The 58,529-nt window shown below is 39.8% G+C and overlaps 1 protein-coding gene across 1 annotated transcript; it reads right to left on the reverse strand.

Annotated features, from left to right (window-relative positions):
* Nucleotides 1–5,337: 5,337 nt before the first annotated feature.
* DCTN4 (dynactin subunit 4) lies at nucleotides 5,338–38,459 on the reverse strand. Its single transcript, XM_079916219.1, has 13 exons — nucleotides 38,295–38,459; nucleotides 35,775–35,845; nucleotides 33,173–33,351; nucleotides 27,125–27,168; nucleotides 24,899–25,006; nucleotides 23,232–23,305; nucleotides 22,886–22,998; nucleotides 22,456–22,565; nucleotides 17,045–17,118; nucleotides 14,322–14,376; nucleotides 13,189–13,296; nucleotides 10,794–10,891; nucleotides 5,338–7,969 (listed from the first exon to the last, which is right to left on the reverse strand). The coding sequence occupies exons 1-13, from the start codon at nucleotides 38,427–38,429 to the stop codon at nucleotides 7,756–7,758; spliced, it is 1,383 nt and encodes a 460-aa protein (XP_079772345.1). The 5' UTR covers nucleotides 38,430–38,459; the 3' UTR covers nucleotides 5,338–7,755.
* Between the last annotated feature and the right edge of the window lie 20,070 nt (nucleotides 38,460–58,529).

Here is a 58,529-nt window from a genome sequence, read left to right on the forward strand (position 1 = left end):
CCTAAATAGACGTTTCTCCAAAGAAGACATACAGATGGCCAAGAAGCACACGAAAGGATGCTCAACATCACTAATCATTAGAGAAATGCAAATCAAAACTACAATGAGGTATCATCTCACACCAGTCAGAATGGACATCAAAAAATCTGCAAACAATAAATGCTGGAGAGGGCGTGGAGAAAAGGGAACTCTCTTGCACTGCTGGTGGGAATGTAAATTGGTACAGCCAACTATGGAGAGCAGTATGGCGGTTCCTCAAAAAACTAAAAATAGGGCTTCCCTGGTGGCGCAGTGGTTGAGAGTCCGCCTGCCGATGCAGGGGACACGGGTTCGTGCCCCGGTCTGGGAAGATCCCACATGCCGCGGAGCGGCTGGGCCCGTGAGCCATGGCCGCTGAGTCTGCGCGTCCGGAGCCTGTGCTCCGCAGCCGGAGAGGCCACAACAGTGAGAGGCCCGAGTACAGCAAAAAAAAGAAAAAAATAAAAAACAACTAAAAATAGAACTACCATAGGACCCAGCAATCCTACTACTGGGCATATACCTTGAGAAAACCATAATTCAAAAAGAATCATGTACCACAATGTTCATTGCAGCTCTATTTGCAATAGCCAGGACATGGAAGCAACCTAAGTGTCCATCGACAGATGAATGGATAAAGAAGATGTGGCACATATATACAATGGAATATTACTCATCCATAAAAAGAAACGAAATTGAGTTATTTGTAGTGAGGTGGATAGACCTAGAGTCTGTCATACAGAGTGAAGTAAGTCAGAAAGAGAAAAAGAAATACCGCATGCTAACACATATACATGGAATCTAAAAAAAAAAAAAGGTTCTGAAGAACCTAAGGACAGGACAGGAATAAAGACACAGATGTAGAGAATGGACTTGAGGACACAGGGAGGGGGAAGGGTAAGCTGGGACGAAGTGAGAGAGTGGCACGGACATATACACACTACCAAATGTAAAATAGATAGCTAGTGGGAAGCAGCCGCATAGCACAGGGAGATCATCAGCTCGGTGCTTTCTGACCACTTAGATGGGTGGGATAGGGAGGGTGGGAGGGAGACACAGAGGGAGGAGATATGGGGATATATGTATATGTATAGCTGATTCACTTTGTTATAAAGCAGAAACTAACACCATTGTAAAGTAAGTATACTCCAATAAAGATGTTAAAAAAAATAAAAACAAAACCCAAAAATAAATAAATAAATAAAGGCATTATAAACATTCACATACAGGTGTTGTACAGACATAGGTTTTCATTTTGCATGTGTAAATACCTAGGAGTTGGATTACTTGATCATATGTTTTTTTCCTGTATAAGAAAGTGCTTGCGATTATCTGAGCTTCATGCATCTGTGATTTGTTGTCCTTCATTGTATTTTGAAAATTCTTAACTGTCATCTCTTTAAATATTCTGCCCAGTTTCTTCTCCATCTGGGACTCCAATTACACGTTAGACTATTTGATATCATCCCATAGACCTTGAATATGCTGTTGTTTTCTTTTTGAGAGTTTCAGTTTGGATAATTTCTATTGATCCATTTCCACGTTTCCTGATTATTTCCTCAGGTATGACAAGGTGTTCTGATAAGCCCAGAGAAAATATTCTTCATCTCTGATCCTGTGGTTTTCATTTCAATCTGTCCCTTTCTTATAGTTTCTACCTCTCTGCTGAAATCTGTCATGCATATTATCCCTATTTTCAACTAGATCTTCGACATGTTAATCAGAGTTTAAGTCTCTGACCAATAATTCCAACATCTGGGTCATACCTGTATAGGGTCTCATTGATTGTCTATCACAAATGGGTTGACTTTTCTTGCTTCTTTGTATATCTCAAAATTTTTATTGAATGCCAGTCATTACTTATGTAACAGTAGAGACTGAAGTCAATATTATTAATGCTTGGAAATAGGCAAGCCTCTTCTGTCAGGCCATTCGTGTGGGGTTTGGTCATCCTGGCCAGAAATTGAGCTAGGTTTGGGTTTTGTTGTTGCGATGGTTGCCTTCAGTGTTTGAAACCACAGGTTTCATATCCACTAATTTTGTGCTTTGGAGCTGAAGAATTTTTCTCAAGTGTTCATCCTTAGCTTTCAGCTGTCCTGCATACCTGCACCATATGGTTAAGTCTCTATGCCTTTGCCCATGCCCCCAGCAGCTGCTTGCTACGTTGGGAGTCAGGGAGGACTCAGGGGTTCTTTGTTCTAATTACGCCTCAGTCTTTTTTTTTTTAATTTTTAAAAAATTAATTATTTTTGGCTGCGTTGGGTCTTCATTGCTGCACGTGGGCTTTCTCTAGTTGTGGCGAGCAGGGGCTACTCTTTGTTGTGGTGCACGGGCTTCTCATTGCGGTGGCTCCTCTTTGTTGCAGAGCACGGGCTCTAGGCACAAGGGCTTCAGTTGTGGCATGCAGGCTCAGTAGTTGTGGCTCACAGGCTCAGTAGTTGTGGCTCGCAGGCTCAGTAGTTGTGGTGCACGGGCTTAGTTGCTTTGTATCACACGGGATCTTCCTGAACCAGGGCTCGAACCCGTGTCCCCTGCATTGGCAGGCGGACTCTCAACCACCGCGCCACCAGGGAAGTACAGCAGGCAGATTCTTAACCACTGCGTCACCAGGGAAGTCCCAAAGCCTCAGTCTTTAGTAGGTCCTTCGTGCCCAGGCCTTGGGAATGGGTCTTTTCTCAGCATTCTTGCCCCTTCTCTCTGTGGCAGCCAAACCCTGACTTGTATCTGTGGTTGGTTGGTCTTGAAGGGGGAGAGTTTCTTGCCCTTCTTGCATTGGCAAGAGGCCTTTAATGGTATTGGTATAAAATCCTGGGGGGGTTCAGGACTGAATCCTGTCCCTCCCAAGTGTAGAGGTTTTTTCTTACCTTGTCCCAGCACCAACGGGTCTTTACCTGTGTTCTAGGGAGACAGGGTTTTCTGCTCCTCCCCCAGTGGCTTAGGCCTTTTTGCTCCTAATGAGGGAAGGGCCTAGCCAGGGGGAGGCAAGGTTTCATGCCTTTCCTACTCCTCCTTCCTTTGCATGCCTCCAAACCAAGGGAGGCTCTGTAGAGCTCCAGCACCCCACTCCCCCCAGGTTTTTCTCATGAACACCCGGTAGTTTTGTAAAGAGCTTGTCAGTGCATGCAAGGTCCCCTAGTATCTCAGGCTCCCAGGGGTTTTATACTGTCATGTTAGCCCCAGTTTGGCCTTTAGCAATTCTTTTAGTTGATTTCCTCTTACCTGCTTATATGTTGGTCAACACTTCTTCCTCCCATGCTCTGCTACAGGTGAGCCCGTCTACATCCCACCTCTCCTTGGAGGGGTCTGTCCTTCCTTGAAATTCAGGCTAGTTGACTGCCCTGCCACATCAGCTATCTGATATAGAGCCAATAAAATTTATGATTTTGTCATCTATCCACTTTGAGTCAGGGTGACACTCTTTCCACACATCTACATCATAGGCACAAGTGGAACTCCTAAGTCTCCTCATGTTACTTAAATATATTTTAAGAGGAACATTTTTTATCACTTCTGTAAATGGAAAATTAGTATCACTTGTGTAGATGTAGCCTTAAGAACAAGTACAATGAAAATGAAACAATATTTTTTAGTAAGTAAGCCTCTGTTGTCTGCCAAAGGCTCTGAGACAGAAGCCTATGTTTAAAAGAAAAAAAAAGTGCTACATAAGAGAACTGATACTTTATCCTTATTTGACAGAAGGATGGGGAGAGGGGAGCAGGGCATGAGAATGATACAACTTTCTCACTATTTGATTCCATATCATTTAATGTTACTTTCACTTAACACTTAAAGTCATTGTCTTGTGTAGGCGGTTTGTATTGTGAAATATATTCCACTACTGATGTCCCTGACCACCAGAAAATGGGGATAAATAAAGCTAACTACAGTTGACCCTTGAACAACGCAGGTTTGAACTGCGTGGGTCCACTTACACACACTTTTCTCCCCCACTAAATACATACAATACTACATGATCTGCACGTGGCTGGATGCATGGATGCAAAACCCTGGATACAGAGGGCCAACTGTAAAATTATACACAGGTTTTTGACTGCCCCAGTGTCAGTGTCCCTAACCCCTGCATTGTTCAAGGATCAACTATATTGCAATTGAGCAAGTGACTTGGCTCTGAGTTTCTGAGTTTATTCCAGGCTACCCTTTGACTGGAATACAGGAGAAAGAGATGACAAAGGGGCCTGGATTTGGCTCTGCAAGGGTGTGCATTACAGCAAAGGAACTATACACATACAAAACCCAATACTAGGCAGAGGTAAATGCCCTGGAGAGGTTAAGTACTACAGATTAAGACCACATCTAGATGGGAGTAGGATACCTAGGGAGTATCCTAGGTTGAGCTAACACTGGAACAAGAGAGCTCAAGGGAAGTTAAGATATTTGGCTTATGACAAAAAGAGGCATATGTATATATATTTTTAAAAAAGATAAAAGACCAACAGCTACGTGAACAAGGAAAAGGACGATGGTATTAATTTATTTAACAAATATTGGTTGTCTGCTACTTGCCAGGCATTGCTCTACACTCTGCAGATACATCAATTTTTAAAAAAAGACAAAAATCCCTGTACTATGGAGCTTATGTTCTCGTATGATGAAACAAAAAATAAAGTATATAGTGCTGGATGGTAATCAGTGCTATGAGGAAAAAAAGCAGCAAAGAAGGGGGATCAGTGCTATGAGGAAAAAAAGCAGCAAAGAAGGGGGATACGTGTTTAGGGAAGGGCAGTTTACATTATCACATAGGGAGGTCAGGGAAAGCCTAAGAAGGAAGCATTTAAGCACAGACCTGACTGGCAAGGTTTGAGTTGTACAGATATCTGGGAGAAGAGTTTTCCAGGCAGAGGGAACAGCCAGTGCAAAGAACCTGAGAGGGCGCAACCTGGGGTGACTCAGGAATAGCAGAGACTTGTGTGGCTAGGGTGTAGAGAGCAAGGGAAGTAGTTGATGAATCTACAGTAAGAGGAGGGAAAAAGTTGAGTACAGATGAAAGTGGACGAGTGGCTACCTGAGAGGGCTGGGCCACTCTGTACACTTAAAAGGATATCTTTGGGAGCAATGACCCAGGATAAAAGCTGGTAGAGTCCTAACAACGTAACATTTACACATTGGTTCTGATAATACGTTCATAAGGAGCTCAAGCAACATCTATCTATATAATATGACAGTGAACTACCTTGAGGTTTTACCTTAGTTCATTTAGACAAATGGAAGAAGGGAGCACGCCCCACTGACTCGCATGCTAACCCTAACTCCACCCCTGGCATGCTACTCCAATCAGTCTTCATGAAACCAAACAAAAGACACTTTTCAAGCTTTTTCTGCTTTATTTCACCACACGAAGTTAAGCAATCAGGCAAAACAGTAACCTGTCATTCATAAAGACCAAGGAGTGCCTCTCATTCCCAAAAGGGACCAAAAAGGATGTTTCTTTACAAATATGCATTACATTTAGCTCATTAAACAGTCTGAACAAAAGAAAACTCTGGTGGGCTAATCAAATCGCAAATTCAAATTAACTTAGCTTTAAGTTTCCAAAACTGTAGTTTCTAGTGCTAATGACATCTAATTTGCCTGCAGTGGTGCACACTGACTATACTTTTAAAATCCTGCACCTAATCGAATATAAAAAAGGAACAAATAAAATTCCAAATTCACCAGCTGCAGGTATTGAACCATTTCTACTAACACACAGATACTGAACCATTTCTACTAACACACGAAGTACCAGCTTGCACTGAAAACTATCTTGAGGAACCATTAAATCAATGGCTCTGTTATTCTGCAAGTTAATTTGGCTTCTGAGGAAAAAATTCTATGATCAATAGTGTTTTTGTGTTTCTGTGTCACATGGGGGTGATGAGACCCATTACTTCAACATTATTATTTCTGGGAACAAACACCAGCTATATGCCTTCAACACGTAACTTGTGTGTAGTCGATGCAAACGTGTAAACATAGGAAGCTATCCTCTACCTTGAGGCTTATCTCCTCCACTGGCAAATAAGGAGCACTCACATCACAGGAGGCTGTAGTGAGTAGTGAAACAAAAATTAATTTGACACTTCGTGGGGTCACAAAAAGTTAAGCTATTTCTATAGTCTGCAGATTTGTCATTATACAACACCCTGCCCCAACTCCTAACAGGCTAAGCCTTATTACTGTCATAATATTGGAGACATGAGTGTTTTTGTTCTCATACTGCAGCATATATATTGCTCTGTGGAATACTGTTTCATAATATTGGCTTGATCTTAAGAGTACTATTTAGTGTCTTTCAGAGGCTTCCTAAATATTTTTATCTTCCAAGGGGAACTGAAAAGTAACTATGTCCTGTCTGTACTCTAGATTACTATATATACCTTTAATTTTTTTAAAAAAACTAAAGGCTTGAACTTAAAAACAAAACCAGAATAAACAGGAAATTTCTCTTTCCCCAAAGGTCTGTTGGCTGCTTGCTAACAATACATTTACAGAAAATATGGTGCAGGTGGTGGTCTACTTTGTCAAGTCTCAGTTGAGAAGACATCACAGAAATTAAGGTTAGCAACCCAACTCCAGGATACCAAGTGAAAACAGCATGTGTGCTGTTAGGCAAGTATTCTTTATGATTTATGGTCAAAATGCTCTTATTTGACAAACCGTATGATAAAAGTCTTAAATGCAGGAAGGGAGAAGTTTCTTTTTCTGAATATCCAGTTTTGGATTCAAGAGATTACAAATGTTAACTTCCCCTTCAAATCAATGGAAAGAACATTAGTTCAGATCATGATAAACATCTAACATTTAAAATGTTTTCTGAATTCCAGAAGTGAACTTGTCTACCAAGTTTTCTTTGGGTTCTTTCCAGGTCCCCAGTACTCAGAACAACTTACTGAGTTAAAGAGGCTGAGCCGAAGAGAAGCGTAGGGAGTAAGACATAAAGACAGGCTCACTGCGGCAGCATCAGTCCCTGGATACTGTGGCAACAGTTAAAATGAACAGAATTTGCCACCCCCTTGACATGACACGTAATTGCTTGCTTCTCAAATTCTTCCTAGAAGAAAAAGTTCTGTATTCTACTGGGAAAAAATTTTTAGAACAATTAATAAATAAGTATCTTATATTCACTTAAAAGAGGGCAAATTAAGGTGCCTTAACTATTTCACAGGTTTTTCCAATCATCACAAAACTAAAGACAACATGACGATTCTATTATCCTGTCAAATGGATGGGAGCCAAGATGGCAAGTGAAGGGATACGTTTAGAGTGCTAGATTATATCTAGTGGAATGCAAAAAGCAGCTGGTATACTGAGACCAATGCTGGGTCATCAATAGCGGGCCTACCTTTCAGTTATTTTAAGTTTCACCTGTGAGACTCTGATCCTTTATGAGATCAGATCGGGAGATAGTATGGTCAGTTTCTCAAGTGGTCAATCGAATGCCACTCCAAGGAACAGCCACCCCCTTTCTTGGGATGGAACTATGCTGTTGTTAGTCAACGTGCAGGGTTCAGTGAGGGAGACACAGACTTACGGGTATTAACAGAAGAGAGGGCCAGAGGAACAGCAGTCACCCAGTGTTCCTAATGCCTTGCCTATGCCCCCAACCTCCTAGGAACAGGATTCAGTAGTGCATGGGTACATCATTATAAACAAGGCCTAACGAAGCAGCGGCTTCCACATTTTAACGTGCGTTTGTGATGATACTGTCCTTTGGGATCTGCCCGCCACTGGAACACTTTAAGGAAGAAGCGGGCCCAAGCTGAGTTCCACATGCTGGGTGAGCCAGATGACCTCTGTACCCTGGTCAGCTTCTTCGATGGGGCGGATGGGGGTGGCCAGGTTTTTAAAATCGTGCTTCATCTTAAAGCACACGGTCACTTCGCCCTCCTCACGCTGTGGGGTCACTTTGATGAAAATACCCACTTTGTTGGCCTTTCTGAAGGCTATAATGCTATGGAAGGAAATAAGCACAGTATTAGGCAGGTCACAAGTCAGCCAAGCCTGTTAGACTCACAGTCATTTTATGACGCACAGGAAATCTCTGTTGACAAGATATGACCACCATCCCGTTTGTCAACAATGAAGAGTTTCTTCAGCAAAATGCTGACCTCCTTATTTTTTAAATATTACAACAGTAAAATATAGTCATAAAAATTTTAAATGGGGAAAAGTAAGTCTTTCCTCTTACTTTCCTCTTCAGTACAGAGAACAACTGTAAACGGTCTGGCTCTTAACCTACCAAATATTTTTCTGTGCACTTACACTTTTCTGCTTTTTTAACCAACACAAAAGGGACACTATTCTGTAACATGCTCTTTTTCACTGTTTATCACAAACACCTGTCCATATTGGTATATCTAGGTCTTCTCCATTCTACTTAATGGGTGCATAGCGACCATAATTAGTATACACTGATTTCCTCTGTTACAAACATCCCTTCACATTAACCTTTATATACATATGGTATTATTTCTATAGGATATAGATGGATGCTAACTCGGAGCTTTAAAGGAGTTTCTGGAATACCATCAATCAGTGTGTTTTGTAAATAGAGTCTGTAAATTAGGAATTTTTAGAATAGAAAAAAATCTCTTTAGTTGAAGTTTCCATTTCAGTTTTCTGATATGCACTTGAAGTTTGTGTTTAAATAACTTAGCTTCAAAAAGTCAAAAGGCAATGAAATAAACAGAACTTGATCTACTATCCAGATGATACTCAATTACTTTAAGAAAAGTTACTCAAATCAAATATTTACATATTATCCAGTATTAGCACTACTAATTTCCAGATATCTGGAAGTCCTATAAAGTACAATAATATGGAATATAATTAATTCAATCTTTCATTAATCTGTCATGTAATCTGACTGGAATTTATCTCAGATGATCTTTCCAGAAGTTCACCTTGGCTTAACAAATTTCTGTACTTAAATTAATGTAATTTATATAAAGCAAGGATTACAGAGAATGCATTTTGTATTATATTAACACAATCACTTTGAAGTAACTAATCAAACCTTTGATTTACATCAGATTCATTTTAAAAATTCAGTTCAAAAACAGTAAAAAAGAAAAAGTCTTCCTAGCCTTAATTTCCCAGGCAACCATTGATGCCTGGGAAGTTTTTTTAAAAAACTTCAGATTCCTGGTGCCTACCTAGACCTGTTAAAGAGAAGCTGTGGGGTCTGGTACTCTATACAGAATTAAAAAAAAAAGATTAAGGGCCTCCCTGGTGGCGCAGTGGTTGAGAGTCCGCCTGCCGATGTAGGGGACACGGGTTCGTGCCCCGGTCCGGGAAGATCCCACATGCCACGGAGCGGCTGGGCCCATGAGCCATGGCCGCTGAGCCTGCGCATCTGGAGCCTGTGCTCCACAACGGGAGAGGCCACAACAGTGAGAGGCCCGTGTACAGCAAAAAAATAAAAATAAAAAAAAAAATAAAAAAGATTAAAACACCCACGCTGGTGCTTTCTGAAGTTCACCCAAGTTTGGTAATCACCGTACTAACCTCCTCTTTGCTCTCACTTTGTCTTTCTAATTTGTCCCATGTTACTTCTTCTTTCCGGGATCTTGCAGAAGGAGCTTTTGATCATTCTGTTAAAAAACCTTAAATATTCCCTATACCAGTGTATTAAATGCTATTGCTTTTCAGCTCTGTAGCCTGCTTTGTGACACAGGACTCTGCTAACCACATTTCTGCTTGGTAGGCTGGTTCCTTACCAGGCTCCCTTTAGGGGCTCTAATGGAGACCAGAAGCCTGCAGGAAGAAGGGGCCTGGTTCTCCCGGTGAGCTTCCTGTCTGCATGCAGCTCCTGTGGGCAGCACTCTAGCAATGCCTCTTCACTCAGGAAGTGGCAGTATCCAGGTTTTCCAACTGCATAACCAGCTTCAGCATGCCACCCCTCCTCTGGCACCCTGTGATGCCAGCACCAGTCAGGCAGTGTCCCTGCTCCCATTTCCCAGAGGTCTGAGTTTCAGCTCCATGGGGCTCCTCCTTCAAGCTTCTAAATTTGAATCATTTAAACCATTTCCCTTTGTTCCCTCAGCCCTAGGAGTGGTAACTGCTTCATAAAATTACCATCTCTGGGATACTGCAGATTTCTTCTTAACCTCTGAAGTTACCCAGTTAACAAATCTTTATATTAAATTCTCTCTGTTCAAATAACTGATGTGATTTCTGTTTTTAGACTGGAACCTGACTGATGTATTCTTCATCTGGGAAAGGTTTGGTTTTTTACTTCTCAGTTATTAGGTATGAGAGAGTAAAATCTGTTACTCTAAGATGGAAAGGTTGGGGGGCAGGTAGACAAATCCAATGGTAAATCTTTGGGGATAGAATACTATATCCTGTCCACAACCATGAACAATCATGCACTTGAAAATTTTTTAACACAGGAAACATAGGTTAAAAAAACTGTGCTTACAGAATGATCCCAATGATGGAAATGTTAATGGTGCTAATCTCTGGTGGTGAAATTTTATTTTCTTCTTCATGGTTTTATATATAAAAATAAATATATATTCACCAAATTTCTATAGTAATTTTTTTTATAAATAGGAAGAAAAAATTACTTTAAAAATTCAGATAAGAAAATTGAGATCTGTGAGTGGGCCTCATGTACCAACCAACTGTGGTGTGTGTGTGTGTGTGTGTGTGTGTGTGTGTGTGTGTGTGTGTGTGTGTGTGTGTGTGTGTGTGTGTGTGTGTGTGTGTGTGTGTGTGTGTGTGTGTGTGTGTGTGTGTGTGTGTGTGTGTGTCACAAAAGGATCACTCACTCAGGATCATCCTGAAAGTCCTGGGGTTCTGCCAACTCATCATACTCTGCTGCTGCATCCTTGCCGGCTAAAACAAGCTCTTTGGGAGGCACCACCACCTGGAGAGCAACACAAAGAGGGCTGCCTCAGAAGGAATCAGTGCGTTGTAGAACATTCATTCAGTGGAATACAGAAAAGTATTGCCCTGACCTAGACATGCAGAAGTAAGCAGCAAGTTTGAAGAAACATACATTATTTCACTTATAAAAAGTTTAACAAACATATTGTTTGGACATTTCTGATAAAGGTATAAGAACAAAGAAATTTAAGGGAATGGTAAAGTCAGGTGAGTGCTTACTTCATTGGCACTGCTAAGGGGAATTTAAGTGGGCAGGATGCGAGGGCTTCAACTGTGTCTTTAATGTTTTATTTCTTAAGGGGCTGGGGGAATATGGGTGTTTGCTATGTTATTCTTTATGCTTTGTGGTGTATCTGAAACAGTTCTTCATTTTTTTTTTTTTTTTTGTGGTATGCGGGCCTCTCACTGTTGTGGCCTCTCCCGTTGCGGAGCACAGGCTCCGGACGCGCAGGCTCAGCGGCCATGGCTCACGGGCCCAGCCGCTCCGCGGCATGTGGGATCTTCCCGGACCGGGGCGCGAACCCGCATCCCCTGCATCGGCAGGCGGACTCTCAACCATTGCGCTACCAGGGAAGCCCTCATTTTTTTTAAAAAAGAAAAAACATAATGTGAAACAGCAGTTCCAACATATTTTCTGAAATGCAGATATTGGGTATGTTTATGGCCATGAAAAACAGTTAAGCATTCTTTACACTTAGCCTTATGTTGTAACTAGGCTTCAACTTCGCTATGTTAGAAGTTAACAGATAACAATGTAAACAACATTACTAATTATGGATATAAATGTGGCCGGGGAGCTGTAAAGGGAGAGAAAAACGGCAAATCCATAAGCTGGGTATACTCATCAGGCACTTATTTCTGTCTCTATCCTCACTGGCACAGCTTATTAGTGTTATTTTAAAAAGGAGCAAGGACAGATGAGTGTCATCTCTCTTTGGAAGTGATGCTAGTAAATGAAATCATTAAAAAGCAGAAGTAAAAAAAAAAGATAAATTCTCTACTAGTAAGTATAACTTGAATAACAGCTAATTAAAGATAACAGGCATCCTTTCTACCAACTTTTGTTATGAGTATCATGCTGAATTATGAGTCAGTAATAGATGGTCTATAGAGAAAAGTTCTTGTTCTAAAATTTCAAGTACTAGATGAGTCATGAAGTAGCAAAAAGCAGAAAGGCCTCATTTCATTCATTCAACCAACACTGAGAGTCAAAATTACCTATTTTAATATTTAGTACTTGGACTTCCCTGGTGGTGCAGTGGTTAAGAATCTGCCTGCCAATGCAGGGGATACGGGTTCGATCCCTGGTCCGGGAAGATCCCACATGCTGCAGAGTAACAAAGCCCGTGCGCCACAGCTACTGAGCCAATGAGCCACAACTACTGAAGCCACGCACCTAGAACCCGTGCTCCGCAACAAGAGAAGCCACCACAATGAGAAGCCCGTGCACTGCAACGGAGAGTAGCCCCCGCTCGCTGCAACCAGAGAAAGCCTGCATGCAGCAAGGAAGACCCAACACAGCCAATAAATAAATAAACAGACTATTAAAAAATATATATTTAGTGCTATGTATACTCTGTGTAAGCAGAGGGCATCTAGCGGAGGCACATCAGCTTTTAAAAGGAAATGTTATTTACTTTGTGTCTTGAAAAATGAGTATGCATCAGGCAGAAAGAGAGGTGTGGCCATGTATGTCAGAGGAGTGGGGATGGGAAGGAGGAATTCTAGATAAAATGAATAGCATATGTAGTCCTCTAGAAGCATGAAAGTTTATGACCCATTGGATATGCTTGGATCACAACCATTAATATGCACAATTTCGAGAATGCTAGATTTGGGGGTTTCAGGGAAGATCATCCTGGAAGAAAAGAGAGAGGTGAGGACATCAGGGGGCTCTTAAGCTATGCCAAGGAATGTGGACTTCATCCCAACATCAGAGGGACACCAAACAAGCTGCATGCCATGATCAAAGTTAGATATTAGAAAGATCACCCTAATGGCAAGATGGAAGATGGGCTGGCATGGAAGTGGGGGTGAAGAAAAAACAGGGAGTTAGGAAGTTACTGTCACAGCCCACGTAAGAAATGATGAGACCTTCTAAAAGGGCAGTGGCAGTGTGCTTGTGGATAAAGTAAAAAAACTCAAGAGGTGAAATCAGAAGAACTTGATGACTGTTTGGATGTGAAAATGAGACAGTGTGGAGTCCTTTAAGCCAGGGCAAATGAAGCCACTCCAGGAGAAGTCAGGGTTACTCAGGATGAGGCAAAGCGTTCCTACCTTAGCAGTGCTGTTGATATCATCAGGGTCCCCCTCCTCGTACTCCAACAGAGTCACGTGGGTGAGGTTTTCCACTGGATTCGTAAGAGTCAGGAGGACCTGGCTCTCCTGGGGAAAAGGAAAGGCATCTTTCAGATATGTTCCACTGCTGCCACCTAGGTCCACTTTCCTAGATGCCTAGATCACAAAATCATCACCCCCTCCGCCCTCCACGCCTCCAGCATTACTCTTGAACAGTAACAGCCACCTGTGCCTCTACATCACTGTATTCTCAAAGGGCTCACTAACTCCTATTCTGTTACTTATATGCTAGTCTACATACTCTCTGGAGCTGCTATTTCACTGAGGAAATAGAATAGATCCCACAGAAAGGGCCAGTTACTAGATGCAGAAATTCTGAGAAATACACATTATCTAAGTGATTGTTTAAAGTTTACAACTCTTGCCCTACCCAGGTCGCCACTTAAGGCTAAAAAGAAGGAAGCCCTCATAAATAAAATATGGCAGCCACAGGCTAGCCAGATATATTAGCATAGAAAAAATGGCACATCAAGACTGTAAAAGACCTTAAGATTTCTTGAACCATAATTTGCCCTTGTTTGGTATGCTCTTTACATTAGCAAAAAAAAAAAATTAAAATGAACAGGGACTATAAAAGTGTCTTTATGAGCAGCATGAAAGAACTAAGACGCTGCTGCAGAACACTGTGCAATTCACTGTGGTGTCTGTGTGGGAGATAAGGGCCTCAAAGAAAAGAGGGGCTGTGGTAAAGAAGAAATCTAGTTGATTCCTGATATCTCACACATACACACACACGAGATGGTGGAGAATCTCCTGGCTGGAGGAGAGCTGAAGATGCCTGTGGGGTCTAACATCTCCTTTCTTTCCCTACCATGATTCTACCTCAATGTAATGTGCACACTGCTCCTTCTGCATATATTTCAAAGATGCTGTTATCAAGAATCCCAGCTTAATGACACTTAAAATCTCAATCCCTTTATTATTTCAAACTTTCTTCTTTATCCCTTGCTCATTGCATCCCATGTCAAATACACACAGCCACCACATACACATATGCACACATCTTTGATCAATTAATCCTTTCTCTTCCCGTAAATAAGCATGGTACTAACCTTCATGTAGCGAAGGTTGGGAATTGACATGATTCTCACTTCTGGGATATAATTGCTATGCGTGAATAAAAAAATGTATTAATGGTCATTGGAGTCTCTTAAAATTGTTACTTTTTTTTTTAAAGCCAGTGCAGCAAAGAAACGATTTCTTCACGTTAATTAGAACATGTCAGAGAAAATTTTAAAGAATCATACCACTACGATAAGAACTTAAGACATGAAACCAAACTGGTAATGAATTCTTTCTGACATCTTACGTATACCTCTAGTTTAGAGCCTATATATGTGTGTGCATCATGGCAGATATCTCTACCTTATATGTGTATTAGATATATTTTTTGAGATTTTTAGTAATTCATTTCGTAAATCTATAGGCAACTGGTTACAAGATCCAAGACTGATTTAATAATACATTATAGGGGTATAAAAACACTACCACATACTTACCACTTTTATATAGCACTTACTATGTGTAACATTTGAAGTATGTTACAAATATGAACTCATGTAATCTGCACTGCAACTGCGTAAAATAGATATTACTATTATCCCCATTATAAAGAGGAAGAAACTAGGCTTGGGAGAAGTAGCTTGCTGGTAAGCGGCCAGCATTCAAATCTAGGCAGTCTGGCTGCAGGGCCCTTGCTCTTAACCACTATGTTACGCTACCTCTCTAAATAAGACAATAGAATTTTGTACTTATATGTGCTTGTTCTGGACTCAAAACCTCAAAACCCAGGTTCAAATTCCAGCTTAGTGTTTATATACTGAGATACTTCTTTGTAAAGAGCAGGGCAAGATATTTACCTCTTTGTGTCTCGGTTATAAACTGAGAACATTGAAAGTACCTTTATCTTGAGGTTATTGTGAAGAATAAATTAAATAATAGTGCAAAAAGTGCTTGGAACAAAGCATGCATAAATGTTATCGTGCATATATTAACATAAGACAAAATCTATTGCAGAAACACTACAAGTGGGCAGGGGCAGGAGTGCATCTTAGCATTAAGGTATTTTAACTTCAGACTAGGTACTTTTCATGACGGTCATCAGGACTACCTGAGTAACTTGATACAAATTCAAGAGCCCCACTATCAAGGATTTGGATTTAGCTGGTCTGATGTGTGACCAGAACATATGTATTAAGATTCCCCAGTGACTCTGCCATGATGCCAGAAGAAAAGCACTTTTTTTCAAAGCAATCTTAAGAAACTGATGCAAAGCACATCCTGCCATTCAAGATTTCTGTAATAAGTGTAATTCTTAATTAAGAAAGGAGCTCGTACCACACTTCTCATGCCATTTTTGTAGTCCTAACCAGTCATGCATTAAATAATAGTTGGGAAAACAGAACATACTGTACGGTGATTTACAGTTACAAAGCATTTGTGAACATATAGCTCATTTGATCCTTCTCAACAACCACAAGAGAGAGGTAGGACTGGTGTTATGCCCATTTCAGAGATGAGGGAAATCAGTTTAGACAAATTCTGTAAGTGCCAGAACCCATATCTGGCCCTCCTAAGTCATGAGACCAGCACTTCTCTGCCATTTTGACTGACAATGATTTCTTTTTAATTGTTGCATAATATTCTACATAAGTGTATCTCAATTTAATCAATTTTTTTTTTGTTAATGGTTAATCAGTTTGACATTAAAATTGTTTCCAGCTTTTTGCCTTTAAAATGTTATAACACACATCTTTATGTATTGGTCTTTATATATTGCTTTGTTTCTAGAGAATAGATTCCTGAGACAGCACTACCAGCTTAAAAGGTCTATGTCATTTTGTCTTGATATTCCAGGTCTCTCTCCAAAAAAACTCTAGCAATTCAGTCTACCAACAATGTATGCAAGTATGTTTACCTACACGCTCACGAGCACTCAATACTACTTATTATTTAACATTTTTCCTATCAAGTCTCAGCATCTTTCCATATATTTACTGGCCATTTGGAATTTCTCTTCTGTGAGCTACATGTTCAAATCCTTTGCCCTACCTCATCCCCCCACCCCCAACAAGCCCATTCCAGGGATATTCAACTTTTATTAATCATGGAGTAGCAAATATTCTTTCTTGCTCTACTGTCTCAGGACTTTGTTGTCAATTTTGCTTTAACAACTCGTATCTTTCTGCTAAGGTCAAAGCTGGCTACTTTCCTTAGGGGCTTCTGGGCTTTCTGCCTTACTGGGAAGGGCTCTCTCACCCTAAAGTCAAGACAATAGTTTCCTAATTTTTCTTGTTTGATAGATGATTTTCACACACAAAATTCCCTTCTACTGACAAGTCTCTGTGAGTTAACGCTAATTTAATCACTTTTATCCCACTCAACAAAGCATTATCAGAATACAGTTAAATAGCATGAACATTGTTACAGGGATATTCTTCCATCTGCTATATTTTATTTTATTAATTTTTTTAAGAGATCATTCCCAAACGGAGGTACTTTATCATTTGTGATGAATGACTAGTGACTCTCCAACCAGCAACATACCACATTGCCACAGACCATACTATCACGTGCCCTGATATAACACCCTGGATTCTGTGTCTGTAAATCTGCTTTCAACTTCCTGGTATGTATTTCAAAACCAAAACAGGAACAAAACAGCAAGATTATTCTGAAGTAGTTTCTCTTTCCTTTTTTAAGCCAAGAGTAAGCACATGTCACAGTGAAAAAACAAAAAAAACAGTAACCCAAAACACCAATCCCAAATACTCACACAGCAACCAGCTGGATTTTGAATTTGATAGATGTTGGATTAAATTCTGGCTTGCTCAGATTATGTTCACATTTCTAAAAAGAAAAAAATATGTATCAGAGGAAAACAGGAACACACTCTGCTGATCCAGAGACCTGCCAAATCCAGAAGCATAGCATTTACTACAGTTTGGTTTTATTTTGCTGCAAGATCACAGATGTTTTGAAATAGAGTGTATACTACCCATAACCAAAATATACAAAAGATGTTTTGGACTTCTGGAAATAAGCAACCACACTATCAAATATTAATAACCTTGTAGTGCTTCAAAACTACTGAAATAATAACACAGACTTCTTATTAAGCATGAACGATGTGGATTTTTTCTGAGTTTTCCTCTTCCTCGTTTTGTTTTGTTTGTTTTTTTGCCCGTGCCTTGAGGCATGCGGGATCTTAGTTCCCTGACCAGGGATTGAACCCGTGCCCCTTGCAGTGGAAATGTGGAGTCTTAACGACCTGACCGCCAGGGAAGTCCCTTCCTTGTTTTCTTTTATATTATTATTAGTCCTTTTAAATTTCCTTTCTACTAGCCTAAAACATACGCATTCTTGGTTTAAGTGAATTTAAACATCACATCAACTTTACGAGGTAGGTGTAGGTACTATAATTATTATTGTCCCTATGTCACAGATGATAAAAATGGGACACAGGAAAGGTATATAATCTGTGTAAACTTCACAGAGCCAGTAAGAGTTGGAGCTGGGATTTAAATCCAAGTGGTGTGATTCCAGATCTCATGCTTTAAAATACAGTAGCAATTACTTGGTTACTTTCTTCAATGGGTTCCACATGCATCCAGTTAAAACATTTTTTAATGGTATAAAAAAGAAACAGTGTAAAGATACCAGTTACCCGTCCCACTGTTCCTCTCCCCAGAGCCAACAAGCTTCTCATGTGTTTTCTCACAGATAGCTGACGCACATAGAAGTATACACATACATCACCTTTCTTTTTCACAATAACACAAAAGAGAACATTTTATATTCTTCTGCCTTTTTCACTGAATCGATCTTGGAATGACATACCAGCATACACAGATGTACCTCTGTGTCCTACTGTAATGATTTCCATAACTTATGTAACCAGACCCAAATTGATAAATGTTTCCATGATTTTGCTACTACAAATAATGCAGCAATGAGTAATCTTGTATGCAAATCACTTCCCACACGTATAAATGTATCTGTAGGATAATTTCCTAAAAGTGAATGCATGCGTTTATTATTTTGATGGATATTGCCAAACTGCTAACTTTTGCCAATCTGATGATTATGAAATGGTTTCTCACTGTAGTTTTAATGTACATTTCCCTGATTACTGTACATGTTCGCGTATCTTTCCTATTTATTGGGTATTGGGATTTCCTCTGCCGTAAATTGCAAGTTAGTACCACTTGTTATTTTTATACTGGGTATCTTTTCCTTACTGATTTGCTATGCTTCTTTACATATTTTGGATACTAATTCTTTGTCAATTATATACCTTACAAATTACTTTTCTCAGTCTATGGGCTACCTTTTCATTTCGATATGGGTTTTCTTTGGAATGGGGGTATAAATTTTATTTTTTTTTTAAAGGTTTTTTGATTTTTTTTTTTTTTTTTAATGCGGTACGCGGGCCTCTCACTGTTGTGGCCTCTCCCGTCGCGGAGCACAGGCTCCAGACGTGCAGGCTCAGCGGCCACAGCTCACGGGCCCAGCCGCTCTGCGGCATGTGGGATCTTCCCGGACCGGGGCACGAACCCGCGCCCCCTGCATCGGCAGGCGGACTCCCAACCACCGCACCACAAGGGAAGCCCTAAATTTTACTTTTAATGTGTCAAATATATAACTTTTCCTTTATGGTTTGTCTTATTTTCGGACTACTCCCTTAAGTAGAAGCCATAAAGAATATTCTCCCATATTTCCTTCTAGACATACTGGTCATCATATTTACTCTTTAAAGTTTCCAACGCTCCTGAAATTGACTTTTGTGTATGGTATGAGTTAGAGACCCAATTTTATGTTTTTTTCATAGAATCATTTGACCTGGCAAAATTTCAATAGTATTCTTTCCCCAGGGACCTGCAAGGCCATATTTAGTAAAATCAAGTTTCCTCACATGCATGAGTCTGTTTCTGCTTTCTCGATTCTGTTCCAACAGTCTATTAATCTAACATACCCAAATAATTTTATGTTTATATATATATTTATTTTCCCTCTTTTCTTATACAAAAAGTTATGTACCTGCTGCGCACCCTGCTTTTTGCATTTAAAAATACATCCCACATTAGTACGTTCTGTTTTATGTTTTTGGTACTCATTGTGTGGATGTACCCTAACCTCTATATTTTTGGTTTGTAGAGGTGTACCTTCAGGGTAGACTCCTAGAAGTGAGATCAATGGGTCAATACGAAACTGATTTTTTGCCTGCTGAATCTGTCCACTTCTGAGAGACAGGTGTTGAAGACTCCAACTACGATGGTGGACTCATCTATTTCTCCTGCAGTTCTATCAGGTTTTGCCTCACACAGCTTGACACTCTATTGTTCAGCACATACACATTAAGAATTGTTACATCTTCTTGGAGAACTGACCCCTTTACCGTTATGTAATACCCTTCTTTATCCCTCATAACTGTCCTTACTTTGAAGTCTGTTCTGTCTGAAATTAATATGGCTACTCTTGCTTCCTTTCAATTAGTATTGACATGGTATATTTTTCTCCATTTACTTTTTTTAAAATTTTTTAATTTTACTTTTTTATACAGCAGGTTCTTATTAGTCATCAATTTTATACACATCAGTGTATACATGTCAATCCCAATCACCCAATTTATCACACCACCATTCCCCCCACCCCTGCGGCTTTCCCCCTTGGTGTCCATACGTTTGTTCTCTACATCTGTGTCTCAACTTCCGCCCTGCAAACCAGTTCATCTGTACCATTTTTCTAGGTTCCACATACATGCGTTAATATATGACATTTGTTTTTCTCTTTCTGACATACTTCACTCTGCATGACAGTCTCTAGATCCATCCACGTCTCCACAAACGACCCAATTTCCTTCCTTTTTGTGGCTGAGTAATATTCCACTGTATATATATACCACAACTTCTTTATCCATTCTCCTGTTGATGGGCATTTAGGTTGCTTCCATGACCTGGCTATTGTAAATAGTGCTGCAATGAACATTGGGCTGCATGTGTCTTTTTGAATTATGGTTTTCTCTGGGTATATGCCCGGTAGTGGGATTGCTGGATCATACGGTAATTCTATTTTTAGTTTTTTAAGGAACTTCCTTACTGTTCTCCATAGTGGCTTGTATCAATTTACATTCCCACCAACAGTGCAAGAGGGTTCCCCTTTCTCCACAGCCTCTCCAGCATTTGTTGTTTGTAGATTTTCTGATGATGCCCATTCTAACTGGTGTGAGGTGATACCTCATTGTAGCTTTGATTTGCATTTCTCTAATGTTTAGTGATGTTGACCAGCTTTTCATGTGCCTCTTGGCCATCTGTATGTCTTCTTTGGAGAAATGTCTATTTAGGTCTTCTGCCCATTTTTGGATTTCTCTATTTACTTTTAATCTATATGTGTCTTTATATTTAAAGTGGGCTTTTCCTTTCTTTTTTTTTTTTTTAATAAATTTATTTATTTATTTTTGGCTACCTTGGGTATTCGTTGCTGCGCGCAGGCTTTTCTCTAGTTGTGGCGAGCGGGCTTCTCATTGCGGTGGCTTCTCTTGTGGCGGAGCACGGGCCCTAGGCCTGCGGGCTTCAGTAGTTGTGGCTCGTGGGCTCTAGAGCGCAGGCTCAGTAGTTGTGGCGCACGGGCTTAGGTGCTCCGCGGCATGTGGGATATTCCCGGACCAGGGCTCGAACCCGTGTCCCCTGCACTAGCAGGTGGATTCTCAACCACTGTGCCACCAGGGAAGCCCGTTCCTTTCTAAAAAGGTTTTTCAATATAGAAATTTTTTAACATATGCAAAAATACAGAGTAGTATTATAAATCTCTTGGTACCAGCCACCCAACTTCAACAATTAGCAATGTGTTAGCGACAATGGCCAATCTTGTTTCACCTAGACTCTTACCCACTCCCTATGCCTGACTATTTTGCAACAAATATCGGACATCATGTCATTTCATCCTTAAACATTTTGGTATGCAGCTCTAAAAGATAAAGATACTTTAAAAAAATAACAATACCATTATTATCCCTAAAAAAATGAATAATTCTTTTAATAGCATTAAAAAATCCAGTCAGTATTTAAATTTCCCCAAAGGTTTCACACATTTTTCTTTCCTCCCTCGCTCCTCCCCTGGTCCCTTTCTTTCTATTGTTCTATGCTGTGTTTGAATCAGGAATTAAAGTCTATACACTGCGTTTGGTTGATAGGCCTCTTCTAATCTAATGCTGTGTTATTTGATAACAGGAGCTACTAGTCACATGTGATTATTTAAATTTATTTATTTATGTTTGGCTGTGTTGGGTCTTCGTTTCTGTGCGAGGGCTTTCTCTAGTTGCGGCGAGCAGGGGCCACTTTTCATTGCGGTGCGCGGGCCTCTCACTGCTGTGGCCTCTCCCGTTGCAGAGCACAGGCTCTGGACGCACAGGCTCAGCGGCCATGGCTCACGGGCCCAGCCGCTCCGCGGCATGTGGGATCCTCCCAGACCAGGGCTCGAACCCGTGTCCCCTGCATCGGCAGGCGGACTCTCAACCACTGTGCCACCAGGGAAGTCCACAAGTGATTATTTAAATGAATTTCATCTTAGAAAGATTCAGTCCCTCAGCTGCACTACCATATTTCAAGTTCTCAGTAGCCACAGGTGACTAGTGGCTAACATGCTAGACTATGCAGATAAAGAACATTTCCATCACCACAGAAAAGTTCTGTTGGATCGTACTGATCGCAAAGGTTTCCTTTCCATTTTTTTTCCATACTTTGTTTTCTTTTACAATGTTTCTTTTATTTATTGAAGAAACCCTGCTGTTAGTTTCATAGATTCCCAGAGGCTTTTCTTGATTTTTCTTCTTTCTTGCTTTCTTTTAAATTGATTTTTTTTTATTAGTCCTTTTGTTCCCCTCTCTACTGGCCTAAAAGCTTTATATTCTTTCACTATTCTTTTAGGGATTAGCAGTATGAACTTAACCTTCAAATACCCCAGCTTCCACATCTGTAACAAGGGTAACAACAGTACCTACCTCACTGAGTTAGGGGGATTAAGTTTATCTTGAAAGTTTTAAAATAGTGCCTGGACACTGGAACGTTATCTACAAGCATTTTCTACATTTACTACATTCCAGAGGTTTTGATACTGACCAGATGCCAATCGTGTTTATTTTTGCTTTTCTCTTACACAAATGACAACTCTACAGAAAGGAATACTTACTCGGCAGCGCAGGGACCGTTTGATCAGAAGATGCTTGTGACGAGGATAGAGCTGTGAAGCACAGATTGGCTGGAAGTCAGGCTGTAAGAGGCGCTGCTGAAGGGTGGTCACTAGCATGAAAGGTAGAAACCAAGCTTGGTTTACAGTGACTTGCTCAAAATCAGACGTATATGAGATAATTACACAAAATAACACTGCCTTTGTGAACAGTGCTCTTCAAAAAACTACAATATAGAAATTTGACAGATGTTTTAAAGTTCTTCAAATGATTACACCTATCTTATTTTCTACATGACTCATTTTAGTACTAACAACTATGCTATTAAAAATTTCAACTCAAAAAAATAAACCTCAAATCACAAGGCATATAAGTAACAAAAACAGAATTAGATGTAAAATAGAAACAAAGCAGAATCATGTATAAAATTACCCTCTGTTAAATTTACTGGTCTCGTATAATAGTCTTCAGGTAGAGGTTCCACTTCATCTACAGCCTGAGCTGGCTCAACCTTTATCTCTTTCTGGTCCTCTCCTTCTTTAAGGCTAAAAGATAAAAGCCATCATTTCTCAAGGGTCCACCTGAATATCTTCAAAGTCCATGATATCAATAATTGAAGTATTCCTCTACTGTAGAATATTCTTTCTGTTTAGGTTTTTCCTAAGTATGAGTATCTTCTTCCCCATTGGCAACTGTTATTAACTTTAAAACCACATTCCTTCAATGTTCATTTTGATATCAGCTTTTTCCCTCAAAGCCACTTAACGTCCAAACTTACGAAAGTCCAGCAAGGGTACTGATGGTTGTACCAGCTCGTGGTCGCTGAAGCCTGGTTCCAAGACCATATTTGTCCTAAACAGAGTTCAGAAATTCCTATTAGAAATTCTACTTTTAAATATCCTGTGTATCAAAATAAAGAATTTGGGGAGGGACAGCATGAGAAGCTCAGGGAAATAAGCCAAAAAAAAAAAGCTAATTTTAAAGCTTCTTTTAAAGAGAGTAATTGTAGCCCCACATCATCTTACTCTTAAAATAATAACAAAAGCACCAAACATGGAGATTGAAACTACATTAATGCAGTGAAAATGAGCAAAATGTGATAATCTAAGAATATCTAAGCTATGGCTTAGGCCAGAACTCTGTGGAGTATCTAAGACACACGATGAACGTCTTCTTGGAACACCAGTGATCATCTGCTAACTTCTTCAGGGTTAGCAAGAATCATAAAAGAGAACTTACCACTACATGAATAGTATGTTGCTGTAGGCCCCAAAATAGCAGCAGGTTGCAACAGAGACAAAAAAATGCAGCATAAGACAGAAGCAAACTCATACAGCAGGCAGGTTATATGGGAAAGTTGGCAGAATAACACATTTAATTCAAATTCCTCTCCTAAATACACTAGTGCATATGCTGATTGTACCACTGAATTGTTCAAAAAATTCACCGAGACTTCATAAAAGTCTCTGGCAAATATGGATGCTTTGCAAGTTTTAATGTTTTATTAAATTCTAAACTACATATTTTTATATGAACCTTACCAATTCTTAGGGTTTTAATGCCTTAACTAATTCTCATGCAGAGGTAGTACAAGAAGTTAATTAACCTTTACAGGTCTCATTCCTTTAGTGTAAAATGGGGATATACCACCTACTACACAGGATTGTTGTGAGGATTAAACAAAATAATATGTATAAAGTGCTTAGCACAGAGCTTGACACATCACTGCTATTCAATAAACATTATTTATTAAATGCCAACCTGCTTGGCTCCAAGCAAACACACAGAAAATAAACTGTTCTGTGAGAGCAAATAAAACTTGGGGGACAATAGCAAAAGCTCCAAATCCTAATTTCTTGCTTCTAATTGGTAGTTTACAAATGAGTAGAGAATGACTTTTGTAAATAATTCCTATCAAAAATTACACCTGCATATATCACTACTTACTTAACCACAAAAAATGCTCTATGTAAAAGTCAGGGTTTTTTATACTGGAGAAATATTGGAAGGGGCCAAAAAATTATGGTAACTAAAGCTGGGAAACCACTACTACCAGGATGCTAAAGGTGGGTGGGCTACATAGGTAATATGGATAAAACCTACCACTCGCCCATATTCTCCTGTCTTTCTGTAATATCCAAAAGCTGTAAATGTGGGTGCCTACAAAACTAAACAGTAGCCGCTTTAGGAATAATCAGAAGAGAAAGGGGTGTGATGGAGAAAGAAACACAAATGTACTTAAAACTCAAAGAACTCAAACAGAACTAATGATATGGCAAAAGCATAACCGCTGGACTTAGACACCTATCAGCTGAGGAACCTTCTTCTGCTAGCCATCGTTCAGGAATCTAGGGACAATGGCCACTTTCTGAAATGTTCCCTGTTCTTATGCCACACCGGTCTCGATCCATGAATTGCAAACTCCTTTTTGTACCAATTTCTCACCGAAAAAGCCAAAGGCATATAGTTTCTACGCCGTGCCAGTTTCTTGCGATCTCGCTCAACCTTCTCCTTCTGAGCAAGCTGCTGGTAATATTCAATCAGTTTGTTCATCTGTAAGAAATCAAAGACTCAGTATTCGTTTCACGAAAAAGCTAACAAGAAACTTACAAAATTAATCAACTCCACTGACTAGACATATAATGAATAGACAAGACAAATAATTATTAAGGTGGGCAAGTTTGCCCTCTTCTTCAAAGAGAATTTGTCTTCATTACACGATCTATTTTCAGAATTGAAATGGAACCTTCAAGTTCAACAACAGGAAGAAATGAGCAATGAAAAGGCTTGAAAATTTCATGTTCTCTTTTCACTGCTCTTTAACTTCATTGCTTACTTCCCCTCACAACTGCTCCTATTTTCTCTGCATGACCAGAGGACCACCTATTTCCAAGGATGTGACATTTCATACTTTATTTTCTCCCACTCTCCATCACGTATTTTCATTTAAAAATATATTTTAATCATAAAAGCAATATATAACTGTGAAAAGTTCAAACAATATAGAAACATAAAGAATAAAAAGTGAAACTTCTCTTTTATCTCTCACACCCAAGTCCACCCTTCCCCTCCCCACAGGTATCCATCATTAGAGTTTAGATATCTTTCTTACACACTTACAGACACGGGTATGATATTATATCCTGCATACATTAAAAAATGCATGTATAGACATATCGCTTTTATATGTGTAAAATAAATACAGCTCTTTTTATTTTTCATATAAGGGGAAAAAACTTACTATTTTAAAACTTTTTCACTGTAAGTGCCATGAACTTTCCATTCAGTACAAATAGATTTTTACCTCATTCTTTTTAAAGGCTGCATCTTATTAAACGGTACAAATGTCCTAAAGGTATTTAACCATTTGCTCTGAGAGCACTTAAATGGTCTCCTGGTACCCACTCTTGTCCTCTCAATTCAGCAGTAATTATTTTTTAGAAACGCTAACCTGATTCTGTCAGCTCTTTTGCTTTAAAGGCTTCTTAGACTCCTTAACTTGGTCCACATGGTTCTGCAGTCTGACCCCAAATCCTTTTCTCCATTCACCTACTGCTATGCTCTACTCTGGCACACTTGCCTCTTGTCTATAACTTGCTTTGCTCCTTCCACTTACAAGCTCTCTGCCTATGCTGCTCCTCCGCCCTGAATTCTTTCCCTTCTCTGCCTGTCATCCTCAGATCCTAGCGCAATCCTCAGATGTGGACCTACCTAATTGAAATTCCCCCTAAAAATGCCCACATGCACAATTTCTCCTCCTTCATATTACCTTGAGTTTCTCCTTTAGCTGGGGATTATTTAATTGATTTTTGTTTTCCCGTTAGACTTAAGCTCTTTGAGGGTAAGGACCATGTATTCCTATTGTTTAGCACAACCCCTGACACACAGTATGCAGCACATGCTTGGTAAGTGTTTGATAAATGAATATACATATTTTTGTGCATAAGTACAAGTATTTCTGTAGGTCAGAGTCCAGGAAGTAGATACTGCTGAGAGACCAATAAATCTGTACTAATTTACACTAACAACAGTATATGTGAAAAGGTCAAATTCCATACACTCCCATCCAAGATATTTTCAGTATTTCTAATTTTTGCTGATGTCATAAGTGAATAATTATAAATTATTATTTAATTTGCAGTCTGTACAACTTCATTTCGATAGCATTTTATCACCTTTCTAATATTCTACTTCCAGGGGCAACAAAATCAGTTCTAATGTATATACTGCAGAGATCAACTCACTGTGAACTATTAAAGGATGTCTAAATCATGATTCTATAAGCAACCACTACTGAGTCCAAGGGCATCTTCCAAATTAGTGGTGTTTCCAAGAGTTAAAATGTTTATATGTGGATGAGATTTCTGAGAACAAATGGATCCTTAACACAGTTGGTGCGTACGTGGAAAACAGAAACGTATCATTTCCCTTTTCCAATTCACAACCTGAGTACATAACTAAAACTACACCTAGGTTTCTCTATTAACTTAAGTCAGACTGGAAAAAACTGCCACTGTGATTTAATGTCTTACAGCGAGAAGCACTTTCTAAGTGTAAAAAACACCAAAATACACATCATGGATTTATAAGCATATGCCATATACACTGATAAAATGGTCTTTTTCTTCATCTTTTCTCATTTCATCCTCTCTCTGATGACCCTTTACTTACCCGTTGCGTGTGAGGATTTTCAGGTTCCTGCCAACCACCACTAGCTGCAAAATAAAGGAATATTAAACAAGACTTACGTAATTTGATAATTTTATTTCCACAAAAACAGGTCATCTGCAGGCCACAAAATAAAGCTTGAAGACATAAAATCACACAATTTCCAAGAAAGAGTCCTAGAAATTATACAGACTGAAGGGCTCAGAATGAAAATTTTTCTTTAAATATAATGATGGTGATAATAATAACCACCACTAGGACCACAACTACAACTAACACATGTATAACTTCTGTGCCAGGTATTTGAAATGTATAACACTTCATTTTATTCTCATAATAACCCTCTGAGGATTTCCCTGGTAGCTCAGTGCTTAAGAATCCACCTGCCAATGCAAGGGACACGGGTTCAAGCCCTGATCCGGGAAGATCCCACATGCCGCGGAGCAACTAAGCCCATGTGCCACAACTACTGAGCCTGTGCTCGAGAGCCCGCTAGCCACAACTACTGAGCCTGCGTGCTGCAACTACTGAAGCCACGCGCCTAGAGTCCGTGCTCCGCAACAAGAGAAGCCACCGCAATGAGAAGCCCGCGCACCGCAACGAAGAGTAGCCCCTGCTCGCCGCCGCGACTACAGAAAGCCCCGTGCACACAGCAATAAAGACCCAACGCAGCCAAAAATAAATAAATAAATTCATTAAAAAAAAAACCCTCTGTGGTAGGGACTCTCATTATTAGTCTTATTTTACAAATGAGGAAATTGAGGCTCAGAGAATTAAATAACTTGCTCAAAGTCATAGAGACAGTAAGCGGTAAAGCCAGGATTCAAACTCAGGCAGTCTGACTCCAGAGAACTTGCCCATATCTGCAACACTGGGCAATTTCTGTGTTCTACGACCTCAGTTTAGAGAAGAGTTTCTTACATAAGAGACAAAAGCACAAATCATAAGGGAAAAGATTATTCCAGAAAGCTGAAAGTAAAACCATAATGAATACTTCAACAAATGGTGCTGTAACAATTTACAAAAAATTAGCCTTGACCCTTACCTCACAACATTTACAAAATTTACCCTGAAATGGTAATAAACTTATGTGTAAGAGCTGAAACTATAATATTTCTAGAAGAAAACAGAAGTGAAAATCTTAGCGACCTTGGGTTAGGCTAAAGTTTCTTTACTAGAACACAAAAGGCACAACTAGAAAATAAAAAATTGATAAACTGAACCTCATCAAAATTAGAAACCTGTAGGGCTTCCGTGGTGGCGCAGTGGTTAAGAATCCACCTGCCAATATAGGGGACATGGGTTTGAGCCCTGGTCTGGGAAGATCCCACATGCCAAGGAGCAACTAAGCCCATGCGCCACAACTACTGAGCCCACACGCCTAGAGTCCGTGCTCTGCAATGAGAAGCCACCACAATGAGAAGCCCAGGCACCACAACAAAGAGTAGCCCCCGCTCACCGCAGCTCGCCCAAGTGCAGCAACAAAGACCCAATGCAGCCAAAAATAAAATAAAAATAACAATAAATTAGAAACGTGTTCTTCAAAAGACACAGTTGAGGGCTTCCCTGGTGGCGCAGTGGTTGAGAGTCCACCTGCCGATGCAGGGAACACGGGTTCGTGCCCTGGTCCGGGAAGATCCCACATGCCGCGGAGCGGCTGGGCCCGTGAGCCATGGCCGCTGAGCCTGCGCGTCCGGAGCCTGTGCTCCGCAACGGGAGAGGCCACAACAGTGAGAGGCCCGCGTACCGCAAAAACAAAACAAAACAAAACAAAAAAAAAAAGACATAGTTGAGAAAATAAAAAGGCAAGCCGCAGACTGGGAGAAAATATTTGCAAAATATATATTCAACAAAGGACCTGTATCTACAATACAGAACTCTCACAACTCAATAAAAAGATTAAAACTCAGTTTAAAAATAGGCAAAGAGGGCTTCCCTGGTGGCGCAGTGGCTGAGAGTCCGCCTGCCGGTGCAGGGGACGTGGGTTCGTGCCCCGGGCCGGGAGGATCCCACATGCCGCGGAGCGGCTGGGCCCGTGAGCCATGGCCGCTGAGCCTGCACGTCCGGAGCCCGTGCTCCGCGACGGGAGAGGCCACAACAGTGAGAGGCCCAAGTACCACAAAAAAAAAAGGCAAAGATTTGTATAAACACTTCACCAAAGAAAATACATAGATGGCAAACAAGCACATTAAGGAAATGCAAATTAAAACCACAATGAGGTATCACTACCCACTAACTAGAATGGCCAAGATGAAAAAAGAAAAACAATACTAATAGTTGATGAGGAACTGGAACTCTCCTACACTGCTGGTGAGGACCCAAAATAGTACAGCCACTGTGGAAAATAGTTTGGCAGTTTTCAGTCAAGGAAAACATACACTTAACCCTATGACTCAGCAATTCCATTCCTAGGTATATACTCAAGAAAAACGAAAATACACTAAGATTTCTAGGCAAATGTTCATAGCCAGTTTTATTCATATGAGTCCTAAACTGCAAAAAATTCAATGTCCATTAACTGGAGAATGAATAAACAAATTATGGTATATCCATACAATAGAAGACAACTCAAAAATAAAAAGCAAAAACACGAGCGAACCTCATAAGCATTATGCTAAGTGAAAGAAGACAGACACAACAGACTAAACTACTCCAATTATATAAACTTCTAGAAGAGGCACAATTACAGTGAAAGAAAGAAATCAGTGGTAGTCAGGGGCCAGGAGGTGGGGGGGAAAGAAGTGACTACAAAGGGGCATGAGACAACTTTTTGGGGTAACGGAAATGTTCTATGATTGTGGAGGTGGCTACATGGCTATACACATTTGTCAAAAAATCAAAGCATTTTACACTTAAAATTGGTGAGCTTCATTATATGTAAATTATATCTCAATAAAGCTAACCAAAAAAAGGGGGGGGGACTGTAACGAGATACCATTTCACAACCATCAGTTTGGAAAAACTTGAAAGAAGTCCAACAATGCTAAGAGCTGCCGGAGATCTGGAGCAATGGGTAGTCTACTCATATATTATTAGTGGGAGCAAAAATTGGTAAACCATTTTGGAGAGCTAAACATGTACACATCTTAAAACCACCAATTTTACTTTGTTATATAGAGAAACCCTTGCTCTTGTGACAGGAAACACACACAAGAATGTTTCTAACAGCACTGTTGTCAGAACCAAAAAATTGAAAACAAATGTGAAGAAGAGATCTGTGGTAAGTCATGCATGAATCACCCACCATTTTATCACCCACCATCACAACTACATACCACAGACAAACATGATAGAGATAAATTGTAGCAGGATGCACAAAGCATGGTTCTATTTGTTTCAAGTTGAGAAGCATTCTTTGCTAGTGGCTACATACATACATGAAGACGTGCAAAAGCATACATGGTTTTTTTCAGATGACAATCTGAATTCAGGACTGTGATGACTATCTCTGTCTAGAAGGCAGAAGAAGGCAGATGCAGTGGGGGAAAGGCTATACAATGGGCTTACACTGTTTGGGTTATGTTTAATTTCTTAAGCTGGGTGATAAGTTCATAAAAGTGTATTATTTGTATAATTAAAAATAACTTTTTTTCCAAATAAAAAGGACTCCTGTTGAAGGTGACACTATAGCCCCTTGCAAGAAAAGGCAGCGATAATATCCTTAAGTACAGTATTTATATTTTAAAAGTTGCCTTAAGGCAATTATGAAAAATAATTATGTGAAAGAAATGTTTTAGTAATATTTTAGAAAATCTGAATGTTTTACCTAATAGCATTTTTAGAACTGGTGATTTATTCTAAATGTAAATTTGAGAGACATTAAAAAGTTTCTGCACATTACTGACACAATGGCTTACTTACAAATAAACAAACAGTTCTAACTAAAGTGGTTTCAGGGCTTCTCAGACACCAGTGACATCATGGAAGAAATGAAATTACCTGTACTCCTTAAGAACTCCTAGTATTCAATAATTATCACTGTCAAGATACCCTAGAGGAGCTAGATTTCTAGAAACAAGCACAGCCTTTAAATTCTGAAAAATAAATTCTCCAATTCTAATAGCTTACAGTCCAGAAAGTATTAAAAAAGCACTTACAGAGTAACAAACTGAGAAATCTATCTGGATTTCTAGGCTTCCTTTCTTTAACTTGATAAAAAGAAACAAAATACAAACATGGAAAAAATACACTTTAACTCACGAACTAAGTGCCACTTTGAGGTTGTTTTTTACATGTAACATAAATTCATAAACAAATTCAAACAATTTACTTGCTACACTGACATTAAAACACACACACAAATATTTACTGACAATCTAAGAAGACGCTACAGAAACTTTCCAATATAAATCACAGTTCAGGAAATGCCTACCCACCAATGAGCATTTTTAAGGGACTTGTTTAGTTAGTTTTTTGTTTTTGAAGAGTATTTTATCAACATAATGTATGAAGTTAGAAAAACAACCAAGAGCTCAAGCATTCTAAACCAAAGGGTGAACTCAACAGAACCAAGGATTAAGTTTTAAGAATAGAGTTGAATCTAAAGGAACTTCACCCATATTTACTTCCAAGCTACGTAAGAATCTGTAGAAAACTTTTAGCTGAAGTCCATCTTCATTTTAGTTATGTCAAATAACATAATGAGTTTTTAGTTGGCTTCCTCATGTAAATAGTAAGTTGAGTTTTTTTTTTTTTGCGGTACACGGGCCTCTCACTGTTGTGGCCTCTCCCGTTGCGGAGCACAAGCTCCGAACGTGCAGGCTCAACGGCCATGGCTCACGGGCCCAGCCGCTCCGCGGCATGTGGGATCTTCCCAGACCGGGGCACGAACCCGTGTCCCGTGCATCAGCAGGTGGACTCTCAACCACTGCGCCACCAGGGAAGCCCCAGTAAGTTGATATTTTTAATGGAAATGTAAAAATGGGAATTTTTAACAAATCTAAAAAGTTTTCACAAAATTAAACAAACGAAATTTCAGAAAGAAAAAAGACAATGGGGAGTTAGCAGTGCTGCTGTTTATATAAAAAATAAACAGCAACTCAAGATTTTGAACTGATTATAATAAAGAGTGTTTCTACTCTCTGATATTAACCATGGAGTACAGGATACGGGAAAAAAAAGGAAGTTTCCTAATGAAGGTAAATGCAACCTCTGCTTTGAAATGCTCAAATGATGGAAAGGTAATTTAATACCTTAGGTTTTCTTTAGGTCCAAACATACATAACTTTCCTGTTTCACTTATGATACATATAGATGTATCTTTGAGCATGTGTTTGAATGCTCCAGGATAGATACTTGGACATGTAATTTCTGGGTAAAAGAATAAAAGCAATTTGAAATTTTAATAAATGTTGTCAAACTGCTCTCTAAAATGGCAGCAGACAAAAGAACTATTTTCCCATATTCTTGTCATACTACCAGATTTTTAAAATTTTGCCAAATCAATGGACGAAGTTTTAATTTGCATTTTCATGATTACTAGCAAAACTGAACTTATCTTTTTGCATATTTATTGACTTAAAAAAAATCACCTCACCAAGTTGTGTGCAAGAAAAAAAATCCAATGATTTGTGCACACTTTGGTTATTGACCATCTTTACTTCCATTTCTGAGAGCTGCAGTTCATATCCTCTGACAATTTCTTTCTTTCTATTGGGTAGCTTTCTGATTTCTAAGGGTTCCTTATTTTTGGTTATTTATCTTTACTGTTATATATGATCCAAGCTTCGTGACTTTTATCTTTTAGGTTTGTTCATGGTGTGTTCCACCATCAGGAGCATTTATTTTTTATGAAGAACATTAATCTTTTGATTCTAAAAAAGTATCAGATTTATAAATGCTATTTTACCAACTTTAAGAAAATGAAATAGTTTACCAAGTCTCAGATGAAACATCACGGTCCATGTGAGAATGTAGGAACATAGAAGATTTAATGACAAAATACTCTGAATTTATCGCCTACCTCCCAACAGGTAACAGAAATAATGATTTGTGTGCAATTACAGCACTGCCGATTTCACAAAATCTCATGTTGAAGTCTGCCTCACTCACCCACAGATTTGTCTGCCATGCCCACATCTCTAGATGTCCAGCGACAAAATCCACAGGCCAGGTAATAGGCTTTCTTCACCGTGGTCTTGGCTGGGTCATCTGGAAGCTGTGTGGAAATGCTTGTTGCCCGAGTGGAGAGGGTGTGCATACAGCCGGGACAGTCAAAGCAGTTGGCGCATCTAGGACACGACAAACAATCATTGATTCATTCAACAAATATTTACCGAGCACCTACTATGTGCCAGACATTGTTCTACATGTTAGGAATTCAAGAGAGAACTATAAGGGAAGCGTGGCTCTCAAGCAAAAAGAAATTAAAAAGTACTCTGAAGAGGCTCCTACAAACTTCATTTTAAAATTTCAGAAGTATTACAATAATTATTTTTAAAAATGCAATCATCATCAAAGTTCCTGAAGAGTTACAGCATGACCCAATCCTACTCTAGAGAGGGAATCACGGTTAACAGTCTGGAGTTAACTTTTAGACTCTTTTACAGACCACAAAGATTTCTGTGGGGGCTTCCCTGGTGGTGCAGTGGTTGAGAGTCCGCCTGCCGATGCAGGGGACACGGGTTCGTGCCCTGGTCTGGGAGGATCCCACATGCCGCGGAGCAGCTGGGCCCGTGGGCCATGGCCGCTGAGCCTGCGCGTCTGGAGCCTGTGCTCCGCAACGGGAGAGGCCACAACAGTGAGAGGCCCACGTACCGCAAAAAAAAAAAAAGATTTCTGTGGGACACAGAAATGTCACAGCTTATGACTTTAGAGAGAACAGACCAATTGCACAATGGAAAACGGAGAGGCAACATACAATAAGCTGTGAAACTGGGTTTGGAAAGTAACTGCTTGTTTGCTGTGCCAGAGAGCTGAAACAGATACCAAACAATGTTACCAAGATGAAATGTTTCAGAAGGGGCATTTTCAGGGTTTTCTGCTCTCTTTAGGCATTACTCTTCCTAGTGAAACACTCAACATTCCCCTACAGTCTCCCCCATGCCTTGTTATTCTTAACTTTCCCACCATCTGAAATTATCAAGATTTCACCTCCAGTCCTGGACTTGTTCTGATGTTCCATTCCATAACTCCAATTTTCTGTGATATTTTGCTACTAGGTAATATCCTCAGATAAGGATAATAATAGTACCCACCTCATAGGGATATTCTGAGGATTAAATGACAAAATTTAATGTATGGAAACCATACAAAACTGGTTTATAAGGAGCTATTTCTCCGGGACAGGAAAGACAAAACAGTGGTTCATATCCATGGAGGTACAGAGGTGTGACTGGTTACAAAGGACTTCCACACCATGTTAAAAACCAAAATGGCACCAGTAGCAGTGAGTACCAGATCTTGCTTTTTAATACCACATCTTGGTTTTTAATACCAATCTTGGTTTTTAATACTACCCAGATCTTGGTTTGCAATACCAATCTCGAATAAAAGGTACCAGGGCTCCTTGGAGAAATGGCTAATTCTAGGACTGGAGCAGAAAATATAGAGGATGAGCTTGGAGTAAGTAAGAAAGTCCTCAAACAACTGAATAACACTTCCCTCCTCCTCACTGCCATATAATGACGGGGGTATGCCAAAGGGAGAAGGAAGTCTACTAAAAGAGGTCCCAATGGCCAAAGCCGGAACAATCTGAATTAAAAAAAAAAAAAAAAAGTAGTACTGGATTATAACCTAAAGTATAAAATAAATATTCACAAGCCCATACTGCTTGAAGTAAATGACTAAATAAATAAAAAGGGGAGAAGAGAAAAATCTTCCATACAGAAGAATTCCAAGTAATACATGGAGATAGCCTTCATGGAAGGGGATCATAACTCCCCAGTATTTAAGTGTGGGCTGTAATAGTGCATTTCTTTCCAAAGAGTACAATATGGAAAAGGAGAAGAAAACAAAAAGAGTAACTTTACATCAGAGAAACCTGACAAACACTAGCTCAAGCCAGGTAATCAAAGTTAACATCAATAGTGATGTCATGTTGGTGGTATATACCTTTGATATGATGTGATGAGAGATGCGCTTTACCTGTGTGGTTCTCCTCCCCACAACACATTCCCCCAGCTGATGAGAAAAACATAAGACAACTTCCAATTGAGGGACATTCTATAAAATATCTTACCAGTACTCCTCAAAACTAAGGAAAGTCTAAGAAAATATCACAGCAAGAGGAGCCTAAAGAGACATGACTATTAAATATAATGTGGGTATCCTGAATAGGATCCTAGAACAGAAAAAGGAGATTAGGGGAAAATTGAGGAAATCTAAATAAAATATAGAGTTCATTTAATAATAATGTTACCAATAATGTTCATTAGTTGAGACAAATATACCATACTAACATATGACATTTATAATAGGGGAGACTGGGTAAGGAGTAAACAGAATTTTCTGTAGCATCTTCACAGTAATTCTTAAGTCTAAAACTGTTCTAAAATACAATTTATTTTTTTAAAATGAAAGTTTCACCTTTGGCATAAGTGATGCTAAAAAAAGAAAAACAGCTTGTTAAAAATGAGAGTTAGTTCCATGTGCTTTTTTACCAGCTATTAAAGGAATAGCTGGGGAAAATAGAAAAAATTGATCCCAGTCTTACCTATTCTTTTTTAGTTTGGCTTCAGCCGATGGCATATTTTCTAAACAACTGGGACAATAATGGGAGTCCACCTAGAAAGAAACGAGAAATCAAAAAATCGGAGGAAAAGACATTTAGCTTGGCTTGTATATATGCCTATGCCAATTAGTGAAATTTAAATTACATTATTCTGCAGCAGAGGTGAGAGACCATTGATCTGGCAAAGAACCTGGACTGTTTTCAGCATCCGGTTTATTCTTCAATCACCTGTTGTTTTCTTAACCTCTGGATTTCCTGAAATCCTTCTATTTTTCCTTTCTGATCTTTCCTATTCCCTTTCATCAGGGTTTTATGTATTAGACGTGTTAAAACATGTTTATGTAAAAGATCTCTATGATAATCTAAATAGATTAATAAATAAACCCAATTTATGAGGCTGTGATCAAATATCCTTCTATCTAGTCTAGCTTTGTGTGACTGCAATAACTTGGCCACACAAATTGTTAAGAGATTTTAAAAGTTTTCCCATTACTGAGGTATTACATGTTCACTGAAGAAAAGCATACATTAACATTTACAAAGTCAGCTGTAGCCAACCAATTAGAGATTTTTAAATGGCAAATTAAACTACTAAGTTAACAACATAGTCTTATTGTATTTAATGCAAAAACATAGTACAAAATTAAATTCATTGTACTTTTTTAAGGACTAAATATTTTCTTTAATGTAGTAGATCCTATTTGATAATTCTAGAACTCTAGTCACCTGCAGATGGACAGATTCACTTGAACATAAATACTATGACAGAAACTGTTTTCTTTTTTCATCATCTGCTTATAAACAGAACCACCTTTGAAAAGATAAAGTTACTGCTCAAATAAGTCTCCAGGAACACAAAATATAATACTGTTAACTTATATTTGCACTTACTCATCATAAAAAGCAAAATATAATTTATTCCTCCCTGTTCCCTTTCCAAATTATGCTCATCCCTTCATGTGCAGCTCCAATCCCAGGCTTGTCATTTGAAATTTCTGGACTGCTTCAGCCCTCACTAGCATCATCCTTCCCCAAACCCTAATGGCCTCCATTTCACAGGTGCACACCAGTCCGTAAACGATTCAGTCACAGACTGAATGTCCTAGCTGAAGAGATCCTTACAGATTATGGAGACTCAGCTCCCTAATGATCACCAAATGAGAATCTAATCCAATAAATTCTAGAGGTGGAGCTGGGACAGCATCCTAAAGAGAAAGGACCTGCCAAAGAATAAGCATACAAAGTGCTAATGGAGATGGAGAAAAAAAAATCATGTATATAATACAGCATTGATTTTTCTCTTGTGTTATTTAACTGCTTTCTCTGACTATTCTTAATAGCATGAAAAATATTCCCAATAAAATAATAATTATTCATAATGTGTAAAATGGCTTATCGTATACGACATATTCTCATATGCATTTTTAACCGTCCAGGGATCCTCACTCAAGTCCTCTGAATCAGGCTGCTTGGTTTCAAATTTTGCTGCCCCCTCCCACCCACAAATTTTTGGCTGTGTGACCCAGCGCAAACATTATGTGCCTCTTTCTTTAACTGTAAAGTGGTTTTTAAAAAAGGGTATCTATTCTAGTTTGTAGGATGATTAAAGATTATGTAAAGCACATGGCATATAGAAAGTACTGAATAAGCATTAACTATGTATTATTACTAATTAGCTTTTCCTTCACGAGACTGCAAGTTACTCAACAGCAAGATTTACGTCTTAACGCGTCTTTTAATCCGCAGAGCCTACTGAATGAACAACATGTTCCAAGTGCTGCAGAAGTTCTGGGGTTTTGTTATTTGGTGATTTTTTTTTCCGGGGGTCTTTTACATTTTGAGCAATCCCACCTCCAACGCCCACTTGCGCCAGTGAAGGTCAGAAATGTACCCTCAGGAGAAGCGCCATGAATATAACACTTTGAGCTTCTTCAACGACAGACCCGATTGTAAGCGCTTTTCACTCAGCTCACCCCATCCCAACCTCGTATCTGCTGCAGGCCTTGGGCTGGGTCAGGAAACATAACAAGGCAGTTGGAAGAGGGCCCAGTTTCTGCCCAAGCAGGGGCAGAACTTCCAGGATGGGAGGGGCTTGGATGAGAATGCCCGCGGACCTCTCCACTCCCTCAATCAATGCTGGAAAGACGATATCTCGCCCCTCAAGTGGCCTGAACTAAGCATCCCCATACCTTTTCTCCCCCTGACCCACCCGATAACCAACACCCACCCCCCGCAGGAGATAGCCAGGGTCCCCAAAGTCAAGTTTGTCCCAGAGGGCGCTCTAGACCAGAAGGGCCGCTCAGCCCCACCCAAGGCCGCTCCTCCTTTCCAAGTGACAAATTACGTACGTATAAGCAAATTAAATCACAGGCAAATCTGAGTGACGGAAGGCAGAGCCAATCAGCATGCTAGGAAAATTACCACCCGCTGGTCGCGCTGACTAGGTGGAACCGCCTCCCCCCTCCCCCAACACACACACTCTTCATGGGACGACTACATTACCTCGTGAGACACACATTCCAGCGACCGCAGCTCGCTACAATAGCGGCAGAAGTAAAGCTGCGAGAGCGGGGCCCGAACCTTCTTTTCTCCCTGGACTACGTAGAGAACCCGCTCCGATTGCAGCAACGACGCCATCTTTAGGGGGAGGAGCCAACGACGCTCTCGTCGCGTCACGTGACTGGAGAGCGAGCGTTTCCCTGGCTTCCCTCCCTACGTCTTTCAACGTAGACTTTGACGTAAGGTTTCCGAACTAGAGAGGCTTTGCGCCGGACGAAAGTCAAAGTGCGCATGCTCGTTTGGGGTTCCAGGTTTTCACCCCGCCTCCACCTTACCTCTGCAGCATGTTTGAGAGCGTCAGCCGTCTGGGCTGAGCTTAGACCTTTTTTTGATAAGTACGGAGTCGCAGAACAAATCCATACAGACACAGTGCGCTCCTTTCCTTTGTTTCTAACAGAAAGGAAGGCTGCTCTTCTGTTTTATTTAACACTGCCTCTACCGCCCTCACCTTCCAGACAAACATCCGGAAGTTAGGGAGGATCTCTGAGACAGAGTTTCATGGGAACTGGAAAACTAAGAGTCCACACCAGCACTTTCTTCTGACAGTCTTGTTACTGACCTATAGGAAACTTTCACGGACGTTATCTCGTTTGAAGTTTCTTAGATTAAGCTCCTCCACGCAGAAGCCATATCTCATTCATTTTAAGGTTTCGCATATTTAGCGTTAGGACTAAGTTTATACTGTGGGTGTTCATTAAATATTGCTTAGTGAAGGAGTGGAATCAATGAATGAACAATGTTGCTAGGTGTCGTTTACATTTTTCTAGTGCATAAACTAAAGCTTAGACATGTAAAATAACCACTTAGAACTGGGCTGGCAGAGACTGGAGCCCATGTTACCTGCCATCAGTTCAGTGCTTTTTCCTTTGTACTAGTGTTGTATTATTACCTATCTGATATTAGAGTTGGTGATTGAGAAGAAATAGAACCGAATAGTAATATTAGTTGACGTTTATTGAGCATTTACTGAATGCAGAACACTGTGTCAAAACTATACATACATTGTCTCATTTAATTTTCACCAGAACTTCAAAAGGCAGGTACTATCATTATCTCTATTTTACAGTGCAGGAAACTGAGATCGGGGTGCCCTTCTCTTCTCCCAAGAAAGCCTGGCCATCTCACCTGGGGCAGACTGAGATTCCTCTGCTCTGTGACTGGTAGTCAGCAGTAGCAGAATCCCCAATGTGTAGGTAGGGACCAGCTTGGGCCCTGGGCAGCAGCAAGGCACAGGCACTGGCACTGCAGACAGGCACTGGGAACAGAGGGAGAAAGTGAGTCATAGGAGGATACCTGGCTTGGTTTCTGAGGCTCCCAGGGCCAGCCTGCTTCAGTGGTGCTGGCAGGTTTTACCAAAACAGACAACAGCCACGGGTTGGAGTCTGCTGACGCCTGCTCTAGCCTCCTGGGTGGACAGGATACCTTAGAATTATCATATACTAGAAAGATCCTAGTTCAATACTTGTATTTTTCAAATGGAGAAAATGAGGTCCTGAGTGTCAACATGCCCCAGGAACATGCCGCAGGTTTTCTCACTCCTGGTACAGTATTCTGTTTTCTAATTCCATAAATGCAGTTCCCTGCACACTACAGCAGTTCATTCATATTCACAGCAGAGTAAGAAACCAGTTGCTCTTCTAACAACACTTAAAAAGAGAAGAAAGCAAATACAAGGGAAACTGGAACATTAATTGATGGCCTACTCATTTTTGCCCTGGAACTTTGCTGGAATTGCATCATTCCCATTATGGGCACATGAGTGTCACACCTCTAGAATGCTGTCTGCTTGGCTTCAACAGTAATTTCCCAAGCATACCTCAAATCTAACCAAGGCTTGTTCCCACCCCCACCCCCTTCTCTGCTTAGTAGACTAACCGGAAGCTAATGCTAATTCTGTGGCACCATGGAACACTTCCTCTGTGCTCTGCTGAGGACGCAGGAAGGTGAGATGGGCATCCTTTTCCGGCTGGAGGATGCACAGGGTGACTTCAGGTTAACCACTGCAGCTATTACCCAGTTACTGCTAGTGCTTAAGGCAGACTTCAGGCCCCTGAGGTGCTGGCTTATAAGAGATAGCTGGTGGCCATGCACTCTCTGCCCACTCACTACTGAGAACTCGCAACTGACACAAGAGACCATAGCTCTCTGTGAAATAAGGGTAAGGTCATGGAGCTATAGAGCTAAACGTGATCTTAGAGACTAACTAGTTCCCTCCCCTTATTTTCAAGATGGAGAACTGAAGCCCAGAGTAGGGAAGAGACTTGCCCAGGTTCCCAAAGGAAGATAGAGGTGAAGCTAGGGTTTGAATGCAGGTCTTTGTTCCAAGTTTATTGCCTTCACTACACTTTGCTGGACCTCCGTCTCTCCACAATTCACCATCCAACCCTAAAGCTTGCTTCTGGGAGACCACCAGTGTATTGTTTGTTGAATTGAATAAAAGATAATTGAAAATTGAATTGCAGCCTAACTCAGTATACTATCTTCAACTATCTGGAATTTGCTGCAGATGGAATCCAGTAACTAAAGTTTTTTTTCTTTTTGGTCTTTAAGTAACTCCTTCTTTCAGAAGGTAAAGGAAGAAATAGGGGAAGGAGACTGGTCACAATTTTAAATAGGGTGGTCAGGGTTGGCCTCATAAGAAGGTAAGATAGGAACAAAGATTTGAGGGAGGTGAGGAGAGGGCTGGGTGGCCATCTGGGGGAAGAGCCTTCCAAGCAGAGTCTGAGCAAAGTCTCTAAGGCCTAACTGAGGCACAGCAAGGAGGTAGTGGGGCTGGTAAGGAGTGAGCAAGGGAGAGAGGTATAGGGGATGAAGTCCCAGAGGTAATGGGGGTGCAGCTCATGTAGGATCTTGAAGGCGTTTTAAGGATGTTGTATTTTGCTCTGAAGGAAGTGGAGAGCCATTATAGGATTTCACACAGCACAGTGATACAATCTAACCTACATTTAACAAGGGTCACTCTGGATACTGTTTTGGGAATGGACTGTAGAGGGACAAGGATAGAAGCAGGGGGTGAATTTGGAGATTACTGCAGTGACCAGGCAACAGGCAACAGTGCCATGGACTAGGGATTCTGACTATATTTTGAAGTAGAACTCACAGGATTTCCCAATGCCCAACCGTGGGAAGACATGTACATAGACTTTCATATGAAGGGTAGTTTGGAGTCTCAGCAGAGATGCCCTTGTTAGGCTGGGGGAAAATCCATTTCACGGTCCAGCCAAATTCAGAGGCTGGGAGTTTATTTCCTCAGAAATTATCAAGACTCTCTCTTCTCCTGGAGGTCAAAATAAAAACATCACAGAAAGGATCAGACACTTTTATATTTAGAGGAAGCAAACTTGTTTAGTCTCTAGTTTACTTTGTTCCAAGTCACAAAGCACGGTGATTGCCACACAGGGAAGCATATTTCACAAGAAGCCCAGAGAAAGAGCCAGCCCATTGCTAAACACATGAATCACATCTTCGGAGCTCCAGCTCAGGCAAATAGGAAACTGGTGTGGGCACACCCAACACATTTGCAATGGTGCCAAGGGCTCTTCCAAACGAGCTTTACCTTTCGCCATGCAGGTAAAATGAGTTAAAAGTTAAAGTGGGGGAAGAGATATGGCAACATAAGTATATATATAACTGATTCACTTTGTTATAAAGCAGAAACTAACACACCATTGTAACGCAATTATACCCCAATAAAGATGTTAAAAAATAAAAATAAAAATAAAATAAAAAAGTTAAAGTGGGTAGAGCACAGAATATAAGTTGCTACGTATTTGTTATTCGGCCACAGTTTAGTCCAGTCCCTTCATTTGCAAGTGAGAAAACGGTTGCAGAGAGAGGAAGTGTTTGTCTGAAGTTACATGGATCTCCAGCTTACTTAACGAGCACTAACTAAGTTGATTTCTTTTCTTATGTTTGGGTGATTGGGATCTCCAGGCTTGCCCACACTCTCATCTGTGACTCTTGAGTGCCTCTTACAGTGCATTTCTGGGAAGCTCTTTTAGACTTTGAGCTGTCACTTTACATGAGAGAATCTTTCTGCCCTCCCAGGGAAGTTCAATGGGATGCTTTGTTACTCTTGACCACCTGTAGAAGCCAGCCTGCAACTTGTCCTTCAGTGGTATTTATACCCTTGTGTATTCCCCTTCCACATTGTACTGGGGTTGGTCTGTGTGACCAACAGCATACAATAGAAGTGGTGCTGACCCTTCTGAGATTAGATTATGAAAGTCTGTGGTTTCTATGCTGGGTGCCCTATTGCTGTGTTGGGTGCTCTCTTAGATCACTTGTTTGGGAAAAGCAAGCTGCCGTTTTGTGAGCAGCCCTATGGAGACGCTTATGCAGTAGGGAACAGCCAGTGAGGACCAAGGCCTGCCAACAACTAGTGAATGAGCTTGGAAGTAGATTCTCCTGTTCCAGTCAAGTATTGAGATGACTACAGACCCAGCTGACAGACAGCCTGACTGCAATCTCTTGAGAGACCCTGAGTTAGAACCACCTACCTAAGCAGCTCATGGACTCCTGACCCTCAGAAACTGTGAAATAATAAATGTTTGTTTTAAGCTGCTACTTTTTTTTTGAGACAGGGTTCAGTATCAGTTTTATTTTGATTCTTTCACTTTGAAAAAATGTAAATGCTAAGAAGTTTTGTTCACATGAATAGGTAAAAGGAAATGAAAAGTTTTTCTCACAGCATTGTCACACAATTCTTTGTATTTCCTCTGAGTTATGTACCAAAAATTCCACCATGAGCCTCAAAAATTAATTTTCATGATTTATTAGCTGACAATCCCATTAGTTACTTCAGCAATTTTGTTGAAAGCAAAGAATTATAAACCTCCTGTGTTGCAAAAGGTCTTGTTAAGCAGAGATTAGCGTCATTCATTTTTCCACATCAACACCCTTATTTTGGCTGGTCCTGTTGTTTGGTACCCAGAGGCTTCTGTCCCTTGGGGCAATGCACCAAGGTCAGATTAGCCACATGTGGGGTAGCGGGGAAAGAGGAATGTTTTTTTCTGTAAAATGAGAGAAGGGCTGTTGAGAAAGAGGAGGTTGGAAAGGAGACTCAGTGTTTTCAGGGAGATCATTTTAGGAAGTCAAGAGTCTAGAAATTGGTTTCTTTACAAATGAATGTGCCCATGGACTCCTGGCAATTCTTTGTGTGTCCCCAATGATATTCCTAACCTAGTGTGATTAATTTACCTCATCTCAGTTTCCACATCTGCCGTTTGGGACTGGCATTATCTAAATCACAGGATTAATTTGAGGATGGGGTTAAATTACATACCACATGTAAAGCACCGAGCACAATGTCAGACACAGAGTAGGTATTCAGCAAATAATGGATTCCTTCCCCACCTTTCCAACTTGACATGCCCATTTCTTTTTTACATGCCCAGTTTTATGCAAGTACAATTAATAATATATTTTTTATTTAACAGACTAAACAGCATGTTTTGAAAGGTTATGTTGGGGGAATTCCCTGGTGGTCCAGTGGTTAGGACTCCACACTCTCATTGCTGAGGGCCTGGGGTTCAAACGCTGGTCGGGGAGCTAAACTCCCACAAGTTGCACGCATGGCCAAACAAATAAATTAATAAATAAATAAGGTTAGGTTGGGACCTAATCAAACTTAAAAGCTTTTGCACAGCAAAAGAAACCATTAACAAAACAAAAAGACCAGCTACAGAATGGGAGAATATATTTGCAAATGATATGACCAACAACGGCTTAATTTCCAAAATATACAAATAATTCATAGAAGTCAATATCAAAAAAACAAACAACTCAATCAAAAATTGGGCAGAAGACCTAAACAGACATTTCCCCAAAGAAGACATATAGATGGCCAATGGACACATGAAAAGATGCTCAACATTGCTAATTATTAGAGAAATGCAAATCAGAACCACAATGAGGTATCACCTCATACTGGTCAGAATGGCCATCATCAAAAGGTCTACAAATAATAAATGTTGGAGAGGGTGTGAAGAAAAGGGAACACTCCTACACTGTTGTTGGGAATGTAAATTGGTGCAGCCGTTATGGAGGTTCCTTTAAAAACTAAAAATAGAACTACTATATGATCCAGCAATCCCACTCCTAGGCATATATCTGGAAAAGAGGAAATCTTTAATTTGAAAAGGTACATGTATCCCAGTGTTCACTGCAGAACTATTTACAATAGACAAGATGTGGAAACAACACAAATGTCCATCAACAGATGATTGGTTTAAGATGATGTGGTATGTATACATATTTTATAAAATATACAATGGAATATTAGCCATAAAAAATGCAATACTGCCATTTGCAGCGACATGGATGGACCTAGAGGATATCATACTAAGTGAAGTAAGTTAGACAGAGAAGGACAAATATCAGCTGATATCACTTACGTGTGGCATCTAAAAAAATACAAATGAATCTGTATACAAAACAGACATAGAAAACGCACTTATGATTAGAAATGAAAAAGGAGAAGTAACAACTGACACTGCGAAATACAAAGGATCATGGGAGATTACTACAAGCAACTATATGCCAATAAAATGGACAACCTGAAAGAAATGGACACATTCTTAGAAATGCACAACTTTCTGAGACTGAACCAGGAAGAAATAGAAAATATGAACAGACCAATCATAAGCACTGAAATTGAAACTGTGATTAAAAATCTTCCAACAAACAAAAGCCCAGGACCAGATGGCTTCACAGGTGAATTCTATCAAACATTTAGAGAAGAGCTAACACCTATCTTTCTCAAACTCTTCCAAAGTATAGCAGAGGGAGGAACATGCCCAAACTCATTCTATGAGGCCACCATCACCCTGATACCAAAACCAGACAAAGATGTCACAGAGAAAGAAAACTACAGGCCAATATCACTGATGAACATAGTTGCAAAAATCCTCAACAAAATACTAGCAAACAGAATCCAACAGCACATTAAAAGGATCATACACTATGATTAAGTGGCGTTTATCCCAGGAATGCAAGGATTCTTCAATATACACAAATCAATCTATGTGATACACCATATTAACAAGTTGAAGGAGAAAAACCATATGATCATCTCAATAGATGCAGAGAAAGCTTCCGATAAAATTCAACACCCATTTATGATAAAAACCCTGCAGAATGTAGGCATAGAGGGAACTATCCTCAACATAATAAAGGCCATATATGACAAACCCACAGCCAACATCATCCTCAATTGGTGAAAAACTGAAACCATTTCCACTAAGATCAGGAACAAGACAAGGTTGCCCACTCTCACCACTATTATTCAACATAGTTTTGGAAGTTTTAGCCACAGCAATCAGAGAAGAAAAAGAAATAAAAGGAATCCAAATTGGAAAAGAAGAAGTAAAGTTGTCACTCTTTGCAGATGACATGATACTATACATAGAGAATCCTAAAGATGCTACCAGAAAACTACTAGAGCTAATCAATGAATATGGTAAAGTAGCAGGATACAAAATTAATGCACAGAAATCTCTTGTATTCCTATACACTAATGATGAAAAATCTGAAAGAGAAATTAAGAAAACACTCCCATTTACCATTGCAACAAAAAGAATAAAATATCTAGGAATAAACCTACCTAAGGAGACAAAAGATCTGTATGCAGAGAACTATAAGACACTGATGAAATAAATTAAAGGTGATACAAACAGATGGAGAGACATACCATGTTCTTGGATTGGAAGAATCAACATTGTGAAAATGACTCTACTACCCAAAGCAATCTACAGATTCAATGCAATCCCTATCAAACTACCAATGGCAGTTTTCACAGAAATAGAACAAAAAATTTCACAATTTGTATGGAAACACAAAAGACCCCAAATAGCCAAAGCAATCTTGAGAAAGAAAAATGGATCTGGAGGATTCAGGCTCCCTGACTTCAGACTATACTACAAACATACAGTAATCATGACAGTATGGTACTGGCACAAAAACAGAAATATACATCAATGGAACAGGATAGAAAGCCCAGAGATAAATCCACGCACATATGGTCAACTTATTTTTGATAAAGGAGGCAAGAATATACAGTGGAGAAAAGACAGCCTCTTCAGTAAGTGGTACTGGGAAAACTGGACAGCTACATGTAAAAGAATGAAATTAGAACCCTCCCTCTTACCATACATAAAAATAAACTCAAAATGGATTAAAGACCTAAATGTAAGGACAGACACCATCAAACTCTTAGAGGAAAATATAGGCAGAACACTCTATGACATAAATCACAGCAAGATCCTTTTTGACCCACCTCCAAGAGAAATGGAAATAAAAACAAAAATAAACAAATGGGACTTAATGAAACTTAAAAGCTTCTGTACAACAAAGGAAACCATAACCAAGACGAAAGGAGAATCCTCAGAATGGGAGAAAGTATTTGCAAATGAAGCAACTGACAAAGGATTAATCTCCAAAACATACAAGCAACTCATGCAGCTCAATATCAAAAAAACAACCCAATCCAAAAATGGGCAGAAGACCTAAATAGACATTTCTCCAAAGAAGATATACAGATTGCGAACAAACACATGAAAGGATGCTCAACATCACTAATCATTAGAGAAATACAAATGCAAATGTAGTTTCTCAAAACTACAATGAGATATCATCTCACACTGGTCAGAATGAACATCATCAAAAAATCTACAAACAATAAGTGCTGGAGAGGGTGTGGAGAAAAGGGAACCCTCTTGTTGGTGGGAATGTAAATTGATACAGCCACTATGGAGAACAGTGTGGAGGTTCCTTAAAAAACTAAAAATAGAACTACCATACGACCCAGCAATTCCACTACTGGGCATATACCCTGAGAAAACCATAATTCAAAAAGAGTCATGTACCAAAGTGTTCATTGCAGCTCTATTTACAATAACAAGCACATGGAAGCAACCTAAGTGCCCATCAACAGGTGAATGGATAAAGAAGATGTGGCACATATATACAATGGAATATTACTCAGCCATAAAAAGGAATGAAACTGAGTTATTTGTAGTGAGGTGGATGGACCTAGAGACTGTCATACAGAGTGAAGTAAGTAAGAGAAAAACAAATACCATATGCTAACACATATATATGGAATCTAAATAAAAAATGATCAGAAGAACCTAGGCGCAAGACTGGAATAAAGATGCAGACCTACTAGAGAATGGACTTGAGGATATGGGGAGGGGGAAGGGTAAGCTGGGACAAAGTGAGACAGTGGCATGGACATATATACACTACCAAATGTAAAATAGATAGCTAGTGGGAAGCAGCCGCATAGAACAGGGAGATCAGCTCTGTGCTTTGTGACCACCTAGAGGGGTGGGATATGGAGGTTGGGAGGGAGGGAGATGCAAGAGGGAAGAGATATGGGGACATATGTATATGTATAACTGATTCACTTTGTTATAAAGCAGAAACTAACACACGACTGTAAAGCAATTATACACCAATAAAGATGTTAAAAAAAAAAAAAAAGAAAACGCACTTATGATTACCAAAGGGGAAAGGGAGTGAGGGAGGGATAAATTAGGAGTATGGGATTAGCAGATACAAACTACTATATATAAAATATATAAGCAACAAGGATTAACTGTATAACATAGGGAACAATATTCAATATCTTGTAATAACCTATAATGGAAAATAATCTGAAAAAATATAACTGAATCCCTTTGCTGTAAACCTGAAACTAACACAATATTATAAATCAACTATACTTCAGTTTTAAAAAAAAGCTTATTAACTTGGCCAAGATTACATGAAATCCATTCTATATATTATATATAAAATATATCTCTATATATATATATACACACACACACACATACATACATATCTTTCACATTTTCTTCATCCATTCACCCATGGAAACAACTTTTTCCATGTCTTAGCTATTGTAATGTTGCAATGAACACAGAGGTGCAGGTATCTTTTCAAGTTAGTGTTTTCTTTTTCTTCTGATAAGCTGCTAAATTTTGAGATACTTTGTTACACAGCAGTAAGATAACTAATATAACCAGCTTCCCTTCCCACCACAAGAGTTAGCCTTTGTTGCACTGTACATTTGTCCTTTCATCTCTGCCCCCTCTACCATCCTTGTCATCACCTTGTGTACTTCACATCACCCAACTATCTGTGGCCAAACCCAGAAGTCATCAAACCTGATGAACCGCTTGTGGTACCAACAGGAACAGATCATGGACTAAACTTGGAATTTGAGGAAAATTTAATAAAGGGACTATTTGCAAAAAGTGTGAGTGGGGTGGAGGGTAATCACAAGGAATACTGCAGTACCCCAGGGCTAGTGGAGGTGGGCTTCTGTTTGTAGCCTGAGGCCTGACAGGGTAAGGGGAGGGAGCACTTGCTGGGATCTGGAGACAGAGAGAACTGTGTGAAGAAGGCCCCTGACAGGAGTTGGACCTTTGGGTACGGGACAGAGCCAGGCATTGACATCCCAGGGGTAGAGGGTAGAATGCAAAACACCTCGGTTTCTGCTGGTGTTTCCCTCTTAGCTAAACCCAGCAGAAAGTCAGACATCAAGGAAACCTATGTTAGTTTGGGTTCCCTTAGAAGCAGACTATGCAATAACAGTTTAAGTAAAAGTCTTTTATTTGAGAGGTTCAGGGTAAACTAGTAGAGGAGTGAGGAAGTGACACAGGGAAAAGAAGGTAGGCAATAAGATTGTATTATTAAACCAGTTATCAGAGTGGGTGACTGGAGCTGAGTCCCACAGAGAAACTCAGGAAAACAATGTAAACACATGCCTCAAAATTGTTCCAACAATTTTTCTGTTAAAAAAATAATTCTATCAAATGGTGAGGGAGTTGGGGTATTTATACCTCTACAGTCTTTGGTTGAGAGCTCTCCTGGGGATGGGTGTTAATTCCTGGGTATGTATGGAATGCCAGGCTGGCAGACTGGCCTTGTGTGGTTCCTGGAAAAGCCCTCAGACACAAAGGTGCAGATAGTAGCAGTTGGAAGTCTGTGGAGAACAGAAGTGAGTGAGGTCCAAAGGATTTGAGTAAGGCATTGACAGCGTCTCCTACAGGGCCCATTGATGTGGGCTAGATGTGGTACAGATGCACCTCCCCGTATACAATGCAGAATGGAGAAGTGTGTGGAAAGTGAATCTGGAGGGACAAATAAAACTTACATGCATATCTAAAGTAGCTAAGTAATATTTACCAATACCCTGTAAAATTTAGAAGCACCGTTTGGATTTCAAAACAATTTTTCATTTTGATTCTCACAATTACTGTCCTCTACCCTCTATCACTGTCATGCATCTAATGGTCTGATTGTGTAGTAACTACAACAGGAATTACTCCAGTTCATGGATTAGAAAACAGAGGCATAGAGAGGACTTAACACAGTAAGTCAGTTAGGTGCAGGACATTTAGTCAGTTCTGCCACTTAATGGCTGGGTTATCTTAGACAAGTTAACTTATCCTCTTTGGGAGGTTAAGTTAATAACATTAGGGGTAATAACATTTTCACCATAGAATTGCTACAAGGAATAAGTGGTATGATGTACAGAAAATCCTAGCTACAAGGTACACACTGTTAAAGAAATGTCTTTTAATTCAGTAATCTTTTTTGGGAAAAAAAAGGCAAAGGCTTTTATTACATATATTTTTCTTGAGCTCACAGTTTACATCAAAAATTAGTCCAACTGTACTGAGATATCTTCCAACTGTACTGAGATATCTTCCAGAAAGGCATTCTCCTTTCTCTCAGCTACATGACTGTGTGATAATTGAACACTTTTGAATTAAGCCATGAGAATTGATTCAAATCATTATAAACACATTAACGAGACCATGTGACCATCACTCTGCTTGAAAGCTATAAAACAGAAACTTTCATTTCCTTTTCTTTCTTCCTGTCTGGTCAGAAACTTGTTTAATCTCAAATTCCACATGTTTGGAGAGTTCCATCATTTTACCTTCTTGACTAATCATTAGTTCAATTAGTTCTTTCAGCTACAGTATAAAAAAAAAAGTTGTAATTTAAAAACTTCCTGCATCTAGTTTTCAGGCTAAAAGCCTATTTCTTTAGAGAATTAGCAAGTAAATGGGGCTTCCCCAAAGAGTAAAAAGGCATTTTGCCCAAGGATGTGTAGAGCAAAAAGACCTCGGGAATTTTTTCAGGGGAGAAGGGGAAGGGAGGGAGCACAGTGATCTCAGGAGTCCTGGTGCCCAGTTCGGGACTTCCTGGAAAGAACTGAGCTGTTCAGGGGCCTGTAAAGAGGGAGCTTATGTCTGAGCCAGGACATAACCATATGTGGAACAAGATGGATCACCTCACATTCACATGCTTTTAACTCAAAACGGTAGTCATTTTATGATCTGTGAGTCTTAGCTTTAAAGGGATTTTGGAAGTGTAAGTGGCTTCAGAGAATTCCTAATTTAACTCCTTTTTTTTCACTTTTGGGGTCAAAAGACCTAGAGAGGGGTAGGGACTCATTGAAAATCACATAGCAAACTAGTGATAGAGCCAGCAGAAGAAGCCATGGTATAGTATGATTTAGTGCCAGTTTCGTGCCCATTACCTTGTGCCCATGCTGCACTCACTTCCCTCTGTCTCCCAGGCCCTCCACCATTCCAGTGGAATCCTCTGCTTGTGTGCCTCCAGTGTAGGGAGCTCATGAACACCCCAAGAAAGCTTATTCTGTTCCATTTTCAGACAGCTCTAAAAAAATTGTTTCTTGGAGTGAACTAAGAGTTGCCTCTCCTTGGCTGACACTCTTTGGTTCTAGGTTGGCCCCTAAGATGGCTTGCTCTGTCCCAGTGTATCTTGGAGCTTTGCTCAGAGTCCACATGGCCTCCATGAACCCCCCATCTCTAGATCCTGGTTTCTTGCAATTCTGTATTTTTGTGGTCTGCTTTAGGAGCTGAGAGGAATCTTATATTCTACACATACTCAATTACCTAGTTAAGGTTTCCTCCGGACTGCGGGAGCACAAATGTGATGACTAATTTTATGCATCACCCTAACTGGGAAATGGTACCTTGATACTGGTTCAAACACCTCTTGGTATTGCTATGAAGGTTTTTTTTTTTCGTCTCAAATCAGCAAACATTTATTAAGCATCTACTTTGTGGCAAGAACGATGCCAGGCACAGGAGAGGCAGAGACAAATGAAATCAGGTTCTCAAGGCACTTACAGCCTCCAGGGAGGAAGACTGATTGATTGATTGATTGATTGATTGATTTAGGTTGTGCTGGGTCTTAGCTGCAGCACGCAAGATCTTCGTTGCGGCATGTGGGATCTTTTAGTTCTGGCATGCATGCGGGGTCTAGTTCCCCAACCAGGGATCGAACCCGGGATCCCTGCATTGGGAGTGCAGAGTCTTACCCACTGGACCACCAGGGATGTCCTGCTACGAAGGTATTTTTTTAGATGAGATTGACATTTTAATAAGTAGACTTTGAGTAAAGCAGATTACTCTCCATAATGTGGGTGGGCCCCATCCAATCAGTTGAAGGCCTTAAGAAAAAGACTGTCCAGTAGGTCTGTGTCTTTATTCCCGTCCTACCCCTAGGCTCTTCATGACATTTTGTTTTCTTAGATTCCATATATATGTGTTAGCATACGGTGTTTGTTTTTCTCCTGACTTACTTCACTCTGTATGACAGACTCCAGGTCCATCCACCTCACTACAAATAACTCAATTTCGTTTCTTTTTATGGCTGAGTAATATTCCATTGTGACCAAACAACCAATCAACCAAACAAACGAACTGTACCGTATCAAATTTTCTACAAGTTAGCATCTAACTTTACACAGTTGTAAAATGTCTGGACCCTAATTAACAGTAAGGGACTTCCCTTGGGGTCCAGTGTTTAAGACATCGCCTTCCAATGCAGGGAGTGCGGTTTCGATCCCTGGTGAGGGAGCTAAGATCCCAAATGCCTTGCGACCAAAAAAACCAAAACATAAAACAGAAACAATACTGTAACAAATTCAACAAAGACTTTAAAAATGGTCCACATCAAAAAAGTCTTCAAAAAAAAAAAAACAAAAATGTAAATTAGTAAATCAAACGTACATATTTCTAGAGAGTCAGATGATCTTTAGGCAGGCTTGTTAGGCCATGCTCTTGTATGATGTTGACAAGACGTCCGGTTAAACTTTTGGTTTATTTCTGAGTTCTGGGTAAGTTTTTTTATCAGTCCACCTCTATGACTACAAACTTCAAAAATTATCTATAATCACAAAAATGGCTGATTTCATTATATGTTGGGGATATTTGACCTGACTCATGTGCATAGAAGCTTCATTGTTGTATGGTCAGCAAATCTAGGGCGTGGGTACTGAACAACTACTACAGCCAGAGGATTGACTTCTGTTTGGAGAGTTCACAAAGAACTAGGATTGAATGTTCATTACCCACTATCATTCCACACATACTTTTAACTTGATGGAGATATAATTCACATATCATACAATTCATTCATTTAAAGTATACAATCCATCAGCTTTTAGTATGTTCACAGAGTTGTGCAATTATCATAACAATCAATTCAGAAGATTTTCATTATTCCAGAAAGAAGTCCCACATTCTTTATATGCTGCTCTGCACCCCCTCACTACCCCCAGGCCTAGGAAACCATTAATCTTTCCATCTCTATTGACTTACCTGTTTTTGATATTTTATGTAAATAGAATCATATAATATGTGGTCCTTGTGGCTGGCGTCTTCCATTTAGCATAATATTTTCAAGGTTCATGTTGAAGTCTGCACCAGTACTTCATGTTTTTTTATTGCTGAGTAATATTCCATTGTATGGTCATGAAGATTTATTCTATGTGTTCTTCTTAGAGTTTTACAGTTTTAACTCTTTCATTTATGCCTTTGGTCCATAGGAATCCAGTTTTATTCTTTAGCACTTGGATATCCAGTTGTCCCAGCACTTTTGTTGAAGAGACTCTTCTTCTCCCACCTAATTGTTTTGGCACCCTTGTAATCAATTGACTGTAAATGTCAGGGTTTATTTCTGGACTCTCACTTTTATTCCATTGATCTATATGCTTATCATTATTCCAGTACTACACTGTTTTAATTACTGTAGTCTTGTAGGTTTTGAAATTGGAAAGTGGGAATCCTCCAACTTTATTCTTTTCTTAACTTTGTTTTGGCTACTTGGGGTCCCTTGCATTTTCATATGAATTTAATTTATAAGTTTGTCCATTTCTACAAAAAATACACTTGGGGTTTTGATAAAATCGCATCAGATCTGTGTCTGGTTGAGATAATCATGTTATTTTTGTCCTTTACTCTCTTGATGTGGCATATTACATTGATTTTTGGATGTTAAGCAACATTGCATTCCTGGAATAAGTCCCGCTTGGTCATGGTGTTTTTGTGTGTGTGTGGCCTTGTTGCTAGGTGCATATATGTTTAAAATTTCCTGACGGACTGACCCATTATAAAATGTGGCTCTTTTGATATAATTGGATTTACACCAACCATTTCATTTTTTAAATATCACATATGTATTTTTGTTCTTTTATTACTCCTTTACTGTTTTCTTTTGTATCAAGTAATATTTTCTAGTGTTAATATTGCAATCATTTAATGATTGATGTTTAAAAATTGCTCTTCTTTGCTCATCTATTCCAGTATGAGAAAACCAAAGCTAAGAAATTAACCTCTATCAGGCTTTACTTGCAGTCCCTAAAAATAAGTGAATTCATCTTTTCTCAAGGTCCTCAACATTTGCTAACATTCCTGACCTGCCAGCAAGTGAACTTCTTACTATCTTACTAGCATGATGCTGGGCTCTGTAAGCCATAAAATAGGTTTATCAGACCAGTCTCCTGGGAGCACTTCATAGTCTTGCTTCCACAAGGAGGTACAACTCTTGTTCCTTAATGGTTACACAATCATATCTTCTCAAATATAAAACTCTTTGGATGGCTTTGTTTGTATAATAGATTTATCCAATTGCAGCCTGATAAAGATTAAGGGCAGTTTCTTTGAATCTTGGCGGTTATTCTTTGCAAATAATTACATTACTAGGGGCTCAGAGAAAGTATTCACTTTTGAACTCCGAGGGATCAGTGGGAACAAAATATCATTTAAAAATATTTCCTTTTAGTTTGTATAAGCCTATCTTGCTAAACTGAGGGTTAGAGATAGATCAGGAAGAAAGCAAAGAAGCAAAAGAGAAAAACAGGACATCCTCGTAGGCATATCAAATACAAAACATTAAAAATAGTCCAACAACAATATTCTACAATGCATAAGCACAATCTACAATTATGTTCCCCTCATCAACTTATTAGGCTTTTGTGATGTATTCCTGACTCACAAATCTTGGACCAGAAGTGTACTTCCATGAAGTTTTCACTTCTGGACTAACAAGAGTCCTAGAAATCCTGATATAGATACAGATATCTACCTGTGGTTGCAATGTCAGCTTATGTGGAGAAGCCTAGCCCTATAAGTCTATTCCAGTTAAGAGTGCCTGGTGCAATCTTTCCCACCAAGTCATTTGGACTGTCCTATGTTGAAGACTTTAGCATGCAGCAGAAGACTTGAGGTAAGCATGCAAGGAAAGCAAAAGTCACTTGATCTTGATTAGACTGAAGGCTCTGTTAATTTCTTAGAGAAAACAATTATATCAGAATAGAAGAGAGTAAAATTCTATTGGGTTGTGGACTTTGTCAGTGTTTCCTCAAAGGTAAGAATATACTGTGGACATGGGGATACTGACAAATCTACTTTAAAAGATGAACATAGGGAAGATAGAAATCATTTTTTTGATGGGACAGCTTGTCCCAGTTTGTGGGCTTAATATTTAATGCATATCCTACAACAGGATTAAGCCAATTAAGAAATATGGAGCGGGCTTCCCTGGTGGCGCAGTGGTTGAGAGTCCGCCTGCCGATGCAGGGGACACGGGTTCGCGCCCCGGTCCGGGAAGATCCCACGTGCCGCGGAGCGGCTGGGCCCGTGAGCCATGGCCGCTGAGCCTGCGCGTCTGGAGCCTGTGCTCCGCAACGGGAGAGGCCACAACAGTGAGAGGCCCGCGTACCGCAAAAAAAAAAAAAAAAAAAAAAAAAAAAAAGAAATATGGAGCATACCGAGACTTCCCTGGTGGTCCAGTGGTTAAGACTACACGCTCCCAATGCAGGGGGCCTGAGTATGATCCCTGGCCAAGGGACTAGGTCCTACGTACTGCAACAAAGATCCCATGTGCTGCGACTAAGACCTGGTGCAGCCAAATAAATAAATACTAAAAAAAAAAAAAAAGAAGAAATAGGGCTTCCCTGTGGTGCAGTGGTTGAGAATCTGCCTGCCAATGCAGCGGACACGGGTTCGAGCCCTGGTTTGGGAAGATCCCACATGCCACGGAGCAACTAGGCCCGTGAGCCACAATTACTGAGCCTGCGCGTCTGGAGCCTGTGCTCCGCAAACAGAGAGGCCGCGATAGTGAAAGGCCCGCGCACTGCGATGAAGACTGGCCCCCACTTGCCGCAACTAGAGAAAGCCCTCGCACAGAAATGAAGACCCAACACAGCCACAAATAAATAAATAAAATTTAAAAAAAAAAGAAATATAGAGCATATTAAACACAGCTAATTAACTTTACTATCCCTCCTGATTGTGAATGACACATCGTGGGTTATATGGTAAGAGGCCAAGCCTTTGGTATTTTAGTCATCTAGGAAGCAACAAAGATGGTTTGACATGTAAAAACACATTAATAATTACATTTTTATAAACTATGGAACAGATCTTGGGAAGGTAATATTGAAAAGAATTTTCAAAAAACCATCAGTAGTTTAAGATGGAAGCCTAGATGCCTGGGAACAATGAATGGTTGTAGCTTGGCTACCTATTAACCAGCGTGACAATACACTGGTGCTAAATAAACATAACTGTAGGTATAATTATAAGGAACTTCAACTATCTAAGAAATGAGGAATTTCTGCTACTGTTTTTTTTGTTTTGAAATAATCAAGGCCATGACAAAGTCAGCAGAAAGTACAGACAGTTCTTCCGGCCAGATATATAATGTCTGATATTTGGGCAGATTACACAGAAGTGAAAAATAACTTTTACTATCTCTTGCTGATAACAAACTAAATAGTCCAAGACTAGTTTGTCATTTTAACATAAAGGAAAAAAGTCAAGTTCTACTCTTGTATTAGTATAACAATTTGCAGCAAAGACCTTTTTAACAAGTCCTATGAGTAAACCCATTAAAGCAGAGCCAGTTTTGTCAAAAGTTAACATATTTCACTCTTTCTTTTGAGACTTACAATTTGTAGGTATTATAAACCATAGAAAACAAGGTTTTCTTTCCCTCAAACTTCTACAACTTACCTATTCAAATTTTGTCTCTTACTAATCTTCACATTCTGGCACAGTCAGCCATTTATTTTACTTCAATACAAAATTGCTCTTTTTACGTTGATAAACACAATCACACTCATAATCTTACATACACATTCATATTTCTTTGCTACTTCAATTCTTAATATAGTCTCAATGGCCCATATAAATTAAAACTTAAAAAAATAAATTTATTTTATTTTTGGCTGCATTGGGTCTTTGTTGCTGCACGCGGGCTTTCTCTAGTTGTGGCGAGCGGGGGCTACTCTTCATTGAGGTGCGCGGGCTTCTCATTGCGGTGGCTTCTCTTGTTGCGGAGCATGGGCTCTAGGCACGCAGCCTTCAGTAGTTGTGGCTCGCGGGCTCAGTAGTTGTGGCGCACGGGCTTAGTTGCTCTGCAGCACATGGGATCTTCCTGGACCAGGGTTTGAACCCATGTCCTCTGTGTTGACAGATGGATTCTTAACCACTGCACCACCAGGGAAGCCCAAATCTTTTTAAGCTTATACATTTATTTGAAGAGAATTGACATTGTCACAACTAGATTTTTCTTCTAGAAAAGTGATAGGTTCATACATTTGTTCGTATCTTATTTTGTGTATTTCAAAAAGATTTTTCTAGTTCCCATCATATTGAATAAAATGGGATCCTAACATAACAGAGAGCCCAGAAATAAACCCACACACCTACAGGCAATTAATCTTCAACAAAGGAAGCATTAATATACAATGGAGAAAAGATGGTCTCTTTAGCAAGTGGTCTTAGGAAAGTGGGACAGCTGCATGTAAAGCAATGAAGTTAGAGCACACCCTCACACCATACACAAAAATAAACTCAAAATGGTTTAAAGAGGGCTTCCCTGATGGCGCAGTGGTTGAGAATCTGCCTGCCAATGCAGGGGACACGGGTTTGAGCCCTGGTCCACGAAGATCCCACATGCCACGGAGCAACTAAACCTGGGTGCCACAACTACTGAGCCTGCGCTCTAGAGCCCGCGAGCCACAACTACTGAAGCCCCCGCGCCTAGAGCCCGTGCTCCGCAACAGGTGAAGCCACTGCAATGAGAAGCCCGCGCACTGCAACGAAGAGTAGCCCCCACTTGCCACAACTAAAGAAAGCCGGCCCACAGCAACAAGGACCCAACATAGCCAAAAATAGATAAATAAATAAATAAATTTAAGGAAGAAAAAAAAAAAAGAAAGAGAATTCGCCTTCCTTGGTGACCAGAACATGTAGGAGACTTTCAATGAACAGTTTTGAATAAAGAAATATATGAATACTCAATAATTGTATCAGACAGGAGGAATAGGTCTCATTTTACTACTTTACAAGCGAGGCAACTGAGGCATTAATGATCATTTAGCTACTGAGTGACAGACTCAGAATTTTGGTTTCCTGATTTCTAACGCAACATACCACATTATTTCTCACAACTAAATAAATGCTCATGTGCAAGTGAAAAATATACAAAAGAAAATATACTGAAGAAGAATATTCTTGCACAGATGTGATTCACAGAGAGGGTATCAGAAATGGATTGCATCCTAGTGGCGGCACCTTTAGGCAGTGCTTTGATAGAAGCCAATGTCATCAGACTACAGCTTCTTTTATTCAAACTCCCCCCACTATGCGGGGGGAGGAGGGTGGAATCTCCCAGTAAGTATTACTTATTTCTTTGAGTTCCTGTTGTTTTTCCCTTTGGTACACTTGTAATGGAGGATTAAGAAAGAGAAATGTGAGTTGTCCCCTGATTTTTGTTGTAACAAAAGCTTGTTGCTGAAATTAGCTATTCTCCCCCTCCTACTATCCCAACACAGCATCC

The sequence above is a fragment of the Stenella coeruleoalba genome (assembly GCF_951394435.1).
Source record: "Stenella coeruleoalba genome assembly, chromosome: 3".
Classification (NCBI taxonomy): Eukaryota; Metazoa; Chordata; class Mammalia; order Artiodactyla; family Delphinidae; genus Stenella; species Stenella coeruleoalba.

Coding starts and splice junctions, on each gene's coding strand:
- DCTN4 (XM_079916219.1), bottom strand. CDS start 38,429: ATGGCGTCGTTGCTGCAATCGGAGCGGGTTCTCTACGTAGTCCAGGGA. Junction 25,007..27,124: donor AAAATCCTCACACGCAACGG/GTAAGTAAAGGG, acceptor GATTTCTTACAG/ATGAACAAACTGATTGAATA. Junction 7,970..10,793: donor GACTTTCAGGATGATCCTGA/GTGAGTGATCCT, acceptor TTCCTTCCATAG/CATTATAGCCTTCAGAAAGG.